The sequence below is a fragment of the Elaeis guineensis genome, chromosome 1 (genome assembly GCF_000442705.2).
Source record: "Elaeis guineensis isolate ETL-2024a chromosome 1, EG11, whole genome shotgun sequence".
Classification (NCBI taxonomy): Eukaryota; Viridiplantae; Streptophyta; class Magnoliopsida; order Arecales; family Arecaceae; genus Elaeis; species Elaeis guineensis.
In genome coordinates this window covers 74,032,566-74,104,654 of record NC_025993.2, presented here as the reverse complement: position 1 = coordinate 74,104,654, position 72,089 = coordinate 74,032,566, and the positions used below count along the sequence as shown (strand labels likewise).

The 72,089-nt window shown below is 36.4% G+C and overlaps 1 protein-coding gene and 1 pseudogene across 3 annotated transcripts; one reads left to right on the top strand and one right to left on the bottom strand.

The window, feature by feature from the left end:
* Nucleotides 1-13,367: 13,367 nt before the first annotated feature.
* On the bottom strand, nucleotides 13,368-70,727 carry LOC105034983 (vacuolar lysine transporter YPQ1). 3 transcript variants are annotated; one of them, XM_010910353.4, is made up of 14 exons: nucleotides 70,406-70,727; nucleotides 69,256-69,518; nucleotides 30,223-30,265; nucleotides 28,987-29,013; nucleotides 28,804-28,902; nucleotides 20,401-20,606; nucleotides 18,196-18,376; nucleotides 18,000-18,113; nucleotides 17,710-17,829; nucleotides 17,493-17,513; nucleotides 16,304-16,362; nucleotides 16,063-16,153; nucleotides 15,366-15,479; nucleotides 13,368-13,670 (listed from the first exon to the last, which is right to left on the bottom strand). In XM_010910353.4, exons 2-13 carry the CDS (start codon nucleotides 69,492-69,494, stop codon nucleotides 15,399-15,401), a joined length of 1,281 nt encoding a protein of 426 aa, XP_010908655.1. In that variant the 5' UTR covers nucleotides 69,495-69,518; nucleotides 70,406-70,727; the 3' UTR covers nucleotides 13,368-13,670; nucleotides 15,366-15,398. The 3 variants fall into 3 exon arrangements, with proteins under 3 accessions (XP_010908655.1, XP_010908656.1, XP_073110837.1); XM_010910354.4 differs by having other exon boundaries at nucleotides 15,370-15,479; XM_073254736.1 differs by lacking the exons at nucleotides 30,223-30,265; nucleotides 69,256-69,518; nucleotides 70,406-70,727 and adding an exon at nucleotides 29,213-30,197.
* LOC140854736 (uncharacterized) lies at nucleotides 35,920-37,222 on the top strand (annotated as a pseudogene).
* Nucleotides 70,728-72,089: the final 1,362 nt, after the last annotated feature.

Sequence of the window (72,089 nt, the reverse complement as noted above, 5' to 3'; positions counted from 1 at the left end):
AATTTTATCGAAAAGTCACTAATGAGAAAGGATTTTCAATTCAAAATATTCGAAGTGATCATGAAACCAAATTTGAAAATTAAGAATTTAAAAAATTTTGTGATGAAAAAGGAATAGGCCATAATTTTTTAGCACCTAGGACACCCCAACAAAATGGGATAGTAGAAAGGAAAAATAGAACCCTAGAAGAAATGGCCCGTACAATGCTATGTGAAGCAACCTTCCAAGATACTTTTGGGCGGAAGCTATTAACACGGCATGTTACATTTTAAATCGTGCTTTGATTAGACAAATTTTAAAGAAAACCCCCTATGAGCTTTGGAAAGGAAGAAAATCTAATATTGCATATTTTCATGTTTTTGGTTGTCGATGTTTTTATTAAATAATGGTAAAGAAAGACTTAGAAAATTTGATGTAAAATTAGATGAAGCAATCTTTCTTGATTACTCCTCCACTAGTAAAGCTTTTAGAGTTTTCAATAAAAGAACCTTAGTAGTAGAGGAGTCAATACATGTTGTCTTTGATGAAACTAACGATCTTCCTTCAAGGAAGGATGAAGGTGTTGATGATGCAGATCCTCTTATAGAAGGAATGAAGGAGATCACTCTGAAAGATTCAACAATTCAAGATGATGAGGAACATGAAGACAAATAAGATGAGAGAGGTGAAGAACAACCTCAAGATACAAATGACCTACCCAAAGAATGGAGGTATGTTCACAATCACCCTAAGAAGCTAATTATTGGTGATCCTATGCATGGGGTAAGAACTCGTTCTTCACTTAAAGATGCATTCAATCATTGTGCTTTTGTTTCTCATCTTGAACCTAAAACCATTGAAGAAGCTGAAAAAGATTATAACTGGATTAATGCAATGCAAGAGGAACTTAATCAATTTGAAAGAAATAATGTAAGGACTTTAGTATCAAGACCTAAAAATTATTTAATAATTGGCACAAAATGAGTTTTTAGGAATAAATTAGATGAACATGAAAATGTAATAAGAAATAAAGCAAGATTGGTTGCTAAAGGTTATAATCAAGAAGAAGGAATTGATTTTGATGAGACCTTTGCACCTGTTGCTAGACTAGAGGCAATTAGACTTCTACTTGCATATGCTTGCTTTATAAAATTTAAATTATTTCAAATGGATGTCAAAAGTGTATTTTTAAATGGATACATTGCTGAAAAAGTCTATGTAGAACAACCCCCAGGTTTTGAAAATCATACTTTTTCTAATCATATTTTTAAATTAAATAAAGCTCTATATGGTTTGAAACAAGCACCCAAGGCTTGGTATGAAAGGTTAAGCAAATTTTTACTAAATAATAATTTTTCAAGAGGCAATGTAGACACAACCCTTTTTATTAAAAGAAATCAAGATGATATATTAGTTGTACAAATATATGTTGATGATATTATTTTTGGGTCTACTAATGAATCTCTTTGTCAAGATTTTGTAAAGCTCATATAGGGGGAGTTCGAGATGAGCATGATAGGAGAACTTACATTCTTCCTCAGACTCTAAATCAAACAAACAAAGGAAGGAATCTCCATCACCCAAAGCAAGTACACAAGGGAATTACTCAAAAGATTTGGAATGGAGAACTCCAAAGCAATTGGCACACCCATGAGCCCTTCATGTAAGCTTGACAAGGATGAAGAAGGTAAAAGTGTAGACTTAAAATATTATAGAGGTATGATTGGCTCTCTACTATATTTAACTGCAAGTAGACCTGATATCATGTTTAGTGTCTGTCTTTGTGCTCGATTTCAATCTAATCCTAAAGAATCTCACTTGAATGCTGTTAAAAGAATCCTTAGATATTTGAATGGTACTCAAACTCTAGGATTATGGTACTCTAAGGACTCATTAATTGATTTAATAGGATATTCAGATGCTGATTTTGCTGGATGTAGATTAGATAGAAAAAGTACTAGTGGAACTTGCCAATTTCTTGGAGTTAACCTAATCTCCTGGTTTAGCAAGAAACAAAATTCGGTAGCACTGTCTACGGTCGAGGTCGAAACATTGCAGCCAAAAGTTGTTGTGCTCAAATCTTGTGGATTAAGCAACAACTCGAAGATTTTGGTATCAAACTTAATGAAACTCCCATTAGATGTGACAACACTAGTGCTATAAATCTTACTAAAAATCTAATTCAGCATCCTAGGTCTAAATATATTGAAATCAGGCATCATTTTGTAAGAGAACATGTTCAAAACAAAGACATAATTCTTGACTATGTTTGTACTGAAAAATAATTAGCCGACATCTTTACAAAGGCCCTAAGTGAAGATAGATTCTGTGAAATTAGGAGAGAACTAGGAATCCTTGATCCATCTGCTTAAATGTCTCTCTAATCCCAAGCGTTCAATGTCAAAAACTCTTTGAACTCAATTCTCATCATTTCTCTTGGGCTTAAAAGCTCAAAATTATCATTCTCATAATTGATCATTGAGCAAATATCCTTCTCCTAAAGTTTCAAATTTTTCAAAAATTGTTCATCATTTTTTCTGGATTTCTGTGAACCATGAGTCGACCCCCTGGGGTCGACCCAATGGCAAACTTGTAGTTTTGGCCAAAATCCCACAGGCTTCTTCTTTTTGTTAAAATCCCATTCATTGAGCCGACCCATTCCACCGTCTTCTTCCTCCCTCCAAAACCTTAAGTCCCCTTCTTCTTCCTCTCCAAATCCAAGTCCTACCCCCAAGATTCTTCTCCCATCACCCCTTACACCTCAAACTGACCCTTAGGATTCAAGTTTTTCTCCGTTTCCTCCCTTGTTTGGAATGGATTGAGCGTGCCCTAGATTCTACCCTTCTCCTCCAAATCAGAGTTTCACTCCTCCAAAGATTCCTATCCTTCCCCTAAAATCCCTCTATCTCTTCACACATTTGACCTCCTAAGACCCTTGCTTGCTCTAGTGGTGGAAATGGCTCCAAAAATGAAGCTCCCACAAAGAAGGAAGTCGGTCCGCGAGTTGGAAGAAAGCGTGCGCAGGAAGAGACAAGCTTCTCAGACCTCATCAGCTTCCATCCCTGTTTCGACATCTGCTCCAGGTTCTTCTCGGTCTCCATTAAGCCCCAGTAAAATTCCCTTATCTGTTAGAAAGGTAGAACCCGGAAAAAATATAGATTTCAGATTTTTTGAAAAAGAGGGGTTCTCCATTGGTTCAAAAATCAAAGATCAAGGTTGGAGATTCTACTGCTCACTTAAAGAAATTACCTATGTGGATTTGGTTAAGAAATTTTATCTGAACTTGAGCTATGGCAATGGAACAGTAACATCCACTGTTAAGGGTATAGATATCTATTTAGATCCTGTACTTTTGGAAGAGATTCTTCATTTACCCTGTGAGGGATACTCAAACATGGAACTCCCAGTCAAGGAAGAAGGAATTAATGTGATTTTAGGAAGAACCTTCTCGGGAAGCCTAAACAAACTAGAAGCCAATATCCTTTCCATTGAAATGAGGATACTACATCAAATGGTAACCAAGCTTTTCTTCTCTAGAAGTGGTAGATATGACCTCCTCTCAGACCGAGACATCTGCATCATGTTTCATGTGATTACCCAAACCCCCCTAAACCTCCCAGCATTAATGATAGAAGCTATGAGGAAAACCCTGAATAGATCCAAGGCACATCTGCCTTTCGGTATGGCCCTCACTTTGGTATTAAGGAGGTTTGGAGTTAGTTTTGAGGGAGAGGCTGCAGCTAGGCTTTCTCACTCTGACACCATCAACCAACATACTTTGCACCGCATGGGATTTACTAAGACAGATGGTGGTTGGACTAAAGGTGTAGAAGAGAGAGTTGAGGACAGAGCTGAGGAAGAAGGTCCTTCATCACCTCTCCATGATATCAGGTCTGCATCTCCAGACATTCAGTTCATTTCTGATCCCGAGGCTGGACCATCAGAGTCAACTAGGAGGCACACTCCAGTCCAGCAGTCAGACAGCAGAGCACATCCCTTAGAGATCAGATTGGCTGATGACCAGATTGAGATGATCTCTCAGCGTGTGGCTTCCTTACTTACTCGATAGTAGGACACTTTAGCTTTTGCACAGGGATCCACATCACATGATGTATCTGATCAGATTTTGATCCCTCACATCTCCACTATCTTCCAGATGATTTCAGATCAGTCAGTTCGCATTCAGCAGCTTGAGGGTTATATATTGAGACTGACTGGGAGGGTACTTGACTTGCAGGGGCAAATGTTAGCTCTGGCACATCCACAGCCACAGGAGTGCATCACTGAGGTCTCAGACCTATCTATGGAGGCAGCCAGACTTAGAAGAGTTTTGGAGAGTGGATTTGATTTCCTGAGGAGAGAGATCAGAGGCTCTAGTGAGCATGTATCCACCCAGTTCACTGCACTGCTACAGTCTATTTCGAGAGCTCTGAACCTTCTGGACACCATCAGACTCTCTCTTGCAGTTCAGTTTGTTGCTTCTCAGCCTTCAGGATCATCTCACCCACCCACTCGTGCCGGCACCTCCACTCGTGGCAGAGGCAGACGGGGTAGAGGACGAGTCCTTGGTCGTGATCCTTCATCTCTCCACCCCATCTCCGATTCATGTGACTCTGATCCATCCAGTCATGATCTCTACTAGATCCTTGTAGTTAGTCTTATCTTTAGTTTCATTCTAGGATCTATCTTTTGAGCCATGTAATGATGTTGACTGATTGACTTTTGTATTTTGGTATATGTATTGGAACAACTATATAGTATCAGTCACTTTTTGATTATATATATATACTTATTGACTTTCAATGAATGACCTTCAAATTGAGTTGCTTTTAATTATGTGCATGCTTAAAATACTATGAATTGCAAAATGCTATCCATGATATCCAATGGTATATCTTTTATGTTTGCTGTATTCAGGGGGAGTAAAACAATACGCAACTAAGAAACAAGCAATAAAGAAGGAAGCTAAAGAAGTAACATTAGTAAAAGGGGGAGTAAACAAAAGTAACATTAGTAAAATTAATTCCATCAAAAGAAAGAAATAGAGAAAATATATTCAAAAAAGGGGGAGTAAACAATTTTTGTTGATACTGTCAAAAAGGGGGAGAAATCAAAGAATCAAAAGCAAATTGATAAAAGAATCAAAAGCAAATTGAGCAAAATGTTAAGTAAATGAGCAGATTTTCAAATTCTTAGGCATGCTCTGATATCAAAATTAAATAATTAAATGAGCAAATGAGATATTTTCAAATGAGCAAAGAGCAAATTTTCAAAATTTTTAGGCAAATTCTGTTTTGCTCTGATAACAAAAATTCTGCTCTGATACCAAAATCACATAATCAAATGAGCAAATTTTTAAATTATTAAGCAATAGGCAAATTGTTAGGCAAATGAGCAACACAAGCAAATGGGCACATGTATCACGTGCCAAAGAATCAATCTTCTTTTCAAGCAAATGCACTTATAAGTAATTTTCAATTTGGTAGCAAATTTTTTATTTATCTTCAAACTACCTATGATGCATTTCATTCCTTTGAAATTCATGCTCAATGTTTCATATATATGCTTTTGCTCAAGTGTTTTGTCATCATCAAAAAGGGGGAGATTGTTGCTCCTTGGATTGATTTTGATGATTACAAAGCATTTGAAGGGGTACTAATGATTTTCACTTGAAAAAGACTTATTGCTTTTCAGGGGCAAAATCATAATTTTATCAAATCCTGATTTGAAAGCATTAAGTGATAGAACAAAAGATTTGTGATCTATTGGTAAAAATTTTATTATTTTTGGATATGTATTTTGAAAGATATCCATGTTTGAAAATTTGAGTCGACCCCATGAGTCAACTCATGGCACAATGAGCTGATTGGCACGTAGATTTTTTGGCTGGCACAGTCTGTGAGTCGATCCATGAGTCGACCCCTACCCCCAAGGCATGAGTCAACTCATGAGTCGACCTCTGCTGTTTTTAGGCCAAATTTACAGAACCTTGATTTTCTGTTGGTTTTCTGTTATTTTTCCACAGAGGTCGACCCATGAGTTGACCCATGAGCATGAGTCGACCCATGAGTCGACCCATGAGACGGAAAAATTCCGTAATGGCTAGTTTTTAACCCATTTTAAGTGCATTTAATGCTCATTTAATGTAGACTAACGGCTCTATTTCAACCCAGATTGCTCTCCACCATTCCTTAAAGCTATAAAAGGGACAAAAAGGTGGGAATCATCAAGAAGAGAGATTTTTGAAAAGAGGATTTCAAGCATACTTTTCAGCCCTAAGCAAGAGCTCACTCAAAGCATTCAAGAAGCCTTTAATTCAAGCTCACCAACTCCTCAAGTGCACATTCAAGTCTCCAACCACTTTGAGAAAATTGAAAAGAGTCTTCTTCTCTTTGAGTAAAGTGTATTTAAAGCCTCATTCGCTCATTAAAGGAGCTTCTTTTATATTTTCTGTGCTATTGATTGTAATACTCTGTTTGAGTTTTTGTTTTTGTTTTGGAAGGATTCCAAAACAAGGGAAGGTTGATCCAAACCTTGAATCGGAGTGTATTAGGTTGGCTTGTACCCAGAAAATAAGTGGACTAGCTTGGGATAGCTAGAGTCGGAGGTTCCGACGAGTGTATTCAAGTTGAATACAAGTTAGTGGATTGGAATTTCCAAGTAGGAGCTTGGAGAGTGGATGTAGATGCAAGGTTAGCACCGAACCACTATAAATTCTTTTTGTTTGTGTTGTGCCTAATTGCTCTTCTTTAGAACTTCTTTATTCTCTTGCATTCTTGCATTTATACTTTAGTCTTGAATCAACTATACTCTCTTTATTTATTTAGCTATTGTTAAACAATTTTCATAAGATATAAGTTAAGGTTAAAATTTTTAGAAACTCAATTCACCCCCCCTCTTGGGTTGCATAGCTGGGCAACAAAAGCTTCATAGGTTAGGCTTGAGCACTATAGGTTAAATAATGGAGACTTAAACCATAAGACTTCAAATGTAGCAAGTATCGTAGACCATGGATTATTTCTTTTTCTTCCATGAGATAGGAGAAGACCATGAATTATTTATTTTTCTTCCATAAGATAGGAGAAGAGCATAAGAGTGAAATTAGCTATAGAAGATTGCCGAGTCATAGGACAAGTAGCCCAATATGATTAGTGTAGGCACACAAAGTGAGATGATGAGAGAATTAACTTTTTCTTAAGAAATAATTTCAAATAGCACAATACCTAGATGGTAGCATCATAGTGCAGCTTCTTCGGATTTTGTATAAATTAACTAAGAATGTGAATCGAATATGCAATTTTCAACATCTTGATTGTCAAATAAATTAAGCAACTAACTAACTGCCTATAAAAGGAAGGTTCCTCTAGTATAGCACCATCATCAATAAGCCTTAGCTTCTGTCCCATAGGAAAATCACATGATTTTGTGCCTAATAATCCAATCTTAGAAAGAATATCCAGTACATACTTGCATTGACTAAGAAAAATGTCTCTAGAAGAGTGTGCCCCTTTAATACCAAAATAATTTTTTAGGAAGCCAAAATCCTTGATATGAAAGTGAGTGTTTCAAAATTGTTTGAACATAATAATTTGTTAGAGATCACTACCACTCATGATGATATTATCAACATACACAAGGACTATTGTCAAACTTGATTTAATATTGAGTACAAAAAATGAGTAATTGTACAAGATTGCTTGTTACTTATTACTTTAATAACAGTGATAAGCTTTCCAAACCAATTTTGTGAGGTTTGTTTCTGACTATAGATAATTTTTTATGATTTATAAATATTATGCTCCCCCATCATGCTAATCACTATGGAAAATATATATCTTTATATAAATCACCATGAAAAATGCATTATTGACATCAAGTTACAAGGGCCACCCATGGATTGATATAACAACAAGAAGACAATGTATTGTAACTAAGTTGGCAACTAGTGCAAATATTTCATGATAATCAATGCCTTCAGTTTGGATATAGCCCTTAGCAACAAGATAAGCTTTATATTGCATAACAGTGTTATCTAATTTATATTTGATTTGACAAATATATTTGCACCTAATGAGAACTTTGCCTAGAGGAAGAGATACCAAAGACAATGTGTCATGTCTCTAACTCGAGATCACAAGTCAAAGGTTGTAGCAATCACTGCATACTCATAAAAAACTCTTTCCATAAGCATGCAAGGCCATCTTATCATAATATCATAAAGTTATAATAGAATAATTAGTCAATAAATTAAATTCAAATTTATAAATCTAAATTCCAACTATAATATCTCAATAAATTTAAAGATATTCAAAAAATTTTACATCAAACTTTAATAAAGTTTTTAATCTAAAATAAATATATTAAAGCTCTGCTTCTAATCACTTTTCCATGCATATTATCATATCATCTTAATTTTCAAGATCTATAAAAATAGTAAGATATAGATAATGAGCTAGATAACCTAATAACCAATAGACACTTCTACTAGATTAAATCAAGTAATAAAGTAAGTAATAATTTATAAAAAATAGATATATAAAATTCATCAGTTTAAAATTAATTTTTAATATGCAGCATTATTAAAATATTATTCATGTCAAACTCAATCTTTTCAAAATTCAAGTTTTATTTATGAATTTAATTCTTTCAAAAATATTAAGTTTATCTTATTAACCATGAGCTATGACTATAATTTTTCTATGGTAGGGTTATAATACCACATATCTGCTTATGATGAGCTACATATCATCTTGCAATAAAGTCCTTAAGAACTACTCAATCTGTTAGTGGTATATTGTCGTACATCTGCTTGCGATATAAACCTTCAAGACTATTCAAATGTCAATGTATTAACCCCCATTAGTGAGGTCCTTAACATAGTTAGGCAAAGTTCATCATCCCAAAGTAAAATTCTTTCACAAATCACATTTCATATTTTAGTTCTATAAAAATACACATAATCATGTGGTATTGAATCAATCTGGTGTAATATATAACAAGATCGATATTTTTGATCATGCATCATCATAATATTTCAAAATATGATATATTCATAATAAAATATTATTAATCAAATTCATACATCATGAATAGTGGATACAAAAGTTGTTCATGTAACAATCTTATAAATTGCTAGTAATCTAAGAAAAGTGAAGTATTACTTACCTCATAAGTACTTGGACAAATCAATAATTTCAAATTTTTCTTTTCAAATCTTTAAGTAACAAATCATATTATAAAATCCACTTCTACACATCTTCTTGTTAAGATGATTACACCCATATATAATATCAAGTCCAATAATTTTGAAGGGTGTGAATAATTATGAAAAGATAGGATTGACGAGCGGTTGCATCCAATGGTCTAGGTCAGTCCGATCATTATAACTTCATCCGATCAAAATCAGGCTAGCTAGGAGGTGGTGGTTCAACAAAGATCAAGGGTGATCAAATCAATGGTGTTCGATAAAAATCAAAGTGGAGATCAATATGCCATTTAATTAAGATTACTTAAAATATAATGATCCGATAAAGATCAATAAAGGCTGGACCTTACGATGCTCAACAAAGACTCAAATTGTATGGATACGCTGTCCGACCAATAGAATGATTTAAAGTCTGTCCATCGGATTAACTCATATTCAAAATGATAGGGTTAGAGATCCTTCACTGAAATTTATAAATCAAGTAGAGAGAAAATATTAGAGGAAAGAGATTAAGAAGGTGGAACAGGGCTAATCAAATGATACGGTTCAATATCCTGATTAGTTGATCAAGATGATTTAATCAAATCATGATTGAACTAGTCTATAGATCGTTCAATAAAAATCATACATAATCAAATCTAGTAATACCTGGTCTAACCAGGGAGGTGCTAGTATGCTGTCCATCGATCACTGGTTAGGACTCCTTCACTAGGGTTATTCAAACTCATTGAGATAGTCTTCTCAAAGATTCAGAAAATCCTAAGAGAGAGAAACAATCTAGAGAGAAAAATTATAGAGAGAAACTAGAGATAGAAAAGAGAAAAGAGAGGAAAGAGGGAAGAGAAAGAACATCCTCTTTTTTACTTTCATTTTCTTTTCCTTTCTCTTTCTTTTTTTTCTTTCTTTTCTTCTCTTTTCTCTTATCTTTTTTCTTTCTCCCTTCTCATTCTTCCTTCATTTGGGCGAACAGGGGATTTCCTTGAATCCCCTTCTTCCTCAAGCCAAAAGAGTCTTGTCTTACTCGAAGATGGTGGCCGAGGATGCGGGCTATGGTGGTGCAACTCAAGATTCTAATCCGATAGTCAGCGGCATTGAATGGCACCGACGAAAACCATAAAAATCATGAAAAAATAAGAGAAATCAAAGGCTTAGTTTTTGAAGGAAAATCCGACAATAATCAACCTAAAAGTATGATTCATTTGCTAAAGAGAAAGGAGAGGAGGATCAATCAATGGATTTTGGGTTTACCTTATTTTCCGTTGATGATTGGCCGCAATGGAGGAACTACCCATGATGAAATTTGGTGAATCGACGGTGAACTCCATGAACCTCGGTGTAGGATTGAAAGGGGAGCTCGGTGTCCTTAAATAAAGTGGAGGGGAGGCTAAATTCTTTCAAGAATTGACTTTCCTCCGATGAAATCGGTAGGAACCTATTATTTTTTTTTTCTTTTTTCAATGCTTTAAAATTTATGCACAGGCCTTTTGGGTTGTTTCTCCTATGGCTAGAACAATCAGGTGGATTAGGCTCATGTCAATTTCGGGCCCATATGAGCTAGAATATCACTATGTATTATTCTATTTTAATGCTTCTAGTTCAGATGCCATGGGTTCTTGCAAATATAGGTCTTTAACTGGTTGTAAATAACTAGTCTTCTCATCATTGAAGGAGATGGTCGAGATAAAAGAAAAGTGTGAGGAGAAAATGAGAATAAGAGAAATAGGAGGAGATGGGATAAGCAAAACCTAAATCTGCTATTACTTATGAGAAATGTAGGGTGTATTATAAGAGACCAAGTAAATATAATCCTTCACATATGAAGGACGAATATAAGTTTGACTATAATAATGTGACGCCAATTGGAGACTTAGTTTGTTCGGTAGATTGGTTGTATACATCATCAATTGAAGTAGAGGGTATGATCACAACATAGTCATCTTCAAAATCAAAGACATATAATAGAATTACTAGACCTAAATGCATGTTGAGCTTGTATTTGAAAGGAAAGATTAGTTCATAAAATTTAACATTACAAGAAAAAAAAATTTGATGAGTTTCAAGATCATATATATACATATAATATCTTATATCATCATATTTTGTGTTTCACAATTCATGAGATAATGTTTTGGGTATATAAAATAGTTTGAAAAAATAATCCAAAAATATACCGAAACAATTGTTTAAACATCCAGTTGCTGATAAAGACTCAACTCAATACCCAACCTTTCTTCAATCTGAGCATAGAGTTTTAATTAGGTTTAGATTTAAATTTGAGTTTGGGTTTGGATCTAATGAAGATATATTGAATTTGAGTATGGGCATGGCCAAACTAGATTGACACCACGGTAGTATGGGCCTCATGTTGCCTGCTATTGGATGAGTAAGAGCAACATAAGTGGGGCAGCTGGATTTGTAGGGTCTGCAGATGGCCTACAAGAGACAGCAGGAAAATCGGCAGACATGGGCTTAGATGGAAAAATAGGATATCTTGGAAGGCAGTGTTGGAAATAAGGGTCTATTTTTGGATATCCTCATGCAATCCACAAAGGAAGAAAAAAGACAGGCCGAGACAGACATATATTCATAGGCTTCACAGGATTCATGCATCCAGTGACAAAGATCCCTTCTCTCAAGACCTACGTCAACTCCTTTTCTTTAGTGTTTGTTCTTTCATAATACCTTCTTTATTTTCTCTTTTCTCTATGACTATTTTCATATACTTCATCAAAAAAACCAGAGGTAGCTTCCACAATCCTTTTCTCGTAAAAAAGAAAAAACGGCTTGACATATTAGCTTCTTTGATCTAATTCTTCACTTCCATATCAGCTTCATTCATTGTACATCCTCTTAACCCAAGTATTAAAAAAAAATCTACATTTATTGTTAGAACTTTCTAATCATTTTAGAGATTTTTTGTGCACCACAGACGATATAAAAAATCTGACGTAGAGCACACCGTTTTATATAATTGATCCATGTAGCCACCACTTTTCAATACACATTTAATGCCTACAATTCCATTTTTTTATTTATAAAATTTGTATGATAAAAATATTTCCATCTTTTGAAAAAAATTATGACATCTTGTGATATATTATGACTTCCTACACACAGGATGTCATAGTATGATCCAGAAAATTATGACATCCTGTGGCATATTATGACATTCTACATCAAATTATGACTTCTTGCATGCAAGATATCATAATATGACCCAAGATATCATAATATAGCTCAGGATGCCATAATATAGAAGAAGTATTTTTATCCAACCACTTTCCAATGCGTATTTAATGTCTGTAATTTTATTTAAAAATTTTAAATGAAAAAAATACTCTCTTTGAAAAAAAAATTATGACATCCTATAACATTTATGACATCCTACGTCAAAATTATGATTTTTTGTATGCAAAATATCATAACATTGATACAAGATATCATAATTTTTTTTAAAAAATAAAAATATTTTCATCATTCAAAATTTTCAAACAAAAAAAAACTGTAAATATTAAATACATGTTATAAAATGATGATTATATGAATCAATTACATAAAATGATCCGCTTCATATCGAAGTTTCTGTACCTCCAATGGTGCACAAAGAAATTCCCATCATTTTAACCCACTGTCCACCGCATCAAAGAATGAAATGTACAAACTGAAACAAGTAGGCCTTCATTCCTTATCCTTCTCAATCCTTTTTTTTTTTTTTTCCTCCTTTGTTCTGTCACTTTGTTGTGGTCGAATATCGTTGCAATTAACTCAAATGTAAAATTAACCGGGGCTAACAATCTTAAAATCAACCCTAGCCCATGCCGGGTTCACGTATGATGGAAGTTGAACATTGTTGAGGTTTCATCAACGATAGGCACTCAATAGATTCTCTTTTTATAGGCGCTCTGATTTTGAAATAGATTTTCAGCTATCCATCAAGACAATGCATACCAGGGGTTCCATACCAGCGATATTATATGTTATTGTTTATATCTCCCTTTATACCAAACAACCTCTTCCCTTAAAATTATATATATTATTAAAAAAAAATCTATTTTAAACATCTTCATTGATAAAATTTTATGGTCTCTTATTTGAATCTCTGTACGTGCAAGGGCAAGAACTCACCGATTGATGCGACCGTCTATTTGTACAAAAAAAAAAAAAAGAAAAGAAAAGAAGTTCATCGCACAACAAATCAAAAATTGAAGACTTATAAGGAGTAACTAAAAACATCACAAGAACATATACTCAAGCTAAAACAGAAGGAAAGAAAATCATATCCTCCAGGTTATTACACATCTTAACGAGAATATTGGAAAATAGCATTCATTTGGAAAATCAAAAGAAGGGGAAAAAACGAAACCAATCAGAATTATCATCTTGGCACCAACTTGTATATTGGCATGATTATCTTGCGCCAGCATAATTCAAATGCTGATAAGCAGAAACCTAGTTAGAGGTTTGACTTGGGAGTGCTTGAATTCACCTAGAAGAATTAGAAAAGAAATTAGATAACAGCAAGACTAAAAACCGCATGAAATTATTACATTCAATGGGCAAAAGCTCTGGTGAAGAATTGTTTAGATTGGTCTCAAGATCTACACCGGAAACATAACATAATGAGCAATCCTTCTTGAAGCAATGGATCTACTCAAGCTACACTTATCTCAAGGCTTTTACACTTATGAATGGGGCAGCGCCATTTTGCATCAACTAAAATAAGTAGGCTAACGGGCAACATAGCTAACATATTTTACCTATATAAAGCAGGCGGCGGATGAAACCAACATTAGAGCTGAAAATGTATTGGATATGTACCAAAATTCGTATCCACATCCATTTCAATTGGTAGATAAAAATATGAAGACATATCAACCAAAGCTAAAACTTCTTTACATATTTGTTCCAAGCAGACATTGATACAAATTGAACATTAGAAAATGTTAATTTATTCAAAAGAAAAGCAACTTTTGAATGTTGCCTAACATAAACGCAAATACAAAATTTCTTTAAATGAAAGCATGAACCAGTTAATATCCACTATTGTTTCTATATATATATATAAATGTTGTGGGCAGATTGTGATTCTGCTTTTGTTTTTTATTCATTCAGATTATTTACGCATGTCTTTTGACTTTTGAGGTTAAAAGACTCACTATAGACCTAATAGCTTGCTTAGGGTTAAAAGGCTTGCTGTTGTAGTTCCAGGATGCAACTCACCAAGGTAAAAACAGGTATTTTATGAAATAGAAATTGAAAGACACGATCACTTTTAAGCCTAGTTTAAATATTGCAAGAGTCATATTAGACTAAGAAACATGCTGAAAAAGAATTAGATATGATCAGAAATGTGAATGTGGCTATATATCCACATCAGCTTTAACATTAATTGGATTCTGATAAGCTTATCCATAAATGGATGAACAGGTATTATCTGATCTGTTTCCACCACCAACCTACAAAGCTTATGGGTCCAACTGGTAATCACTTATATCCCATCAATGTCAGCCCATCCATTGGAAGATGCATGCAATAAGATTGGTTAGCAAACAGAGATTTCCAAGAAATCACTATAACCATAACTGTAACCATCAAGCCTTATCAGCTATTTGGGGTTGGCTATCTTTCCAAGAAATCAAGCATAATTCTTTTCACCAAGGGAAGTTAGGAGTTGTCCTATTGTTTTGTTATTTTCTTGGTAGGTAATCTCAACCTTGACAGGATCATGGTTGGTGTGGTATGGTCAGAGAAAAACTCCGTAGGAAATTTTACGAATAAGATTATAAGAGTATATCAAATGATTGGTGGGGGCATCATGGTCCAAGTTTCTGTCACAGATTGGTTGTTCACTTTAAAATTTCTGCTATTAAGACAATCATGCCATAATCATATTCAGAAGGCAACCTAACAACCTACATTAAGGACATACTTCTGATGCTATGTTTTGGGAATTCTTGGATTGCAGGAATATTCCCAAGTGACAAGATTCACCCCCACATCATTTCAGAAAACTGGACAAGATTTTTTGAGGGTGCAAACATTTACTTAGGATTTAGCAGCTCCCCTAGAAAGAAAAAAGTTTCCAGACATACTGATGATAGGCTTTAATATGTATGGATGCAATGAAAACACAATTTGCTAAAATGGAAGAAAGAAAAGAAAATGCAAGGAAGACTATCACCTACGAAGTCACCAAAAATCAAATTTGCTTCCTTTAAGAAGAATCAAAATGGTTATTTCTGCTTGCAACATTAATGGGCTTCTGAAGGTGGAAATATAGAAACTGGAGGAGAATCTGAGAAACACAGTTAAGGATATTCTAACTGCACTACATCACAATATTATATCAAAAAAAAAAAAAAAAAGAGATCTCAAGGTTCTACAGCAATATAAAGATGCTTCCAGAACTGAGCCATTTTATTTTCCCAAAAACAACATGTTATATTGAAAACAAGAATAAGAACCATCATTTCTTCCATCTCCCTCTCAAACTGTGCAATTAGTTGGTGGTTTTACAAACAAAACAATAGATTGCAAAATCTCAAATTCTTCCTAGGCTAAGAAAACAAGGAAATGATGTGCCCCTCATAACATCCCTCGACAAAGGTGTAAAATGGGTCTGTCCATGAACCAGTGCAAGACAATAGGAATATTTTTCCTGAAAAACAATCCAATTACCCTCTTCCCGCTAGGGGGAACTAAATCTCAACTTTGGTTTACATCCTTTTGGAGAATGTTTCGGGGACACATAGTTACTCTTGAAAAGAGAAGAAAAAATGAATTCTATAATTTACTGTCTGCTGAATATTATAATAATCGAATGAGAAGAAGTAAAAAGAAAAGAAAAAGAAAATAATAAAGGAGCAATTAAAGGATACAAAAGCATCCAGAAGAACACATCCTCCTGCATCCACTAACCATGGCAGGTTAGGTTTGATTCTAGACCAATCTAAGCTGTTCACCACAATACTGCGAAGAAATTGCATGTGTCATTCATTTAGTGTCAGCTTAAACATGGAAACACGTGATGGAATGTTTAAATATTATTTTAGTAACTGTAAATATAAAAGAAGGTGCAAGAGATGGGAAAGTTATAAACACGTGCCAACAAAAAGATACCTTCCTACATATGTTGCATTTCCAATCAGTGCAAATATAAACATCAGTGGACTAAGGCCCTGAAATAAGAGCATAAGAATTAAACTTTACTATCAACCACAGCATCACAATTTACAAGGCACCTACAAGATCTATACAGAATGATGCTGAAAAGCAAAGATTCATAACATGAATCATGAGCAACAGATCTCCAGATACGTTGCCTTTTTGGCATGTGAGCATGTCATCAAATTCTCTGGGTAAGTAATGTACATTACAGGTTATTGTGACTTTGGATTTTTGATTGTTGAAAGAAGTGTGCCTCCCTATCACGCCTCTCTCCTTCTTCAATACCTTTTTTCTCTCATTTTCTTTGCTTCATATGTTAACAATGTATGAATCTTAATCCCAAGCCTCAACTTCTACTAATCGTTGAACACATAATTCATCATTACTTAAGTACCATTTTGGTGAACTAGAAATTTGTGATCATTATGAACCCTATTTCTCATCCATGGTCAACAAGTTACAGGTTCAAGAACCAGGTAGCAGTTGTTCAACATAACATCTTGAATGACACATGATCCTAGATGCTTGATGGCTGATCCAGTTTCAATCAATAATGAGGCATTTTAATAACCATGGAAGATACCGAGTGATCTAGCATTAAAAAAAAAAAAACTTGCAATACAGCTTTTAGTGTTTTTTTAATTCAAAACTGTATCTTCAAAATTGCAAATGTAACATGAAAGTTAGCTATTGAAGGAAAGACACTGGACTGTCTTGCAATTTAAGCATCACCACTGAATGCAGATTTAGCCCAGTTTCAAAATGATCCAAGACAACAGTGCTCCCATTGGCTGCAACAATACTTTGGTATCCTAGAACTTGCACTAAACATTGTGCAATTACTAACCGATTATAATTTCTTATAGTTTCCCACACAGTGCCAACAGTTCTCTTATGAGCATAAAGAAACCCATGCAAGGTATACGCTTTCTTCTGGAGAAGAGAACTACAAATGTCTGTAGATTTTCAATTGTATAAACATTTGTTTTAAGGAAAGGTTGGGTAATTGCACAACTAACTGGAATCAAGAACTAATTCATGTATAATTTATGAAATGATAGTTAGACACAAACATAAGGAACAAAATAGATTTCAGTTGGCAGGTAAGTATCATTTGAGAACAGCAATATATGGTACTTGCCTCCACATTGCCCCTTCTGATCTGGAAAAGATGAAAAACAGGCTGAGTCAAAACTTGATCCTTGCTCCTCATTCGAAACAAATAAAAATTATAAACAGAAAGCAAAAAGGGGAACAATTGTTCCAGGATTTGCTCATTTATCTATTTATTTGCTGTTTTGGGCAGGAGTAAGTACTTTGATATTAGATATAACCCCATTTATATAACAAAATCTCACATTTAAGCAAATTTGAGGAAGCCTTCCACCCATATATATAGCTGCCATTGCCCAGCCAAGTAAGCTTCCTATTCCACTGCTTCCATCGCCATGTCTCACTTGTGACTCAAAAACCTGATCCTGTGGACAGAATGTATTGATTACCATATTTTTCTCTTCTATTTTATATTTTTTAAATGACATTAAGAAACTAAAACATTGTCAAAGAATTTTGATTTGCACATGAGGGAAATGTATGAATTTCATTTATTTTCTAATGTTCCAAACAAAGAGTATCAGCTTTTGAGTACCTGTAAAAGCTTTCGGCCCACTAATATCACAGCTGGATGAGATGATGTACTGAATGCCCTATTCATGAAAAGGTGGACACTGTAGACACCAAGGAAAAATGCTGCAGAAGGTACCTGTATTTGAAAGCTGAGTTATATATCTCTTGAGACAGACAAACTAAAGATTTTGTCATCTACATCATGACTTTATTCTCACCACAGAAAGCATATTTTTAGTGTTCATAGGCGGTGCAGACTGTGGTGGAATGAGCCTAACCACCAAAGGCTCGTGTGACAAATGTTGATCATGGTTGAGAGGTGTTCTGCTGGAATCACGTGAATGTGCTAACCATGAACCTGCTGTAGGGATTGGGCTCTTTGATAAAGAACGAGCTGACCTGGCAAGTGGGATAAAAGATCGTATTTGAACCAAAGAATATGTAAGGACACCACCTATACTTGATTTAGAAATATCAGATCTTTCTATTGACACACAACCTTCTCAGGAATGGGAACTTAACATTATCCGACACAATTGAGGTAATTTTTCTTTCCATATAGAATGTGTCATTAAAAGCACCTTCAGACTTTGAATTTAGGAGCTAACTTATCTTGAAAGGAACATGATATCTCATCAAAACATCAAACCAGATAATGAATTTACAGAGTGTAAGTAGCATGTCAAGTCCATGTACAGATCCATAAGAGAATTTGAAACTTTGAGGAAAACATGAGAAAACCCTGTAGTTGTTATATTGTTTGTGTAAAACCAGAGACTATGATATGAACTAACTTCTGGACTAGAGGTGAATCATACACCAACAGTTTGACATGAGGAAAATCAAACAATGGTTTTCAGAACATCCACTAATAGTGAAGGGGGATCATAAAAGAGGGAGGTAGTGGAGAAGAGATGAAAATGGAGAGAGCACCATTATGGATGTTGTCATTGACAAGCTTTGATAAGCACCACATACACAAATATGAACTGGCTTATACTGACCAAAGTTCTATAGTAGTTCTGAAGCAAAAGAATTAACCTCATAAATTAAAAAAAATGATCAAGGCAAGCTGGTGTTTAGTTCCCGAAGCAATACATATTGTCAAGGAAAATTCTAAAATGAAGACTTTGATGGTGATGAACAATGATCTTTTTTGTTTTGCATGATTGGAGCAAACCCCATTCACTGACAATGACATTAACTGCCCAATGAACCCAAACAATAGAAACTAAGGGTGCGTTTGGTTACACTTTTTGATTTTTGATTTTTAAAAAGTACTTTTTTTTTTATTTTTGCTATTGAGTAAAAGCAAAAAAGTAAAAAGTATGTTTGGTAATTACGTTGCTATAAAGCAAAAAGTAATGTTTGGGGACAGCAGGTGAAGAGCTCGACGAAGGAGAAGGGTTCAGAAAGGGAGGGAGAAGGGGGTGGGGAGGTGAAGAGCTCGACAAGGGAAAAGGGTTCGGACTCTTTACTTTTTGGTTTGGCGTTTTAGATGTGCGGAAGCAAAAAAAGCAGAAAAGCAAATTTTAAAAAGCAAAAAATTTTTGCTTTGCATATAAAGCAATTATTTTGATTTTTTTAATTTTTGCTTTTTGCTTTTCATGGTGTTACCAAACATTGCTTTTTGATTTTTGCTTTTTAAAAATTAAAAAGCAAAAAAAATACTTTTTTAATGGCTAACCAAATGCTCCCTAAGTTAGCATCAATGACATGGAAATGGCAATGTGAAGACATGGCAAGATAATATTCAGTATTTTAGTCAACTATAACAGGACACAAACACCAATATAGACAAGATCAAGCAAGAGTAATAGCCAAGTCTCATCATAAGGCTCTGAAGATGAGGAAGAGAAGCTTCAAGATCCTTCAACATGGTTGACCTCAAAGTTGAGTGAAATTTGAAAAAAATAAAGACGAAGGCTAGTCAAAGAGGTATATTGCGAAGTGCAAGGTATCACAAGCACTAAGACAAACAGAATCTAGACAACTTTAAGAAAAAAGAAATGCACTTTCAACTTTCAAGCATTGAAGAAAAGCCAGATATACAACAAATAAGACATGTATCTCACTGAGCTAGACCTGGTGTCCACAAATATCTAAAAGCAATGGAAGATGAGAAACCATTGATAGCACAGTCAAAACAACTAAGGTGAATCAAACTTAAAGAAAGTCAAGATATCCATTTGTAGCTAATTAATGCAAGCAGCAATCCAAATCTTAAGAATTAACAAGGTTGTATAACCGAAAAAAGAAATAACTGATAACATGGAAGCATGCAGACCTTAAGGCAGGCATAAATGGAGAAACAAGACCACATCAATACTAATCAGGTCAAATAAGAGTGGGGAAGGCCCTGATAAGACCTAGTTCAAATAGAGATAAGGGATGAAGGTATTTCAGAAAGAGTGAAATGTTACATGTAATACAAGTCTCTTCCATAAGAACCATAGCGACCAATAACAGGTGCTGCCACAGGAATAGGTGAACTTGTCATATGCATTCCTTCCCTGATGGGATTTGATCCATTTGCCTGATAATTACTGGCTCTTGGTTCCTTGTCATCCATGTTGTATCCTAGAAGCCTTTCTTTTGTTGATTCGTCTTCAAGGTGATGTCTGTGGCTCTGAATAATTGTGACAAGGTAAAATGGACAAACAACGACATTGTCAGACAAAAGTTCCGTTAAAATTTTATTGATGAAAAAAGTAATGAGTTCATTTTTTTCAACTTTATCTCATCTCCCTTCTTGTCAATAGATAAATATCTCTAAAAACAATTAGGGACACGACAAAAAGTATACTAGAGTTGTTAGATACTCGCTGAATATTGAAAAATTTCTAAAATGATAATTTATAGGTGGTAATGCTAAAATTGATAGATTCTTAAAAAATGTTATAGTTATAAAAAAAAAATAAAAAAATAAAAAAAAAAACCATGTTTCTATCGTTACTAAGTAAAAAAGAAGGAAGATTAGTAACATAAATGTACTGAAAGTTTCAAATATCCCTACAGCATCAAACATATGAAACAAGTCATATGAATCATCATGATTTTTAGCCTCTTAATTAAGAGCTAGGTAGATGTAAATGGAAACAACAAGCCCAAAGATCATCAAAAATGTAAATGCAAAAGTTTTGGCAATCAGTACGAAACAACAAAAAACAACCCAAAAAGACAAAAGCAGACTTCAATATATGAAAATAAGAGAACAAAACATTCTTGTTCGAGAGGGAACAAGTTTGCCAGTTTCCAACAAGGCACATATGCAAAGGAGAAAGAGCAAATCTGCAGTCAACATTACGTCTGTCACATGTAATTAATGGGGAAGCACATATTCTCATGGAAAAGACTTTAAACCCAAGGAAATAAATTATATTTAGGATATAACTAACCTGTTCCAAAAAGAAAAATTGTAGTTGTAGGGTTGTGGCTTTAGACCTCCAAGACAAAACTAAGGTCTAATATAAGCTTTGGATGTGATAAGAGCTGAGAAATCATGGTAATGTAACCAAAATTGCTTTAGCAATTGATAGTAGTGAGGAATCTCATGGAAAAGAGTTCACTGAATGAGTAGATACAGAGTTGGTTAGCAATTACACCAACCATAAATTAAAGATTTTTGTGGAGAACAAAGAGTCTTCCCCAGAAAACAAGCACCCAAATATGCACAGCATTATACCTACTTGGTCTGACTTGATTTTTCTTGCTCCAAAAACCACTGAAGAATATACAATAAAGTTTCAGCTCAAGCTTAACATTTTGGAAGATAAGATTAAGGTGTAATATGAACTTTGAAGGTCACATGAAGGTTAAGGAACCACAGAAGCTATTACCAATACAAATGTACAAATTGGTAATAGAATAAAGAGGTCAACCTCAGACCAAATCTTTGACAAGATCCAAAACCATGGTCACTTTTCGTTCGCAAAGTTGTATGAGATCCCAAGAATTTGCTAGATTTGGTCATATTACTGAATGCAGTGGTTCTCAGAGTTGTTGAATTCCCATGATGCAATAGGATGGCAAATCAAAGAGACAGGCACACAAAGGCATATTAGTGAAATTCAGTGCTTGGCCTGAGGTATCAACTTTTCAAAACCTGGTACATTCTTAGAAGTTATCATGAAGACCAGACACAAGCATTGACGCTTGACATGAGAATTGATACTATCTTACAATAGGAACAATAGCTAGAAAGTATCAGTCTGTGCATCAATATATTTTTGAGGACAGCATCCTAAGGTATTAATACATGCATTGATAGTGGTTTCTCACCAGTGGTAAGAATGCCATAACATGCAAAACAAAGAAGTCTGTATACATCTGGTTTAATGTAAAATGTGGCAATACACCAGCACTAGCACAATAAAAATGATGTATGGAGCTGGATGGCCCTTGGTGGGATTGCATATTGGGGTGAAGGCCACTTAGACTAAATGAGGGATCATCAGGTCCTTTTAATTGTGCAATAAGCAAAGTTGCAAAGTCAGACAAATTTCTATGATAATGATACAGGGAAATCTGAACTCCTCATCTATGAAGCACGGATACTCCTATTTCAGGCGTGTACCAACACCGGATACGTTTCCGATACGGATATGTTTTTGGTACAGCACCGGTACTCCTATCTCTGCATTCTTGAAATTGCAAGTTTGTCCCTTGATGAATCAGATGTGGAGAAGAAACTTTTTACTGATGATGCAGAGAATAAAGCAGCTGAAACTATTATCACTTGATTATCAAGACTTACTATTTTGATTTCTTCTGCTTATTTAGACTGCTAGTTTTTTTTCTTTTCGTTAATTGTAAGTGTTTGTTTGTTTTTTATGATGATACTTATAAATTTAGTTAAGATTTGAGAACTTAATTTTATTAATATTTAAATATTATATATATGATTCAGTTTTTTCATATACTTTTATTAATATTGAAATATTATATATATTTAAATATTAATAAAAATATAAAATATCTAGTCGTATCCATATCGTAGTTTTTTCAATTTTGGCCGTATCAACGTACCCGTAGTATAAAGTATCCATACCGCATACCGATAATTACGCTTCCTAGCTCCCCATGTTTAACATTGTCATAGCAAGAGTTACATACTGCAATGAGGTAATAAAAAGATCATGGAGAAATACCTAGCTAATCATAACCCAATTTGGCCACCTTGAGTAGGTCTTGGTCAAGCTTGGTTTGTGTCTTGACTACGCACCTTCTACCACCAAAAATTTCTCTACAAGGTTCAATTGGGGGAAAAATAGTATGTTGGAAACTTCACTTACTGATGTTTATGATATTGGAATTGGATATGTTAATTAACATTCATTGTGAACCAATTTTATGTAGACTGTACTAAAAACTCCTTTGGTTAGACTAAAATTATTATTCCTCAGACAGTTTGAATTCATAGCAATTGACAAAAAATTAGAGTATTATCAAAAAAAATATTTGAAAATACATTCCACTAGATAACTATAGGCTTGCATATATCCACATCAACCTAATCAGAAATGCTAATTATACTTAGTGTTGCATGCCATCACGTGAAATTGGAAGTGCACATACATATCCAAGTGTATGGCTCAGCAAAATGGGAAGAAAAGGAAAGATGGGAACATGCAGGAAAAAATCACCTTAATGAATCACACATATTTGCCCTTTTTTTTAATTTATGGTAGGAAAGACAAAAGGAATTTAGATTTAAGGTGTTTAGCATACATGATCTAAAAGAACAGAAGGCCTACTTCCAATGTCGTTGCAACAGGTCAAACTCATTGTGGGAGAGGCCAACTTATAATCGATCTCTAAAAGCCACAAACCAAGATTTTGACAAGTATCCAACTTTCCGATGCAAATCCGTGATGGATGAGAATCAAGTTTCAGAAATACCACATATCACCCTCGACAAAATATCAGTATGGTATGCCCCTCAATGCACCATGACAAAAAGGATTATTGACCTTAATTTTTTGAAAAGATAAAACTAAGCCCCTAGTACGGCCAATTTTGGCCTCCACAATTGTTTTTCCCTTTTGCATTTTTCTTATATTTTATTGTCTTACTGCTATGTTACTACAAGAAACATGACAAGATTATCACTTTAAGTCCTCCGGTCATAGTTTTCGATATGTCCTAAAGTTTGTGTTGCTAAATTATTGCATAACAAGAGATAACTTGCAATTAAAATATATGAAAATGATATCTGTTAAAAATAACAATTGCTATGCAATTAGGTTTCTGGAAATCATGGATTTGAATGTGATGCTTTCAATCTGATGAAACATGCTAGCTTATTCTAGGAAATGAATTTGGCAACCAAACACCATTAGATGCACCAAAAACAAAATTTCCAGTTTCCACATTATCTTCTTAGTTACACAAAAAATAATTCTCAAATTCTTCAGAAAATTAAAAAAGGGGATGGAAAGAGGTATTTATCAAACTCAAGCACATTTATAGCCCAAAAACTTGATGATCCTTGCTTCAATCTTGCTGAAATCCAATTCAAAGGACCATTAGCTTCTTCCTATGCATGTTTCCACCTTCAAGTAGTGAAGAACATGCATTCAAACCCTTAAAAACAATATGACAAGAGGCACCAGGTGTGAAGAATAAGAATTGCTCCATTTGGCAATGAGCAAGGATTAATATGGCTTAAATCAAGCTTGATATGCTCAAGTCAGATTGTCTTGCCACCATTACAAGAAATTATAGGGAATACCGATGCCCCTTCTCATCTTACTTGGCTTTTCACTGATATGAGCAATATTTTAAACTTTGTTTTGAACATAGGAGTAAGTAACACTGGTAAAACCACTGATAGGGTAAGATAATGCTAATACTGCAAAAGAAGGCTCAATATAAATAAGAAAGGATATTTAAATATTTCTGAACACAATAATGGAAAGAACTCATCCAACTTTCTGAAAAACATGGTTAGACTTCTACTTTCTTTTTTATTTGCAATACTATAGTTTTCAAATAGAAGATACAGGGGGAAAAGAATTCTCTCAAAGACTTGAAATAATAAGGAAAAGGATATAGAGAGAATTAACAACAATGACAACAATAATAATGAAATATCTCTAAACCAATTTAGTTTTATTCTAGAAAAGTCAACTATGGAGGCTATTTCTATCTTACACAACTAATTCAACAATTGAGTGAGGAGAGAAAATGTTAACACAATTTTCCTTAAGTGGACCAAAAAAAATATGATAGTTCAAAGAGAGGCAACTTGGTCATTAAGGTGTAACACCCAAGGCACAAGAACATGTCTAAGTAATCTTGGTTTTTTTTATAATTTCTACACCATGGGTTGGTCTTAAGCACATGCCCTTCATACACTTAAGCCAAGTTTGACTGTCATAGATTGAAATAAAAAATGGACTTCTCATTCTTAGGATATCCACTCCCAAAAGTCATCAGGAATGACTAATTTATATTTCCATTCTTGGATAAGTATTAGAATATTGAGTCAGTGAGACCAAAGCTCATTATGAATAGCTTCTTCAATGGCATGGACATGAAGAGAGATAAACCCTACCATTTCATTGGCGGCTTCTTCAACAAAAACCCCAGCACCTTAACACCAATGATAAAGGAGTAGGAAAAAAGGCAGAAAAACAATCAGTATTGGAATGGATAGAGAGGATATCTGGTGGAAATCTTATTGTTTGAATGCTGGAGAGCTTTCTTTTATTCCCATGCACATATCCAACATGAGGAAAACAACAGCCAAGCCCTCCCACATATTGTCTACCCCACCGTACAGAGATCCAATACACATCAGTATCAAAATTTCCATCTCTATATTTCTTACCAAAAATGGCAATGGATCATCATGGGAAGCCAATACCCATTCTCACTTCCCATTCTAGCAAACTAGATCTAGCCATAAGGAAGATTTGCAATACCAGTATGTACTGTACGATATCAGTACCAAATTGATAGTCGGTGCAGGAGGCATACGGAGTGTCAATGTGCCTAACTGATCCATATTCTAAGCATACCGATATCATACCAACATGGTACTAAACACCAAGATTGCAAAAGTTGCAAAGGACACTATAAATATATGACCTAGATTCAAGTTAGGTGTAACTCTATAAGAGTTACACCTTTTTTGAATTGGACAACTAGGGTTCCACAAATGATTTGACCCATTAAATATGATCTGCTACCTCCAAACTTCTTGCACACCAAAAATCATGTAATTCAGAGATCCCTAGCCAATGGAACAATTGATCCAGAATTGGATAGTTTAAATAGCACGACACAAGTAATACATTGTTTTCGACTACTTGATGCATAGTCCAGGGGTCTCCAAATAACATGATTTTGGGATGTAAACAAATAGAGGTAGTAAATCATGTCCAATAGCTCGAACAAAACATGGAAGGTCGAACCATCCTGAATCATCTGATTCAGGACATGCCAAACCATACTGGTGATGGATAGGGATGGTTTTGACCTTCAAAACGAGACACCGACAAGGAATTGAGGGATGGAGATGGAAAGAGAGGAAATGGGAGAGAAGAAAGGAGAGGGAAGGGAGAGGGGGAAACGGCCTCCAAAGGCTACTTGGGGGGCAGTGAGGCCACTGCTACTACTACCAAGGCGGTGGGCTTCGTCTGGATCTAATAGAGCGAGAGGGAGAGAGGAGAAGAAAAGAGAGGAATGAGAGAGAGAGAGAGAGAGAAGGGAAGGAAAAGAAGAGGGAGAAGTGGCCTCGAGGTCATTAGAAGCTGCTGGAGGGTCGCCAAGGCCGCCAGAGGCCCCATGGAAGCGGTGGGCCTCTGTTCAATTGAAATAAGGGCTGAAGCCCATGTTTTTTTTTTGTTTTGAATTTATCGGACGAAGTTGGCAACTCTGTTGCCCACTTCCCCATAAATTTTTTTTGGGGACTTTTCGTTGAAGTTGGCAAAAACAGGAAGTCCACAACTACATTGCCAACTTCACTTGAGAAAGCCAAAATAAAAAGGAACCAAGGGACAAAACCCTTGTTTCGATCAAATGGAGGCCCACTGCCTCCGCCAAGCCTCTGGAAGCTATTTCTCCCTCTCTTCTTTCCTTCCCTCAACTTCTCTCTCTCTCTCCTCTTTTTCTTCTCCTCTCCCCCTCTCTGCTTCGAAATGAGGCCCACCATCTTGGCAGCGGTAGCGGTGGCCTTGCCGACCCTCTGGCAGCATCTAGAAGCCGTTTCTCCCTCTCCCCTTCCTTTCCTCCCTTTCCCTCTCTCTTTTACTCCCTTTCCTTTTCCCTCTCCTCCTCTCTACTATGTTGGTTTGGGCTCGGCACAAAATGGTACGACACCATACCAAACCATACAACAGCCGACCGACTAGTCCGGGTCTGAAGATAGCATATGGCCGAAGATAGCATAGACAAAAGTTGTTTGAAGGATATGAAAAATCTTTTGCTGAAACTTGATAAAAGACACAACTTAGTAGGAAACTAGAAATAAATATCAAGGATATACAAAGCTTAGCAACAATAGATGGAGCCTGCTAGTTATAAGAGTTCTTGTCATGCTTGAATTGCACAATCAGTTAGTGATAAGCAATGATTCACCTCCTGCATAATGTGTAAGCACTTGGAATGCATTAGAAACAAGCACACATTAAAGAACCAACAGAAATCATAAGATACAAAGGAATACATTAATTTTTTCTCCTGTACAACTATTTTGTATAGCTTGATAATGACACAAGCATTAAATTATTGAATTAACTACTTAATCCCTTGAAGCAAAGCCCACAACATCAAACCATTCACTCATGTAATTCTTCATTCATAATAAAACCAGTGAAAAAATACATGCTACACCATACTATATATTAAAAAATTAATATTTATCTAGGGCAAGAAATCTCCGCAGAAGAACACTATATGGTCTAACAACTATCAATCAAAATGAAAAGAAGTGCTATGCTTCATTGGTTATCTTGACATATCAATTAATGCACCATGCTCTGTAGGGATAGAGCTAGATTGATGAATTATCACCAAGAAATGGTGTATCTGTTGCCAACCATGCCTTGGCCTGGATGTTACAGGATTTAAATCAGAAAAAAAATTAATAAATACAATGCTACGGAAATAGAAGATCTCTGTTTCATACAGATCATACTAGATATATTCCTTTTCCTATTTTTGCAATGGAAGAAAATTGTTATAGCTTAATGCACTTAAACAATATTGCATGAGTTGAGTACGTCATAAGAATTTTCTCAACTGATGAGCTTAGACAACATGATGTAATTTTGACAAGATACTAAGCACTGCACTGTTAATGATAAAACAACATAATGTGATGTGGCCCTAAAAAAGCATTGAGCTGACAAAAGAATTATGTTGAATACAATCAGGTCTTTCAAGATAGACAGTGACAAGATCACATAAAAGTATCATGCTCATGCAGCAAATTGTTGATAATAATACAGCAAAATGAAAAATGTCCTCAGTCCTCACAAAAATTTTCATGCAGAGAAATTACGCAGACAGGGCATCCACCTGAGCAAGAAAAACAATAAAGGGAAAACAAGCTTTCCTCAGTACATATGGAATATATGAAATATTGGGACATGTGAAACCAACTGTGCCATATGATCATTTCTATTTATTTCTACAGGGTTGCCAGATTGAACAGCAATGAAGATAAGCAAAATGCGAATGTGAATTAATAAGTAGATTTCCAAAGGAACGCTTTGCAAGTGGATGCTAATTTGGCTTATATAGGGGATGAAGATAATAAAATGGAAGTTTGAGTACATCATTTCCATCCATTAGCAACAAGCTCACAATAAATTTACCTTATGACATATTCTGTCATTGTTAGCTTTCAGGCGATGATAGATGTGACCATAATATACAGTCTGTGCTGTCAGAATCGCAGTAGTTGTCATGTATAACTGCAAGTCAACAGATGAATAGGATTTCACTAAGACTTGAAAAGTTTATTTCACATAGAATGGCTTTTAAGTTGTAATTCTCACCAATGCCATATAAAATTGTGTTGGCAGCTGCAAAAAATAAATAAGCTAAGTCAGTAAATTAAGCATGTATGAGCCATCTACAACATGGAATAGTGTCTCTTATTAAATGGTATACAATGGGGTGCAAGAGTTGCCCATATATTTGATGAATCAAATTGACTCGAATAAAGGGGCTATATGGATTATCTGGTATTGAGTACAAAGATAACACATGTCAGAATCTTACCTCAAGGCTCCAACAAAACATAGCTTCTGAAGGCAGATGAAGATGTTGAGAACAAAGAAACATTGTAATCAGAATAGTAAAGACAGGTCAGAAACCAGAAATTTGAATCCATAATTCAAAATTTGGGACATGTAAAGCATGTTTTGGCTGGATTCCCTATCAATGTTGCTGAATAGAAATCATAATTTCACCTACCTAAATCTACGATATCACCTGCCCTGCTGACTATTTTAACCCTGAAGAGCTAGTTCTCTGATCTGCCTTCGTCTTATTGCATGTGTCAGCATCCAAACTCCAAAGACATGAATAACCATATAGCTTATCATGTGAGTTAGGTTTGGGGCATGCAGGTAAGGAACCATAATATAAGCTAATAACAGTTGAAACAGATTGTCTACAGGCTTGGCATCTTTCTAACAGAGTAAATGCAAATATACTATGGCAATATCAGTGGAATGGCTAAGAGCATATGTTGTAGTAAGCTCACCAAGGCAAACACGTGCCTGCACATGCATGTATATGCATGTGTATGTATAGATGCACAAATGCATGTACTGATGAGATGAATATCAACTGGTCAGACAGGTAACAGCCTAAGATGCCCGAAATGGAACAGATGTGGGAGGCATTAGATGCATGAACACAGAGAAACAATAATATTGTTATAGCTCAAAGGTTGAGGTTCTACAAAAAGGGACATGAGGATTGAAAGCAAGATTGTGGCATCGGAAAAGGCCTATAGCCTTGGTAGCGATCTCTCTATCAACTGCATGTGCATACAATACATATCATGTGAAAGGGATTTTAATGTTATTAGACTTACTAAGCAGTAGAAATATGTGAAATTCTTTACTGAATTCACATTGAAAACGGACAAAGAAGCAGTAATCAACTTAGGGTACAACAACACAAACAGTCAATCATAATATGTTGTATAAAAAATGATACAGGAAATCTACTCCAAAAATTTGGCAGCAAAATATTAATATGAAGATGAAAATGAAACTTACAGTAGCAGGCTCCAGCAGACAACCAATAAGATTAAATAGATCTCTGCAGATGGATACAAAGAATAGCAGAAGATTCAGAAAATGTAACAACAAAGAAAATGAAATTACCAACAGGGGAAAAACAATCTTTTCCTTAAGGACAAGATTGCAGCTAATTCAATGCACATTTGTGCACTAATTTAAACTTAAATGCAGGCAGAGCTTCAAAATAACTTAAATGCAGGCAGACAAAAAGGAAGACCTTTCAGCTTCATCACATGTAAATAGGCATTAGCATAGAATCATTATATTGCAAAATCATTTCTGCTTAGCCCAAATAGTTTTTCTAAAAATTGTATAAAGATTAAGTCATATTTCTTAACAAAGCATTTTAGAATAATAGAAAGAAGTTAACATCTTGCAAAACTGAGAATGATTTCTTTATTTGTTAGACAAGAAGTGAAGAAAAAGTGGGGAGTTTGCCTCCAGCATGTGGTGCTGTCGCAACTCAACCATGTAAGGATTAGAAGCAGCTGGACCACTACATCAGGTTATTAGGCCGATCCAAAAAAAATTAAAGTTAGGCCAGGCCAAGTTTGATGTTCCACTGGATCAGGTGAGATCAGGATTTATCAACCTCAAAAACTTTCTTGTGTGGGTATGTATTTAAAAAAACAAAAAATGGTAGCTGTACCAGACTACCCATACACTCCTCGGTACCCATCCACATTAACATGGTATCAATATGCCGGTGAGATAATATATCGTAATCAGGTGATTACCAGCATGGATAGTAGTACCAGTGCCTCAAACCTTCCACGGACCAAAATTCAAATGGCTCGAAGCCTCAAACTTCAAATACTTTCTTACAATGGATACAAACAAATCATCTCTGATGTACTTAGAAACTGCTCATGACCCTACCCTATTCTTGAACCTTCTGCTAAGCTCAACCCTGCCCCTAGTTCAGGGGAGCTGAGAAAATGTCTCCACCTGCTGCCAACAGTCCTCGTTTAGAACCCTACCAGACAGGCCACTCATCCCCTCTGTACTTGATGCATGGGTAAGAAGAATCTGAAACATTTGAAATTTTGCATATAGGCGTTTTGGAAGAGTAGCTCTTAGTGAACAGTGAGGATAATTGTTTTTGTTTTAATACTTTACAAAGTCATTTGATGTTCAAGAGGAAAAATAAGGTTTAAAATGCAAATATGCATACCCCATCAATGCAGAAAGTAACTGTCAATTCACATCCAACAAATGACTATGACAGAAACATCAATTTTTTTTTATCTGTTTATGTGAGACCTCCAAACCAACTTAAAGCAGTGCTGAGAATCTCCAACTCTTACTAGGGATCTGCCTCCAACTTTCTCAAGCAGGGGGCAGAAGAGTTAGAGCAAAAAGCCTGAAGATTATATGGTAGGCAGACTCCTAGTAAACCTGGTACAGTTATCCCCAGCCTCTTCTTGGGCACTCCCAGTGCACAAGTAGAACTAGGTCAACTAGGGGTTGTCAATAAGGAGCCAGGGCTGAGACCAGGTTGGATTATATGCCCTAATTTGTTTCTGTATCTATTTCTAAATACACATGGATATATATATCTATCCCAGACCTGGAAAGGGATATATTATCTGGATATGGTTGGATTATATGCCCTAATTTGTTTCTGTATCTATTGCTAAATACACATGGATATATATATCTATCCCAGACCTGGAAAGGGATATATTATCTGGATATCATTATCTAAAGTAGCACCCTTCTGCATCTAAATATGATTTTTTTTTTTTTTTTTTTTTTTTTTGGGATTTGGAAACACATATCTGGTCAAATAAAGGGTTAAACTATTTATAGTTCCGACAAAACCCTCAACTCATTTTTCATCACAACTTCTTATCTCATTTTACTATTCTTTCTCCCTCCTTTGTCCATCCCAATCCCAATGGAGCAACAATTCAACCCTAAGTGGCTAAATTAGCCCTTCAACCTTAACTCTAGCAATGTCTTGCCTCATGGCCTCAACTTTGCACTAACAAGACCATCCTCAAGAAGATTGCTGCCCAGCCCTAGTCTTTAAAATCAATGCTATTATCCTGAAATCTGACAATCAAGCATAACCTTCACCAGCTTTAATCCCTAGGCCCTATTCATTAGTTACCACCTTCACCAGATCTCCCTCCATCCTCACCAACTTCTCCAAACTTCTTCTTCACCCACCTCATCCCATCTCTCATGTTAAGTTATCCTTTATTCCTCCCAGTCTTATGTCCCAAGTGGTCCTATTTCACTTTAGATTTCCCATTGCTTGATTCCCATTTTGAAAAGGACACACAGTGTACATAGCAATGCACATCGACACATCACAATAAACAAAATATCCAATATATTTACTTCTTGATTGATGGTTACTTAATGTAAGGGAGTATTTTCTACTATTAGCATCTTGTCACTATCGGTGTATCATCTCAAGCATCGATTTTTTTTTTTCACTTTCAATGGTTACTTATAGTGGGGCATGATATGCTCGTATTGGAGATGGTGATGGGGAAGTATAACTATTGCCCCCAAAACTATTATGCAACATGTCACATTTGTGGAATGCTAGGTCAAGTCTGAGTACGAGGAAGCAAGTCTCTTAAAAATATTTTAATAAGAAAACACTTAGGAACAGGTGGAGGGCCAGTTTTGGAAGAAATTTGGAAGCAGATTTGCCACAATATAGAAGATTACAGCTACTACACTCTCTGCTAATACGTCCAAGGACTAGGCAGTGCAGGTTCCTTTCTACCTCAATGAAGAGGACTACATAATTTTAAGTGAAAGCAGTATAGTCTCGAGATAGTTATTGTTGGATGCATGTCTAACATAAAGAGGATCAAAGGACCCCTTTCCATTTTTTCATATTTTTTGTATAAAGGAGAATAGAAATTAAAGATATATTTGGTAAAACTCTACCATGTGGAATGCTTTGGAGGGAGACAACTGATAAGATAAAACCTTATAGCAAGATGAACCACAATTGCGAGGGATTGCTTCCCACGGCAAGTTGGCGTGCGGGAGAAATTCAAACTTCCATCCCCAAGGGCAACATTGAGTAGCCCAATGGTCATGACTAAATGGAATAGATCCTACACTAAATAGGATTCAAATGAATTCAAGGATAAGTGGCACCGATCTTGTTTGATGAAGTTGGGTAGAAACTAGAAACCATTTGTGGTGTTCAAGTAGCATGCAAGGGCCCTCTTCAATGGGACCCTAATTCACCTTTTACAGATTGCCTCGATATATTCCGTATTAAATACAAAGATCCTATCGACGGGAATTCCCGATCATCCCTCTATTCCTTGATTGAGGTGCCTTCATGTCTTGCTATTGGTCACCACTTTTCTCAAGCTGAGTTGATGATGCAAATGGTGGTCTAGTGTGTGTTGCCTAAGGTGAGAAGTTGCTAGAATGCACTTTACCTGCCAGTCACCTCCTAAAGGTGTCGCTTTATCTTCTAGAGTAACTTCTATGTCGCTCTGATTCCAAAAGATCATTTACCTGCTTCTAATTGGCAGCCCCTTTAAGGGCCTTGGCTTTACTGCTTTCTCAGCTCAAATGACGCCTACCTAGTTGTGGTGTAACTTTGACAGTTGCATCCATGATCAAAGCCTGTAGCTTCTTGGTGCCAATTTATGTGCCCCTTAACCTTATTGGCGTGCTAATTAGATGTCAAGAAACCCTTTGTTCAGATCTTCTCTGAGTTCATAATCATCATCCATGCACCTAGCTCGTGCTTCAAGCCACCTTTCATCCAAGGCTTGGCCAGGATAGATTTCAAGGTAACCAATAATGAAGAGTTTTTGTAAGGATTTTTCTTTGTATCTTTGGGATCTTTTCATTGTTAGTTGTGCATGAAATGAGCCCCATCTTGATTCTCATGAAAAGTTATGTTCAGATATTAATAACACCGGAGGTTTCATTCTTTATTAGATCGTATTCTTATGCCTTTATATTTGAACAGTGATATGAGTTAAAAAGGAAACCCACCTATTGAAGAATGGAACATCAAAGTAGAGGTCTGAAAATTGTTTCCAATATAAAGAAATATTTATCTTAATTCCTAGCTTGATCAAGACAGATCCACAAAGCGACTATCCATACCTAGCACCCATTAATGAATGGTTCTACAATTAGCATAAATTTATTTAGTTTTCCCCTTTGATTGCAATTAACTAAAGGGGTCTGATTTGCTCATGGTTCATCAATTTCTTCGAAGGGAACTTTGTTGAAAAGATTTATGCTGATGATGAACCTTCATCTCCTTAAAGTCTTAAATGTACTGTTCTGATATGATAATCCTCAACTTTTTATGTTACATTCAACCTTTTTTTTTTCCAAAGAAAATATGAAAAGAGTTAACGGCAATATGTATCAATACTATAATAAGTACAAATATGGATGATGGATATTTAAATTGTATCACTATGTACTTATTTGTTTCATGGGAAGAGGAGGGGGGAAGTGTGGTCCATGAGAAAATGACAAAGTAGCTTATGTTTGGTTGGAGGTTTCAAATGAGAGATATGGAAAAGTAGCATTATCATGGGAGCTTCCCACCTCCATATAGGAAGTAGCAACCCACATTGGACATGGGAAATGCATTTTTTCATGGGCCGGGAACCTAAAAAGCGTAGCCCTCATTTGCTCTCACTCACTCAATCTCTTCTAGCACCAATGCCTCTACTTCACCAGCTGAAATCAGTTGATTTTGGTCAAATCAAGGTGAGTGTACAGAAATTCGACCCAACAAAACCTTTTCACCAATTGATTTTCAGAATTTTTGCCATATTTCTCATTTTTACACTGACCCATTGATGTGAAGGTTCGGTTTCACACGTAATGTTGGCGTTGCTGTTATAGATGGACTTTAAGGCAACGTTAGGCAACCAGGTGACATTCTCACAGCGTATGAACTGCAACAGACGTTGATTGTTTTTTCTTTTTCTTTCTTTTCTTTGTTCTTTTCTAAAATAGATATGAATGCTCTGTTTGTTAACTATTTTTCCTTTGACTGTGAGTGTTGTCGATGCAAGCAGACTTCTAACCTTATTCATTCTTTATTTCTGTGTTCAATTGTGAGTGGTTACTAGTACTACTGATGGGTTTGATGTAGATGGCCGCAATGAATTTCATCCTTTTTGATTTTTTTACTAGTGGTTGCCTATTTCATTTTCTCATTCGGTGTTGTTGCTATCTAAAACTGATTTTTGTTTTTTGGTTGGTTTTGATGCATTTGATACAAACTGATATTTGAGTTAAATTGAGTATCAAATTTTTAGTAGATTTTCTATTTCATTTTCTCTTTCCATTGCATTTGATAGAAATTAGTATTGAGTCAAGATTATATATGATAGAAATAGGTCATATTTGAGTTCTAAGTGGACTAAGTTGTGCATCAACTGTTGCTACCTTAACTTTTTTCAAATAATTATAGATTAATTCTTTTAGAGGTGAATGTAAAATACCCATTTAGTATGAGGAACAGCTTAAGGCATGTTTATCAGTTTTGATTGCATAGCTTTTTCCATTATCCATACAATATGTTGTTTAGTGACTTCAGGAGGATATTTTGCAATAGAGTTGATATTAATAAACTCCTTGAGGAATATATTCTATGTTATTTTCATCAGTGAATTCTATTCTATGTTATTTTTATATCTTTGGTGTGCTTCTTTTTTGGTACGAATTAATACAAATTCGTATATGATACTGTTTAAACTTTAAAGACTTCTAAATAGACTCATGTAGATAATTTAGTTAGTTTTATGTAATGTGAATGCTTGTTGCTTGCTTATGGCAGTTATGGGCCTTATGGCTCATTTACCTATGTCTGGAAAGAAGAAAATGGCAATTAGCATTTTGGTAATATACAAGACGATGTTGATGATAATGTTAATGCTAGCCATGATTCTTGAGACCTGGGCATGGCTAAATGTTTGGATTCCTAGGGAGATGGTGCATGTTTTTTGATAGAACACTTAATAAGAGGGTGGTGAATAGAATAGCTAATGTTAGGCTTATGATAATAGAGAGTGATCAAGCTCGTATTGATCGACCTAGAATGGATAGGAAGGCATTTTGGAAGCTTTGTGAAATGCTTAAAGTGGTTGGCAAATTGGAGGAGAATAGACATGTTGATGTGAAGGAGAGTTACAATTATCCTTCATACCCTAGGCCATCACTCAAAAAACAATGTTATGCAATTGTACTTTCGTAGATCGGGTGAGACAGTAAGTAGGCATTTTTATTGTTGTTTTGCATGCTTCTCGAGGCTTCATGGGCACTTGCTAAAGAAGCTTAAGCCTATCACAAAAACATCAATAGATGAGAAATGGAAGTGTTTAAAGTGGGTCAATATTACAGTTTAGATTTAAGGGCAATGTTTTGGCTTATTAAATTATGAAATACTCACAGTTATGTACATATTGCATTTTAGAATTTTTTAGATACATTAGATGGTGCCCATATTAGAGTGTGGGTTTTGGAGGACAACTCCAGATATCAATCGAGGAAGAATGAGATTTCTACAAATGTAGTTGGTATATGCTGTAATACCCCAACTCCCAGCCACCAAGAATTGCACGAATCCTAAAGCATGGTTTTTAAAGCACAAAAAAAAAAGAAAAATAGGGATGAATGAGAGGAAGAAGACTCCCAATAACCCTAAGCCCCCTCTATAAATAAGATACCCCTCCCTTCCACAGCCTCCATCGTCGAAATCCTTTTGCCTCCCCCTATTTTCTCCCATTGTTTTTCCTTCCTTGTTCTCGATTAGATGGCATTGTGCCGGCAGATTCGTGGCCCAAACACCGCTAAAAGCAAGGTAAAATCCCTTAAGAAACCTTCTCTTCAATCCCTTTTGAATTATAGACTAAGATTTCCATAGTTTAATCACTGATTTTCTTGAAAAAAGTTGGATCTCAAAATACCCTGTTTTTGGCCGTCCATGTTGTTAGATTTCCAGCCATCCTCACTGTCAAGCACCGGATTGGGAAGCTATAGCTGCGCCGCCATGGGCCGCACCCCAATCATCTTTCCGAGCAAGACTCCATTTGAGTTGGGGGAGAATAAGGGGATTCAAGAATCCCCATTTTTCCTAAATGAAGGAAGAGAGAGAAAAGAAAGAAAAAGAAGAAAAAAAAGAGAAGAGAATAAAAAGAAAAGAAAGAAAAGAAGATTTTCTCTCTATTTCTCTCCACTTTCTCTTTCTAGTTTCTCCCTCTGAAAAGTTTCTCTCTCTAAATTGTTTTACTCTCTTCATGGATTCCTCTCTCTAGGATTGAACCAGCAAAGAATTTTCTAGATCTTTGAGAAGATTAATGATGCATTTGAATGACCTTAGTGAAGGGGTCCCAATTTGTGATCGTCGGACAGCATGTCAATATGCACCTTGACCAGATCGGATTCCATTAGATTTTACCACCCATGATTTGATGAAATCGGTTTGCTCGGACTAATCGAGATGCCAAGCTATGTCACCCGATCAGTTTTGTTGTACCTCATTAATTTCTCTTTCCTCTGACATTCTTTGTTCACTTGATTTATGAACTCAATGAAGGATCGCCAGCCCTATCGCTCCAAATCTGATTTGATCCGGTAGCCAACTTTGACCACTTTTCTGATCGAACAGCATATCTGTATCATTCAAATCTTCATCAAACATCATAAAATCCGATCTTTATTGATCTCTATTGAATCCTTGCATCTTTAATGATCTTGATTAAATAAAAATATTTGATCAAACCGATTTCTAATTATCGGATGGCGTACTGACCTTCATCTTGACTCTTATTGAATACTACTAATTTGATCATCCTCAATCTCTGTTGAACAATCTATATTCTAGTTGGATCTTGATCAGATAAAATTAAATAATGGGACCAATCTGAACTATTGGATGCCGCTATCCATCAATCCAATCTTTCTTAGTTATTTGTGCCCTTTCTAATTATTGGACTTGACTATAGATATCCCATAGTGGGATACTACTACGATATGATCTATGAATTAAAGATTTTGAAAAAAAAAATTTAGAATTATGTGGATTTATTGGAATGCATGAGGTAAATAGTGCTTTGCTTTTCCTAAATTTATTGGCAAATTATAAAATATTTTTTTGACATAATTTATGAAATGATACGTGAATTTGATAAATGATATTTTATTATTGAAAATATCTTATTTTAAAATGTTATAATGAAGCATGATTGAAAGTATTGATCTTGTTATATATTACACCTGATTGATTCAATACCACATGATTATGTCTATTCTTATCAAATTGGAATATGAAACATTACTTATGAAAAAAATTTTGATTCAAGATGATTTGAACTCTCAGCCTGACTATGTAGAGGATCCCGCCAATGGGGGCTAATACGTTGGCAATTTATTAGTCCTGAGAATTTATGTCACAAGCAGATACATGATATGTCACTAGCAGATTTGCAAAAAACTACCAGTAGATTCATGATTCCTAAGAATTTTGCTACCAGATGATATGCAGCATGCTGTAAGATGACACACAGCTTACCGCAAGATGATATGCGGTGTTATGATCCTACCACAAGGATAAGGTGATCATAGCTCATGGTTGACAAAAATTTAATATTTTGAAAGAATTGAATTCTTAAAAACAACTTGACTTTTGAAAAGCAATTGAATTTGTCATGAATTACGTTTTGATAATGCTACATAATAGAAATTGAGTTTGAACTGATGAATTCTATATGCTTATCCTTTATAATGATTATTTATTTTATTGCTTGATTTAATGTAGTTGAAATGTTCATTGCTTAGTGGGATGTCTAGCTTATTATCTTCTACTTTATTATTTTTACAAATCTTGAGAACTAAAATGACATGGAAATATATACGGAAGAGTGATTAGAAGCAGAACCTCGATAGATTTGTTTTAGATTAGAAATTTTACTGAAATTGATGTAAAATCTCTTGAATATTGTTGAATTTATTAAGACATTAAAGTTAGAATTTAGATTGTAAATTTTAGACTTAATTTATTGATTAATTATTTTACTGTTACTTTATGATAGCATGATAAGATACCTTGCATGCTTGTAGGGAGAGTTCTCTATAAGTATGTAGTAGTTGCCATGACCCTTAGCTTGTGATCTTGCTTCGGGGTATGACATATGCTCATACGAAATGCAGTTTATTTATGTGCTACCTAGATGGGAGGAGTCGACACAAGACAATAGAGTCCTCAGGGAGGTCATTTCTCATAGAAATGGATTAAAAGTCCCACAATGTGATTTTAAGTCCAATATCATAGTTGCTATTTTCCTTACAAGAGTAGGATGGTAATTTTTTTCACTTTTTTGCTTGATTTTGAATGAATAGGCTATTACCACTTGTGTGATGCTGGATATACAAATTTTGATGGTATCTTAACTCCCTTTAGAGGTCATAGATATCATCTTAATGAGTGGAGGCAAGGTCATCAATCAACTACCCTTGAAGAGCTCTACAACATGAGGCACTCAAAGGCTAGGAATGTAATTGTTTTGGCTTATTAAAGTTGAGATAGGCAGGGCAATCCTTAGAAGCAATACTTCGCACTCTATTAAGACATTGTATAGGTTCATTTCTGCATGTTGCCCGCTGCACAAGTAAACTGAAGAGAGATGTCTATAGATCCTATTAAGGCTCTGTACAGTAAGGAGTCATCTCAACTTAGTTCCCATATGAGCAGGGTGCATATATTGAGTACATTGAGTCATCTACATCTTGAAATGCATTCAAGGCAAATTTTGCTGCCCAAATGTTTACATAATTGCAGGATAACAGAATTTGAAGAAACAATTGTAATCTTTGTTGTGTTCAATATTTGCAGTTCTTAACATTTGTAGGAACATTGTCCCCACATTAAAATTGATCAATAATATATTATGCTCAAGTCCTTAAGTATTTGGATAATCAAATGTAACATCATGCTGTGAGATTGTGAATGTATATATATGATATATGAGATTGTGAATGTAGACATAAGCACCTTAACAGCAGCAGATGCTAAGCTTGTAGAGTTGGCCACCATCCATGAAAATTTTCATATTTAAAAATTAAAGTAATGAATTCAAAAAATCATCATAAAATCAAAAGTATATTTAAGGCTATGAATGCCACTGTCCATTAAAATTTCATGTTGTTTCATTTAAGTTTGGGCACGATTCCATGAATAGTGATATAGTCCAAAATTTAAATAAATTGAAAAATAAGTGGCTTTCCATGAATGCCAAAGGCTGAGAAAAACATATGTAGCATCCACAGTGGCGTGCTCCATGGACTTAAAATCAAAATAATTTTCTAAATTATTGATATTTAACAATTATTTTTAAATAAAAATTTTAAAAATAAAAATAATATAAAAAATATGAAACACTAGTATCTTATATAGGTAATTAAGAAGTATTTTCTGAAGTAGAAAACATATTTTTTAAAGTATATTAAAATTTCACTATTTTCTAAAAAAATAATAATGATAGGTGAGATAATAATCAATGCAGCATCTCTATTATCATTCCGCATTTTCTAAATTAAAATAAAATTTATAGATCTTTTCATTTGTAGAAATGGATCCATTCAGGAAAGAGCCATAGTGTGACATTGACAGAGATCATGATGTCATGCATTCAGATCGACACCATTGTAGGTGCAATTCCAGATTCAAAAGGAGTGGAGTAACCAAGCTGAAACAACATCTTGCTAGTGGTTACCCCAATGTATCGATATGTCGGAAATGCTCCTAAAAGGTCCAGCAACTGATGAAGTAGTTCGCTAATTTCAAAGAAGCAGAAGAGAGGGCTACCCAAAAAAGAGTAGTAGAACATCGAGCGACAGAGCCACCTTTCGATCATTCGAAGATATCAGAGGAGGCCTCATTCTAGATGAAGAGAAAGCACAAATTGAGGCTGCCATCCAAGTGATCCTAGATGATTAGTGGCAACTTGAGGAGGTGGCCAGGGATGTGAAGGAAAAACCGCAGGGTTGCATGCTAGATCAACAAAAATTTTATGTAGTGGAAACTAAATTAACCTAGTATGCATCTATTAGATCTCATCTCATGAGACCATACCTATCAAGTCCTTAAGATCTAAAGCAGAAATTAAATATATCAAATACCTAAATATGAAGATCTCATCTGCACCTTAGCATGAGTAGTTTTCACCACGGTTTGATGATCATGGATATCTCTTCAGGTTCTTTGCAGAGCCGCACAAGTATCCGGCCTCTACAAATGTCCACAGGAATGATCTAGGATGCTCCTCTCTTGTTTCTTCTCCAAGAAACTAGCATGCACCTCAAAGGGAAGATGGAAGAAGAGAGAATATCTTCTCTTATCTTCTAGGCAGAACACCCAACACCTTGGGCATGGAGGAGGACACCCAACTCCTTGGGTATGGAGATCAAGGATGCCCAACACCTGGGCATGGGCGTGAGGAAGAAGGGAAAAGAGAGGGGCGTGAGCACTAAAGAAAGAGAAGGCATGGGTTTGATTTTTCATAGGGTTTTGAGATCACATCTCAAGATCTTTTTATAGGCCTAAAGGAGTCCTTGATTTAGAAATTTGATTAAATCAAATCCTTATCTCAAATCCTTAATCCAATTGGAACCACATGAGTCCAATTGCTCAATCTTAGACCAACCTTCTTTGTGTATAATCCCATAGATTCAATTCTACAAAGTAGTAGGATATATTGTGATCTCCATTAACAATATCATTAAAAAACCTTTTAATGGATTAGAACATTTCCAATTCAGCCAATTTAAGAATTATTGATCATCCAAATAATTCTTAATTGGTCCCACAATCCACAAATAACACCTAGTATGTAGTGGCAATCCAGTAGAATTGAATGAATGAACCTCTAGGTTCAGTTATCGTGTGATCCAGTTCTTCTATCGTGAGTCCTAATAAGACTGAGATTATAGATAACTCGTCAATCTGATTTTGTCATATGTAAAATTCAATCAATTTGAGTTCTTAGTGAAACCTTATGAAAACTTATTTCTATCATTCACACTTACCATGGCCATGGACTTCCGAACTCAGTTTCATGATCCACATAGGACTACTCTTTTTTTATCAAGATCGATAGATCCTATCTAGATACACACCCTATTCCTACAATAAATTTACTACAGCCAACGTATACCTCAAGACTCCGTAAGGCTAGGAGTCCGAGTTATGATGTAGTCAAACTACAGCAACCTCAATATGAATAACTAAGGCACCGCAGGTCAGAGAACCATTCATACTACTACAGCATCGAATATGTCACTGACGAGAAGGTAAATATTCAAGTGACTACTCGTGTTAGTCACGCTCGGTATTCTTGTTCTCTAACAAGCACTTGCACTCTCGCTCAGTGTCTCCACACTATAGATTCAAGACTCATCTACTTCTAAGAGAAGCGATCTGTGCACCAATCTATCCAGATCAATCACCGTCCCCATGATGATTCTTCGATCGAAAGCAATTTATGAATTAACCATCAATAACACATGTCTCAAATTCTCAATTTTTGAGAATATATGTTATCATCTTGTTAATTCATTGGATGATTCATAGACACATCACACAATACAAATGAAAAAATAATCCAAATTTTATTTCATTAATAAGTCAAAATTACAAATTATGCTCTTAAAAAGATTATATGTGTCGGCCTAATTAGCTTATAGGATATACATCTAACAGGATGGGGCTCAATTTAGGCCCTCACTATATAAGTCAGGCTATGGTTCTATGGCCCGCAAGGTAGAGCGGGAGTTCAAGAAAATCTCTTCAGCGAGGGAAGCCATCGAATAGAGATGCGAGGAACATAGCATTTATGAACAAAATTTCTAACTTATTATGACATGAAAACCTTCTTCCACAACTCAATTGATGCTTCGAGTAAGGTGAATGATGCACCGTACATCTTAAACTAATAGAGGATGTGATAGATCAAGTGGGAGAGCAAAACATCATGCAAGTGATCACTAATAATGGGCCACAATATAAGGCTACCACTGAGTTATTGATGAAGAGGCGACTACATATTTTTTGAATTTCACGTGATACATTTTCATCAACCTCATGCTGATGGACATCAAGAAGATTTGTAAGGTCAAGCAGGTTGCCAAGATAGCCCAGTCCATCACCAAATTTATCTACAATCAAACATGGATCCATCACCAACTTCATTTCAAGGGGTTAGCCTGAAAACCTTAAGAAGCTTGCTATCTGAATCCTCTCATAAATAGTGTCCTCTAGTGGCTATAAGTCCAAGTGTCCACATTAACCCTGATCCACAGCAAACAAAGAAACCGTCTACCTCAACGATCTCATTTATGTGCACAACAATCTAAGATTGAGGCTTAAGTGTATAACTAATGGAGTTAGAGTATAATGATCCGCTCCATAATGACTTTGACCCGGACAATAAAGATCTGATGATTGGTTGGCTTGAGAGCTAGCAGAGGTAGCCAGAGCTTAACGAGCCAAGATTATCTCCATGGCCAACTAGCATTATAGCCAGTAAGGTAGAATGCATGTGGAGCAATAGGCAGAACATAACATCCCACGCTTACATCCAGCAGATCAATGAGAGGGGTTAGTGTGGAGAGAATCATTATATGGTTCTATGTCCGAGACATCCTTCCAGCGCTTTGATCAAGAGATGCTCAAACAAGGCAACCGCACTACTTGGCCCAATCATCAGGAAGGCATGGTCGATCCTTGCAGCCGAGCCAGATGGAGCGAGTTAAGGCAAGAAAGAAAGCAGCTAGAAAAAAAGGTAAAGGTAAGGCCCCATTTGGAGAGCATGGAGTAGTCAAAGATCAGACATTCAAACCACCGTGTATGACGCAGCCCCAGTGTGGTCTTCGATTTATCGGAAAGTCCCAACTCACTCACACCATGCAAGATAGGGACCACAGTGCATAATGGAAAGACTGTGAGGGTACAATTGCATACAAAAGATGGTATCCTCAAGGTTGTGGTGGGTATGAGGCTGCTACAAATAACATTGCATGTGGGGTAGGATGCCTCAACGTATCAGGTTCAGAATCCTACCTAGGATCCTATTACCTACAGGCCGGCTACTTTTCTTATAGATATTGGTGCTTTAGACACATCATCCTACAATGGCTACCATCCTATGAAGCCTAGAGCACCTTGCGGATTGGAATTTGCTACTAGCATTATTTGAATGGGTCACTTCATAGCTACAAAATTGGGTAAATGACTCCTTTCAAAGTGACCGCATCATCCACAGCATGTGCAGGGACTATCTAAACTACGTACCTTATGATGGTGGTCTAACGAAGCTTACAGAAGCTGGGGCCATATGGATACAAATTGGGTTGAGCCCCAACATATGAAGATGACCCCGATATCTACGAGAGACATCACCACTCCATGAGATTTTAGATATCCAAAAGTACTTAAATTGACTTTAAATTATGTATTTTATTGATTTTCTTTATGAATATAATGATTTATGTACTTTAATTGTATTTATCATGGAAATTATAGTCATTTTATAAACAAAAAGCACGAAAAAAGAAACATGTTAAAGAACATCAAAACACCTCAAAAAACATCAAATTAATGTTTAAATCTCTAAAAATCTTCATAAAACATCATTAAATATCAAATAGATGAAAACAATAGCTTGATTGACATGATACAAACCTATTGATATGTACCAGACCACTGTCGGTACAAGAGGCCACTAGTTCAAGCAAGTCATGGTCGTTAAATAGCCTAGGCAATCGTCCAAGCGATCAAGGAACCGTCTAGGCAACGGACTTCGTACAAAATTCACAAAAATACTTTACTCCTTTATATATTTTGGTTATTGATCAAAAAACTGCATTGTTATCAATAAACTATTTGCATCACATGACTCAAGGATATGTTGCTAAAACTTAATGCATAAGTTTTAGTTCATAAAGCCACTCCAAAATGAGTAGAACTGGGCGATTCTGTTCAGTTTGGCCTGGTTTAGACCTCTTATCAAGCCAAACCACCAAACCACCCTAGCAATCGATCAATTTGGGTAGGTGCGCCCTGAACCAGGAAATTTAAGAAAGTTCACCTAACCTTGGTTCATATCACATGAAAAAATGATCATGATATTCCCTAATTTTTTTTGAATCTTGACCTCTTTTATTGGCAAAAGAGAGGTGGAAGACGAAATTACCTTAATTTAGAAAGGATATAGGCTTCAACAAGGCTACTCTTGGCTGGATTTAAGCTGTCTCCTCTTGTATATCTCTTTCTCTCTTCCTCTCTCCTCTTTCCATCTGAACAATAGGCAAAAAAGAGAATTGAGTGCCTTTCAATCAGTGATCAATGATCATCGAATTGACCCGAAATGGGCAATTCGGGCCATACCAAACCAGAAAGATGCCAAGTCGAAATAATTCAGCACCCTATTTCAATTTGGTTATGATAACCCCTCTCATGGTTCGACAATTCGAGAGCCTTTAAGGCTCTTCCTTTCACTCTCTCACTCTCCCCACTTCCCCTGTAGTGCAACGATTCGAGAGCCTTCAAGGCTCTCTCCTTTGCTCTCTCTCTTCCCTAAGCTAGCAATTGAAGTCAGCTAAAGGAGAGAGGAGACAAGAGAGAGTGATCGAAATTCTAATCCTCGATCTTTTCTTGCCAAGATCTCGAGCTCTAAAAATAGCAACCATAATGGCAATCAATGCTTCCACCTAGATGCCAACTATCCATCCCTAAGTCTGGCACACTTGCGCTAGCCCACCGCCAAGCTCCCTACAATCAAATCCCTCACCTACTACTTCCCCCAAGGCCCCTCAAGTAGGCCTCCTCCCCTGATCCCCTTGTTGATCTCCATTGCTGGTGGCCAGAAGCCCTTTCTTCTTCTACTGTTTTGATGCTATAAAGCCCTCATCAGTAAGCCTCCCTCCCTATCTCTCTCTCCCCTTTTCTCTCTCCCTCCATCTCCTCTCCTTCCCTCTCTTTCTGCTTCTCCCTCGCCCTCCCTCCCTATTTCAGTACGGACTGAAATAGCACATTTCAGACTTACCAAATCAGTCACCAATAGGTATGAGCCCTGGTACCGATTCAGCAGACCTTGCTTTTGACCATGTCTTAGCTGGTATTGACTGAGACTAGTTGGTGTCAATTGAGTCTTGCTTGGTACCACTTGGTAGTAACTAGTACCAATTAATACAACCCCCTCCTCGTAAGAGGATCAAAGTCTTGGGTGTGTACTAGGATAGTCAGTTGAGACCACCAATATAGGTTTAGAGTCTTCAGACCAATCGAGTCCTTAATCCATACATTCCAACATGGCAGTGTTGAATAATTAGACCCAATCCTCTCAAACAATAGCCATGTGCTAACCACATGGTTCTTTTAATCCAAAAGACTTGTCATTTTCTAAATTGGCCCAATAAAAATCCATAATAATGAATGAAAAATAGTTTCATAAATGTTTGGATTTCATTTTCTCCAATGACTCTCAAGAGCCACCTAGGTACATGCTTTAGTCCTATGCTATCAATAAGTGTGTTTTTTGTTAGCGTATGCCCTAGAAGCCAATCGACCAACACATTAATTCTTTTTAGGACATAATTTTGTACTTGATCCAATTAATTAGGACAATTAATTCCATTCATATAGTGTATGTGTCCATGAATCATCCAAAGAATTAATAAATGATGACATATATTCTTAAGAGTTGAGAATTTGAGACGTGTCGTTGATGATTAATTCCTAAATTGCTCTCGATCAAAGGATCATCACGGAGACGGTGATTGATCCGATAAGATTGGTGCATGAATCATTTCTCTTAGAGTAGATGAATCTCGAGTCTACAATGTGGGAACACTGAAGCGAGAGTGCAAGTTGTTGTTAAAGAACAACGGTACTGAGCGTGACCAATACGAAAAGTCACTTGGATGTCTACTCACTCGTTAGTGACTTTCTTGATGCTATAGTGGTGTGACTAGTTCTTAGACCTACGGTGCCTCAGTTGTTCACAATAAAGTTGCTATAGTTTAACTGCACCATAACTCGATCTCCTAGCCATATGGAGTCTTGAGGTGTATGTTGGCTATAGTAGGTTCATTGTAGCAATAGGATGTGCACCTAAATGGGATCTATCGATCTTAGTAGTAAAGTAGTCCTATGTGATTTATGAGATTGAATTCGAAAAATTTTGATCAAGACAGTGTGAATGATGAAAAAGAATTTCCATCAGATTTTACAAATGAACTCAAGTTGAATAAATCTTACATATGACTGATGATAAGGTTTGACGAATTTTTCATGACCTCCATCTTGTCAAGACTCACGATAGAAGAACTGAATCACACGATAACTACACCTAGAGGTTCATCCTTCTGTTCTGCTGAATTGCCACTACATGCTGTTAGATGTCACTGGTGGATTGTGGGACCAATAAAAATTATATTGATGGTCAATAATTCTCGATTGATGAGTTGAAATCATTTCAATCCATTGAAAGAAGTTTTGATGATATTTTGATGGAGATCAAAATATTTCTCATTACTAGACAGAATAGAATCAATGAAATCACACATAAAAGAGATCCTGACTGATCGAAAAGAGTCCCACTGGACTGAAACTCCGCCAAATCGCGAATGGTCTCGATTATTAATTTGATTGATGATTGGACTAAAATGTAAAAATTACATTGAGGGCTTGCTAAAAGTTAGCAAGTTATAGAAGGATTAACTGCAATTATTGCAAATTATTTGATTTGATCAAATATGTGGATTGGGTCCTAATCGAGTTAAATCAGATTTAATTTGATTAATTATGATTTGAGTTTGACTCAAATTAGGTTTCACAAGTCTAATGAGATTAGACCTAATGAATATTTGACACAAACCTATCTAGATTAAGTTTGACCTAATCTTTAGCAATGTTTGATTTGGATTGGGTCCTAATCAAATTAAATCAGATTTAATTTGATTAGATATATTTTGAGTTGGACTGGGTTTCATAAGTGCTTGACTCAATAAGTGCTTGACTTATGTTGAAACCTAAATCTAATTGGACTCCAAGTTTTGTTTGGTTTCCAACCAACTTTGACCCAGTCCAAAGAGCCCCAACGCCCATGAGACATCACGCACAAGAGTTCTTCACGTGGAAAGGGTTTTTGCATGAAGAATTTGGCGCACAAAAGGGAAGGACGGCACTAAAGGGAGAGCCCAAAACAAAACAAACTCTTATCTCTATCCCTAAACCCTAACTACCTTGGGATTTAAATAGAGATAAGATGGGGCGCCTCTCTTTCTGATGAGATCAGGTTTTGGGATGCCCCAAGAGGTGGTTTTGGCATGGAGATCTAGGGAGGATGCCCAAGACGTTGGGCGTTGGATGAGAGGAGGTTTTTCTACGTGAAAAAGGTGAGGTGCTCTCTCTCCCTTATCCTTTCTTTCTTACAATGGTTGTTAGAAAACTCCCTCCCTTTCTCTCTTGTCCAAGAGTTGGACATGATTCAATCCGATTTGATCTAATTTAATTTTCATGGTCCATGAGATGGATGGTTCTCCTCTACCTTTCCTAGATCTAGGGTTGGACAAGAAAGGAAGAAAAAAAATATTTGATCTCTTGTCTTCTTCTGTAGAACTTAAATTTTCTCTCAAGAAGAGAAAAATGAAAAAAGAAATCAGATGTAATCTGATTTTATCATCCTCCCATAGAACTGACTGATTCTCTTGAGAAGAAAATCAAAAGATCAAACTGATTCGACAATCCTAGGAGTGATCTCTACAAGGGAGCTAGCACCCTAATGAGATCGAGTCCTCCTGATCAGATCAGTCTCGGTGGATACCCGTAAACGTCGGACATATGTGCGGCTCTGCAGGAACCTCACCAGATTACCATGGACCATCGGATCACGGTGAAGATCTACCTGCACAAAGGTAAAGGTCTAAATCTTATTTTTAATTTTCAGCATCTTAATTTCAGCATGTTAGATTTAAAATTGCTTTAAATCTAGGTCAAATTCAAATTCCGCTACATTCATGATTTTTAAATGTTAAAAAATCTGTATATTCTAATCTCTGCATGCATATCCCGAAAGTCGGACTTCCTACAAGTGGTATCAGAGCTAGATTTTGTTTCATATGCATGATATTAAGATCTAAAAATCAAATCTTTAGATCTAATAAATTAGATTAGATCTAATTTTAAAATTACATGAGATGTATATGATTAGATGTAGATTATACATGAGATGTATATGCATATGTGAAATGTGTAGATCCGAAAATTAAATCTTTAGATCTGAAAATCAGATTTACTAAATTAGATTAGATCTAATTTAAATACATGTGATGTATTAGAGATGATATGCATCTGTGATATGTATGGATGTAGTTACGTATGAGATACATAATCTATTTTAATATGCATGAGTATGTTAATAGATTTGAATATTGCATGAGATGCATGTTTGTTAGATCTAAAAGTTACATGAGATATACATGATTAAATCTTGTTTATACATGAGATGTATAATTGATCAAATCTATTTTAGATTAGATCTAAATTGGTTGGGTTAATCGAAATCATCCTGACATAAGATTGCCCTGGTATAATGGAAACTATGTTGAATGGTTGTCCTAGGATGATATGAGATTAGACCCTTTAAATCAAAACCCGCATTCTTAGAACGATCTCGAACCGAACGGTTCGAAACGTGCCGAACCGGACCGATGGAGAATTGAAACATTTCCAACGTGAGAAACGACACATGCTAGTGCCGAAAAAGAGAGGGAAATGAGGAAAAGAGAGAGAGGAGAGGGAGAGAGAGGACCCCGTCAGAAGCCAGCGGTGGCCCTCTGCAGCCATCGGAGGGTGGCGGAAGCCGCTGCAGCTCGGTTCGTCCGATGGGATTGCCAGAACGAGCAAGAAAGAGAGAGAGAGGGGAGGAGATCATCGGAGATGGAAGGATAGGACAGCAAAGAGGCCACCGGAGGACTTTGGGTGGCCGCTATGGCCACCGTGCAGCGTAAGCGACACAGGCGGCATCGCGACCAAGGAACAGGGGCGACACGCATGGCCCTTTTTTAAAAATAGGGATTAACAGTGAAGCCAGCAAACCATTTGCCGACTTCACTGTTTAAAAGATCTTTTAAAAAAATTAAAATCAGTGAAGCCGGCAATCAGATTGCCGACTTCATTTTTTTGAATTTTTTTAAAAAAACCCATTAAACAATGAAGCCGGCAAACCATTTGTCGCTTCACTTTTGTTTTTTAAAAAAAACTTGTGAAACAAAGGCGTTGCCCCTGTTTCACACCCACGACGCCGCGCATGTGAATTGCACCATCCGACAGCCATAGCGACTAATCGGAGGCCGTCCGACGGGTCGAGTCTAGGGCTGGCAAAATATGATCCGACCCGCCAACCCGACCCGTATTCGACCCACCATAAACAGATTTGAGTTTAGGCTAAACGGGTTCGGGTCATAAATGGATCGACCCGTTTAACCCATTTAATAAGTGGGTCGGATATGGATTTTAGATATCTGATCCGTTTAATATTTAGGTTGGGTTGAGTCAGATAACCCATTTAACCTGTTTAACCTATTTTTGACCCATTTAACCCGATCTGTTTAACCTATTTAACCCATTTAAGACCTGTTTAACCTGTTTAAAACCTGTTTAACCTGTTTCTGACCCATTTAATTTGACCCATTTTAACCTGTTTAACCCGTTTAACCTAATTTGACCTATTTAATAAACGGGTTAAATGGGTCGGATCGGATTACCTGTTTAATAAACAGGTCGGATTCAGGTTTGAATTTTTGACCCATTTAATAAACAAATCGGGTTGGATTGATCATTTTCTGACCCGATCCGTTTATGACCCGACCCATTTATGACCGACCCGATCCATCCTGTTTGCCGCCCCTAGTCGAGTCCTTTACCATACTAATACAATTTAAAAAATTTTTTACCAATTTAATACAAATATCAACTTATTTACACAAATGATGCAAAACCTGTAAAACGTCATTTTAAATGGTATTTTTCTTGAGAAAATGCCATTTGAAATGATGTTTTTTCGATCCCAGTCAGCATCTACCTGGAATCCTGCCACAAAAAAAATGAAAAACGCCATTTTAAATGGTATTTCTAAAAATACCATTCAAAATGGCGTTTAAAAATTTTATATATATTAAAAAAAACCTAGTTCATTGCTTCTTCTCTGACGAGGTGTGGTTCATTGCTTCTTCTCCAACGAGGTGTGGTTCATTACTTCTTCTCCGACGATCAACCTCCCCGATCCATGCTGGTAAGCCGCCGCCTCTTCTTCTCTCTCCCCCTTTTCTACCCCCCGTCCCTCTTCCTTCTCTCTCCCTCTTCCCCTCTTCCTCCCTCGACCGCCTCCTCCCCTCATCCGACAGGCCCCCGACGCCCCCCCCCCGACTGCCTCCCCGCATCCCCCCCCCACCGGCTGCCCCCTCCCCCCATCGGACACCCTCCCGCCCCTTGCCGACTGCCCCTTCCTTCCCCCATCCGACACCCCCCCACCTCCCGCAGACTGCCCCCTCCCTCCCCTCCACCGACTGCACCTTCCCCCATCCGACACCCCCTTCGCCCCTCCCCCCCAGCGGCTGCCCCCAGCTCCCCCCATCCAACACCCCCTTCGCCCCTCCCCCCCGACGGCTGCCCCCAGCTCCCCCCATCCGACACACCCCCTCCCCCCCATGGTGGCTGCCCGCCACCCCACCCCCGCAGTGGCTGCCCGCCCCCGACGGCGGCTGCCCCCCCAGCAGGCCCTCTACCGACTAGCCACCCATCCGACACCCCCCCCCCAATTGGCCCTCTGTCGGTCGACCATCCGTCCAATGCACCCCCCTTGTGATGGCTGCCCACCCCCTGACGGCGATCCCCCCGCTAGCCCTCTGCCGGCCGGCCACCCGTCCGACACGCCCCCCTCCCCCAGCGGTGGCCGCCCGCCCCGCCCGCCCCGCCCCCCCCGACGGCAGCTACCTCCCCACCCCCCGTGGTGGCCGACCCCCCTGCTAGCCCTCTCTTCTCTCTCCCTCTGCCCGTCCGACGCCCTCTCCCCCCCACATCGCACCCCCTTCCTCTTCCTTTTCTCTCCTTCCGAATTTTTTCAGTCATTTTATTTTTTTGTTAATATATTCATTAATTTAATATATCTATTAATATATTAATATTATTTATTATATTATTGAAAATCGATCGGATCTGATTTTTTCTAAAATTTGATTAAAAAATTTAAATATATTATATTGCACAGAACCGTAGACCCGTCTCTTGATTAATGTACATATTCTATGGCATTCGTACATTTATATATTTTTATATGGATGAGAGAATTATGTACATTAATCAATTGACTGTCCAGTTTGGACAGTTTGGGAATTGCAATTAATTCTATAGATAATTACAATAATCAAACAATATGCAGAGAATTCAATAAAAATTTTGGACAGTATTTTCCTTTAATTCTCCTCACACATCTCCAGTCGTATGGAGAGAACTAAGGAAAAATACTGCCAAAATTTCTCTCGAATCCTATTGCATATCGTTTGATTACTGTAATTACCTATAGAATTAATACATTCTGACTCTCAGTTTCGAAACTCCTCGATGACTGAATTTTCGATGACTGAATTTTCTATAGGTCTGATGTTTCAGAGTAAAGATGAGCTAAAGAGAGCTGTTGATCTTTATCACATTCGGAAGCATCGGACATACAATGTAGTTCAGTCACATTCAAAATTGTAGTCCATACGATGTGCATCATCACATACTGAACAAAAATGTAAATGAAGGCTTCGTGCTGCAATTTTGAAAAAACATTGATATTTTCAGATCACAAGATATGATGGTTGTCAGGATTGAGTCAAGACCACAAACATGTCAGTGGAAGGATGATTGGCACACTAGTCCGACATTTGGTTGAGAAAGATCCAGGTGTTAAAGTTGAAGCTATTATGGCAAATCAAGTTAAAGCTAACCAACATGCTGTAACGGCATTCAATAACCAACGATACATATATGAAGTGCTTATGAGAAGAGCAAATACAGGGTTAAGAGGTGGAGAAAATTCTCAGACTGTGACTTTAAGTGACAGAAAATGTTCTTGTGGAAAGTGGAGCATCTATAAATATCCTTGTTCACACGTTTTAGCTATGTGCCAAGAAATTACTGTACATTTTAGTGGATTCGTGGATGATGCATACACAGTTGCGGTATACATGAATGTTTAGAGTGGCAAATTTTATCCATTACCACATGAAGACTATTGGATGTCCACACACTTGTATACATGTATTCATGATCATCATCGTTTGAGATCTAAACAGAAAGGCAGGCCAAAGTCAACAAGGCTGCGAAATGAGATGAATGATAGGCAAATAAGAAGCAAGAATCATTGTGGCATTTGTAGGGAATAGGATCATGATTGTCGTCGCTGTCCTAAGTTACTTCCACACACATCAACTTCAAATAGTAGAAGACATTAAAAAGTTATGTATTGTTTTATGTATTTTTAAAGATGTATTATTTTATGTTTTTCGATAGTTGAACTGTTGTGTAATATATGTTCAAAATTGTGTATTATTCTATCTATTGTTCTATGTGTGGTTGCAGAGTTATATTTATCATAAAATGAATTAATATCATATTTCTCATGCTCTAATACACTTGGGGTGTATGTTATTGTTTTAAAGTCATTAGTGTGTTATGGCTTTCGAGAGATGGCATCCGGACCCTTGAGATCGCAGTATTCTTACATTGCAGGAGACCTATCACTCACAGGCCATCATAGATGGCAATGTAAGTATTCTATTATTAATATTTATATTTTTATAAAGAAAATCTTGTTCGAGAGATACACGTTATCTAATTATTCTATTTTATTGCAAGAGCCTAGACACCTTCGATTACGACGAGCCGATGCTGACATATGGAGGACAAAGGACATCTCCGATAGAGTTATAGATTATTTACGATATCTGAGGTTTTGTGGAGTCTATCAGATTGGACAGATACAGATGGACGTTGGTTTTATTATTGCCTTACTTGAGAGATGGCGCCCAGAGACACACATTTCATCTTCCATTTGGTAAGGCGACCATCACGTTATAGGATGTTAGCATACTCATCGGACTATCAGTTGATGGTGCGGCAGTTACAGGAGTTGATCACCCTCTTAGCATTCCAAAGTGGCAGGATATATGCTATCGATTATTAGGATTTCAGTCCGATGTGCAGTTTTTTGATCATTCACGATTGAAGATAGTATTTGGATGATCATTATCGACATTTCCACATTGGAGATAATGCACCAAAGGAGATGGTGCGACAGTATGTCAAGAGCTACGTACTGTGATTATTAGGAGGTGCCCTTTTGCCTAATACTTCATCGAACAAGGTGAAGTTCATATTTTTATCATTATTAAAGGATTTAAATATCACTCGTAGGCTTAGTTGGGATAGTGCAATACTAGCTTGTCTGTATAAGGCTATGTGTCGGGGTTCTGCGGCAGACCAGTCAAAGATCGGAGGTTATCTTGTATTATTGCAGGTATGAGATATACAAATTTTAATTTTCTACATTATATTATAGCTCTGATTGGACAAATCATATATGATTTTTTTTGAATTGACAGATTTGGGCATAGAAGAGGATACCGACTATCAGTCCATTGCGAAAACAGTTGCTTGAGATACCACCAGAGCAGCACGACCCTAATGTTCCATTCAAATTAGACGCACCTTGGAGATATAGATATACAAATATTAATTCCATTACTTGCAAAATTTAGTTACCGATGAAAGTTAATTAATATTAACATACTATCGAACAGATGGAACATTGCATTTGATGTTTACCATGTGTCGACAAAGGTGGCATGAGTTTATAGAGATTAGTTGGATACATTGACTAATACATATAGACGGGTAATTTTAATTTATGTACAAATATCATTTTATAGTATTCATAGTCTATTGAAAAATGAGCTTACTAATCCGACTTTATTTTTAACTCTATCAGTTTTTGGGGGAGCCATACACAGATCAAATATTGTCCATAGTATCACAGAGTTGCAAGGATGGACATGATATGGACTGCTAGGATGCCCTTATTTGTTTTGATGTGGAGTGGCACCTTCCAAATCGTGTGCTACGGCAGTTTGGCCAGATTCAGGACATCCCAGAGTAGTTTGATACCAGCCAGCGACTTCATCGTATTGATCAACGAGGGAGAGCTCATATTGATTGGCGTATCAGACATGCACAGTACATCACCATTTGGAATGCACGACGAGATCATATAGTTCATAGTGATCATATATTAGGAGGTCATCCATATACCGAAGACTATATGACTTGGTTTTTTAACATTACAGAATTAATCATCGAACAGCCTCGGTATGCAGTTTCAGGATATAAGGGTGAGAGTTCTACTGTGCGCATGTTGTTAAGGCCTCGAAAATTATGTCTTACGTCAATCTTATATTTAATTTCAATTCATTAAGTCTTCATTTTATTTCTCATCATTAATGCAAAATATTTTATATAGCTACATTATATCTTTGTTTTATGATCTATAATGTATTGCTAATTTTTTTTATTATGTAGACTGACCGTTTGTCGGGTTTATGTTGGACACTCGTCGTGCTCTATCTACAATTGATGAGGACGAGCGGATCCAGATACTGCGAGAGATGGAGAGATCATGTTTAGGGACATTGACGGTGATTGGAGCATCCTATGCGCCAGATATGAGATATACATTATCACCATATGCTTCAGATATGCCAGTACTATGTATTCCGCAGATGTCATCGCCACATGCTGCACATATGCCACCATTTTTTGATCCACAGATGCCAGGGCCTTCATCTTCCTGCATGCCCCAAATGACAGCACCAGATCCGAGTTGGCATCATGATTCTTCATCTGAGTGGTCTAATTTTTTTGTTACAGACCCATCAATTAGATCCATATGAGGGGGTTAAGGGAGTCACTCAGCTCGTAGATGCTCCAGCAACACCTGTTATTCCTGATATGCATGTTCAGGAGACGTCCACTGTTATAGGAGAGGGGCCATCACAGGTGACACAAGAGCAGGAGCGACCGTTGAGGACCTTCGTGAGAAGATTCAAACGGCCACGGGCACCAGGACGTCCTTATGGGATTTAGTATTTTTTGGATTTGTAGTACTGTAGGATTTTTTTGTAAACTGCATACTTTTGTTCTATTTTATATTATTCATTATTATTTCTATCGGAGTTTTAGATATTTTGCTTGTTTAATTCAAGTGTTAGGATGCTATATGATTTGTCATGATTTTCACATGTGTCTCAAAAAAAAGTTGAGAAAGAAAATATCACGTTAAAAAAACTATCTAAATTAGTTTAAAAAATAATATCATGCATCAAAAAGGTACAAATAATAATAAAAAAATATATCACGCATCCAAAAAAATTGATTTAAAAAATACAAATAAAATATATCATGGACTGAAGTTTAAGGTGAAGAAAAAAAATTATCTTAGAAACATCATTTGGACATATGCTACCACTTTTTGATCCATAGATGACAGAGCCTTCATCTTCCTACATGCCCCAGATGACAGCACTCGGTCCGAGTTGGCATCATGACTCTTCATCTGAGTGGTCTAATCTTTTTGTTATAGGTCAATCATTGAATCCAGATGAGGGGGTCACTCAGCTCATAGATGCTCCAACAGGACCTATTATTCCTGATATGCATGCTCAGAAGACGTCCACTGATATAAAAAAGGAACCATCACAGGTGACACTGGAGCAGGAGCGATCGTTAAGGACCTTCGTGAGAAAGTCCAAGCAGCCACGGACACCACGACGTCCTTGTGAGACTTAATATTTTTTTGATTTGTAGTACTCTGAAATTTTTTTTGTAAACTGTATAATTTTGTTTATTTTATATTATGAATTATTGTTTCTATCAGAGTTTTAGTTATTTTGCTTGTTTAATTTTAAGTGTTAGGATGCTATATGATTTGTCATGATCTTCAAATGTGTCTCGAAAAAAGTTGGAAAAAAAATATCACGTTAAAAGAACTATTTAAATTAGTTTAAAACATAATATCATGCACAAAAAAAGTACAAATAATAATGAAAAATATACCGCATCCAAAATAATTGATTTAAAAAATATAAATAAAACATATCACAAGAAAAAAAATACCATATTGAATAGCATTTTATAGAAACGCCATTCAAAATGACATTTTTATTAGAAATGCCATTTTGAAAGGCATTTTTAAAAATGTCATTTTGAATGGCGTTTCTAAAAACACCATTTTCAATGGCATTTTTCTTTTTTTTTTTTTGGTGGCAGGATTCCAGGTGGATGCTGAGTGGGATCGAAAAAACGTCATTTCAAATGATGTTTTCTTAAGAAAAATGCAATTTGAAATGGCATTTTACAGGTTTTGCATCATTTATGTAAATAAGTTAATATCTATATTAAATTGATAAAAAAAAATTTAAATCATATTAGTACGGTAAAGGACTCCTGACGGGCCCTCCGACTCCTTCCCCTCCCTCCTTTTCTTTCTTCCTCCCTCTCTATTTCTCTCTCTCTCTTTTCCTCCTTTCGGTTCTCTTCCTTTCCTGTTTCAATTCATGTCGGTCCGATCCGGTATGGAACCATACTAGACCGTGCCACCGACCAGCCGGAACGGCCATCGATATCGGAACTAAAAACCTTCATCAAAATCTTAGATTCATGTATGAGATACATGATTGAATGTTTAGATATGAAAGTAGTTTCAACATCTAAACTACCTCGTATTCATGATGCACTTAATTAAAGATCTAAAATTGTGAATTTAAGATCTTAATCTTAAGCATAAAACATGAAGGATTGGGCTTGGGAAGTTCAATTAGGTCTAGTAATTCGATTACTTTTGGGTAATTGATTTGTATATGGTAAGGCTCAATCGAGATGAGCAATTGACCCAACCCAATCAAGAGTTGATTAGGATTAGGTTAAAAGTGCTCGAGATCAACCCAATAGTTGTAGATTGGTCACATCGATTAACAGCCTCATGTTGGATCGATTAATTCAAAGACCTAATTTGGCTCAATGGCTCGAGCCAGAGTTACACAAGCTACCCTATTCGAAATTGATTGACCTATTAGTGTCCAAAAAAAATGGTTTAAAGAAAGATGATTATTTAATTAGTTCCGTTCACTGATCTGACCAATTTATTAATGTCTAAGGAAAGCAACAAGGGGACCCCATCGATCTTACACTTTTTTTGCCAATTTGATTGATTAGTCTTGATGTGGTTGTTTGGTAATTCGATCTAACCTTTAGGATTAGTCATAACAGTTATAACTAATTAGGATTAAAGAGACCTAAACTAAAAAATCTCCTTAGTAATATTAAGTTGAGAGATCTTCCACCGGTGTAGTGCCGTGCCCTATCCGATATTGACTGTTCTCGACTAGATATAGTGATTCAGTTGCATCAGGGGAGAAGCAATCACTCTATTGGCATGAGATGTTGCGGGGTGGAGATGGGGTTGGACCCAATAACTGTCAGGTGAGGATCCTAATGACAGCTTCACTCACGCTCAATGGTGGGTCTGACTTAACTAGAAAATAAGATTAATAACTATCAGATGAGGTTTCAGGACCTTAAAGACTAAATCTGCTGCATTTGCTTGAGAAGCATTGGACAAGAGTTGTCCACCTATTGGTTGACACATTTGCCAATAACTGTCAAGTGAGGTAGCATGCCAGTCGGTGGGACCGCAGTACCCCGTAGGAATCCTAACTTGCGAAAGTCCGCGCTTCCCAACCCAAGGAGTGTTGGGATTCGAAAAGTTATTGGGAGCACATTTGTTTTAAAAGTCCCTAGAACAAATTTAAAATCAAGTACACACATTTAACTAGAATCTCTACTCTCTGATAAGATTAAAAATAGGCTTTCGATCCTCACAAACTTAGAATCAATTGACTAACCAATCAAGTTATAAACACTAGCTCAAGAACTTAAAATAGTTTTAAGTTCCGAAAAGCTGAGCTAACCAGGATACCTCAATGTCACCAAACCATCTGACATTGACTATAGGGCAATCAGTTCACGATCATTGTTTGACAATGATCAAAGACTTGGATGAGCTTGAGAAGCTCAATATATCCAAGCACAAGGAATTGCGAATAGATTTGATCCTGCAATTCCTTATCAATTCATATGGAAGTTTATAGTAAACTACCACATGAATAAAATCAATTGCATCTTGGTTGAGTTGGTGACTATTGATGGGATCTTGACGAGTTCAAGGGGAAAGATTCATGTATACCTGATAAACCTAGAGAAAAGAATAAGGGACGTCTTTAGAAGGTATGAGCAGATAGTGAGTGCCGTAGGATTTGAGAGATCCAAAGATGAGATAAATCCAATGTATAGAAGCTCAAGTTTGATCATATTAAAGAGGACAAAATAAATAAATTGGAAAGGTATAAGCTTCCAAGCTCATCGACTCTCGAGTCATTTCCGATTTATGGATTCTGCTTTCAAGGATAGATGGCCAAACCATCCATTATGGGACATGGGGTGAGGACCACTAATATACTTGCCCTAATACATACTGATGTATACAGCTTATTTAATGAGTTGGTTAGGATTGATTCTCTTTACTTCATTACTCATATTGGTGACTATGGGTATATGTGTGAGACACAAATCTGAAATATTGAAAAGTTCAAAGAATTCAAATATAAAGTAAAGAAATAAATTGAAAAATCCTGAAGGTTCTTCGATAAGATTAAAGAGGTGTATGCCTTAGTGGGAGTTTCTAATCTATCTCAAGAAAAAGGCAGTCTCACAATAGATTCTTCCTAGTGCACCTCAACTTGATGGGGTGTCGAAGAGAAGGAATTGGACTCTATTCGATATAATCCAATCCATGATGAGCATCACTGATCTTCCTTTATTTTCTTAAAGAATAAGCTTTACTTAATAAATAGAGTTCCCTCTAAGTTCTTCCTATCACGTCGTATGAGATGTAGCATGTTAAGGAAGTCCGGCCCATGTCAAGTGTTGGCATACGGACCAAGTTAGAGGTTAAATTTATGAGACTCATTTAAAGATATCCTAAAGAGTTTTAGGAATACTAATTTCTTCCTAAAGATCACAATGTAATTGTGACCTGACATACTAAGCTCTTGGAGAAATAGTTTGTCCAAGATGGGATAATGGAAGAAAAACTGAGCTCAAAGAAAAAGTCTCTTAAGAGCAATGAATCATGAACCTATTCATATTGAGCCAGTACATGTGGTCCCTTCATCTTATAATTTCCTATCCTACTGAAAGATACTTAGGTATTTTCACAGAGGACAGAGAGAAAATATTCCTCGTGGGAAATAAGGAACATGAATTTGATGTGATCAAATGTTTCTTGAGAAAAACATGTGTTTATAAGAAGATCAATGGGAGTATTATCACGATCCTCGTATTGTACATGGATGACATCCTCCTGATTAGGAAAGTTGTTCCTATGCTGACATCGGTTTAAAATTTGGTTGTCTAGACAAATTCTCCATGAAGGACCTCGAGAAGCATCCAATAAAGATTTATGAGATAGATCTAGATCTATGAGATAGACCTAAGGAGATTTTAAATCTTTCACAGAAAATATACATAGAAGAGGTGCTGAAAGGGTTCAGCATGGATAACTTCTAGAAGGGTTTCTACCCTTTAGACATGAGACTGATCTCTCCAAGAAGATGTGTTCTGACATATTTAAGGAGATTCAGCATATGAGCTAGATCCCTTATGCTTCGACTAAAGGAAGTCTCATGTATGTCATGCTATGCACACAAACCGATATATTCTTGCTGTGAGTATCACGAACAGATATCAGTTAAATCCAGGTTGAAAGTACTAGATAGCTGTGAAGAATTTTTTTAAGTACTTGAGAAGCACTTAGGATATGTTCATAATCTTTAGGAGGAGAAGAAAAAATTGAGGATAAAAGGATTCATAATTCAAACTTTAAGTCTAATGATGGTAGATGTATTTCCTTATGCAATGTGATTTGATAAATTGAAAGAATTTCAAATAACCGATCATTGCAGATTTTAGAAGTCGAGTATGTCGCTACTTATGAGGTAGCTAAAAGGGTATTTTGGTTTGTTGCAGAACTAGGCGTAATGTTATGAGATGACAACACCGTTTTAGACAACGATAGCACTATAGCTTTAGCTAAGGAGACAAGGTCTCACCAAAATTCTTAGCATATAAGAGTGTGATTCGCAACTATTCCGAGAAGACTTCGAGGATCAGAGTAGACCCCACGAAGACATGATGGGTCCACTGACTAAATGATTTAGCCAGCCAGGACTAAAGCACATTTTCAAAAAATGGGACTTAGGTTTATGACAGATTGGCATTGATGCAAGTGGAAGATTATTAGATGTATGTCTTAGAAGCCAATCGAGCCGACACATTAATTTCTTCTGGCACATAATTTTGTACTTGATCCAATTAATTAGGATAGTTAATTCCATTCATGTAGTATATGTGTCCATGAATCGTCCAAAAAATTAATAGATGATAACATATTTTCTTAAAAATTAAGAATTTGAAACATGTATCATTGATGGTTAATTTCTAAATTGCTTCTGATTGAAGGATCATCACAGAAATGATGATTGATCTGATAAGATTGGTGCACAAATTCTTTCCTTAAGGTAGACGAGTCTCGAGTCTACAGTGTGGGGACACGAGAGCAAAAGTGTAGATGGTTGTTAGAGAATAATGGTACCGAGCATGACCAACACGAAAAGTCACTTGGATGTTTACTCACTCATCAATAACTTTCTCGATGCTGTAGTGATGTGACTAGTTCTTATACCTGCAGTGCCTCAACTATTCACAATAAGATTGCTGTAATTTGACTGCACCATAACTCGATCTCCAAGTCATATAGAGTCTTGAGGTGTATGTTGGCTGTGGTAGGTTCATTGTAAGAATAGGATATGCACCTAGATAGGATATATCGACCTTAGCAGTAAAAGAGTAGTCCTATATGATTTATGAGATTGAGTTCAGAAGATTTTGACCAAGACAGTGTAAATGATGGAAAAGAGTTTCCATCAGGTTTCACAAATGAACTCAAATCGAATAAATCTTACATAAGACAGACGATGGGGGATGAGTTTTCCATGATCTCCATCTTATCGAGACTCACGATAAAAGAACTAAATCACACGACAACTACATCTAGAAGTTCATCCTTCTGTTCTGATGAATTGCCACTACATACTGCTAGGCATCACTGGTAGATTGTGGGACCAATAAAAATTATATTGATGGTCAATAATTCTCGATTGATAAGTTGAAATCGTTCTAATTCATTGAAAGAAGTTTCAATGATATTTTGATAGAGATCAAAATATTTCTCACTATCAGACATAATAGAATCAATGAAGTCACACATAAAAGAGGTCCTGACTGATCTAATAGAGTCCCACTGGACTGAGACTCTATCAAATCGTAAATGGTCTCAATTATCAATTTGATTGATGATTGGACTAAAATATAAAAATTACATTAAGGGCTTGCTAAGAGTTAGCAAGTTATAAAAGGATTAAATTACAATTATTGCAAATTATTTGATTTGATCAAATATGTGGATTGGATCCTAATCGAGTTAAATCAAATTTAATTTGATTAATTTTGATTTGAGTTTGACTCAAATTAGGTTTCACAAGTCTAATGAGATTAGACCTAATGAATATTTGACCTAAATCTATCTAAATTAGGTTTAACCTAATCTTTAATAATGTTTGATTTGGATTGGATCCTAATCAAATTAAATCAGATTTAATTTGATTAGATATATTTTGAGTTAGACTCAGATTGGGTTTCATAAGTCTAATGGGATGGGACTCAATAAGTGCTTGACTTATGTTGAAACCTAAATCTAATTGGACTCTAAGTTTTCTTTGGTTTCCAACCAACTTTGACCCAGTCCAAAGAGGAGCCCCAACGCCCATAAGACATCAGACACAAGAGTTCTTCACGTGGAAAGGGTTTTTGCATGAAGAATTTGGTGCACAAGAGGGAAGGGCAGCACTAAAAGGAGAGTCCAAAACAAAACAAACTCTATCTCTATCCCCAAACCCTAACTACCTTGGGATTTAAATAGGGATAAGATGAGGCACATCCCTTTGTGATGAGATCAGGTTTTGGGATGCCCCAAGAGGTGGTTTTGGCGTGGAGATCTAAGGAGGATGCCCAAGACTTTGGGTGTTAGATGAGAGGAGGTTTTTCTATGTGAAAAAGGTGAGGCGCTCTCTCTCCCTTATCCTTTCTTTCTTACAATGGTTGTTAGAAAACCCCCTTCCCTTCTCCCTTGCTAAGAGTTAGACATATATCCCTCTTCCTCTCTCCCATAGATATCCAAGAGTTGGATATGATTCAATCAGATTTGATCTGATTTAATTTTCATAGTCCATGAAATGGATGGTTCTCCTCTACCTTTCCTAGATCCAGTCCAAGGGTTGGACAAGAAAGGAAGAAGAAAGATTTGATCTCGTCTTCTTTTATAGATCTTGAATTTTCTCTTGAGAAAAAAAAAGTGGAAAAAGAAATCAAATGTAATCTGATTTTATCATCTTTCTATAGATCTGACTGATTCTCTTGAGAAGAGAATCAAAAGATCTAGCCGATTCGACAATCCTAGGAGCGATCTCTGTAAGAGAACTAACACTCCGATGAAATCGAGTCCTCCTGATCAAATCAGCCTCAGTGGATATCCATAGAGATCGGACACATATGCGACTCTGCAGAAACCCTAACCAGATTACCACGAACCATCGGATCGCGGTAAAGATCTACCCACGCAAAGGTAAAGGTCTAAATCTGATTTTTAATTTTTAGCATCTTAATTTCAGCATGTTAGATTTAAAATTGTTTTAAATCTAGGTCAAGTTCAAATTCTGCTGTGTCCATGATTTTTAAATGTTAAAAATTTGCATGCTCTGATCTTTGCATGCATATCCCGAAGTTAGACTTCCTACATTTTTCAGAGGTGGCAACCTAAGAGGAGGGGTGAATTGGATTTCTTTAAAAAATTATTTGAAGAACTAGAGCTCAATAACAATTTTAAATATGTTTGTGAAATGCTTAGTAGAAAATAAATATACAATAGAAGATAAAATATAAACACAAATACACCATCACAAATACACCAGATTTATAATGGTTCGGTGCTCAATTCAGTATCTATATCCACTCCCCAAACAATCCACTTAGAAATTCCAACTATAATCCCTCAAGATTACAGTCCAATTGCTTTATGGGTTTACAATCCAATCCAATTAGTTTTTCCTGACTTACCAATCAAAATCTTACAATCGATTGTTTTCTGAACTAACAATCAACCTAGTTGATTTTTCCTGATTCACTAACCAAAACCTTACAACATCCAATCTATGGCTTGAACCAACCCTTTAAAAATCCCAAGTTTCTTCACCCCAAGAAATTTGCCATAATAGTTAATAAATGATATACAAGAATTTTGAAGCACAAATAAATGAAACTTCAAACTTTAGAATAAGTCAGAGTGGTTAAGCTGTTGAATTACTTGACTTCTTCCTTAAATGCTTAAGAGAGGATTGATGGAGATTTGAATGCTCTTGCTCGATAGTTTCTGGCTCAAATCAATGCACTCTTCCTCTCTTGTGAGTTGAGTAAATATGAGAAGGTCAGAATTGAAAGCTCTTTTAATTTCCTTCTCTCTCTTTTTGTTTCATTCAATAGCTCGAAGAATAAATTCAATAATCTCACAAACTTTTTCCTCATTTGAATTCTTCACATTTATGGCCTCAAAAATATCTATAATTAATTCTCTAACCATTGAAAACTTGAAAACAGTCGTTACAAACAAAATATGGCCATTTGAAATAGTCTGAAAAACTAGCCATTATTCTATTAGAAATCTGTGAGACGGCTCACCTAATCTCTTAGTCCGCTAACCTGAAATGATAAGTCGACTAAGTGAAACTCTGACGGCTCATAAATAGATACAAATTTTTCAACTTTATGTCCATTCTATCTTCCTGAGACTGGATTGGCTCAGATATCTTATTAGTTGGCTAACTTGTGACTTGATCAACTAACTGACTTTCTGGGTCGACTTAAAGAACTTGTGAATTTATACTGCTTTCTACATTCTTCTACCTCTAAGACTAAGTTAGCTATCTCATTCTTGTGAGTCCGCTAAGCTCCAATTTTGATTGACTATGTTATTTTCTTAGCCGGCTCAGAAGAATTTCTGAAATCTTCAATCTTCTGTCTTCACCCTGAGTCTGAGATTGAGTCAACTATGACCCTATCTTGATCAGCTTATATGAAGACATGGTTGGGTAAGAAAAATCTTATGAATTTCATGTCTTTGTCTTTTCCCTTGAATTGAGATAAGATCGGCTAAGCTCCTTTCTTGATCGACTCAAAGACGTGCCATGCATGCAAAAGCTAATTTTCTCTTATTTTTAAGTAGCATTCTTTAATAAAACATATTATATGCTAGACTTGTCTTCTCAAACTTAATTTATGAATAGATGGACTTGTTGAGAGATCTTTCTAGTCTAGACGTTCCTTTTATCATATTCTTTTCATGCCAAACTCATTTTCTTTGCTTTCAAAATATAAATCTTTGACTTAGGAACACAAATTTACTTAAATTCGAGAGGACTTCTTTTTGGATGAAATCGATCGTTGAGCATTTTAAGAAATCCTACAATCACTCTCAAAAGCATTATTAGTAATCATAATTTGTACTCAAACTCTTTTGACATCATCAAAATCAATTCCAAGGCCAACAAAGTGTAAAATAAACTTCCCTAAGAGAAGTTCAGCTAATGAATCCATAATTTCATAAGCAAAATCAGTCATGAACACCTTGATGTCCTTGTCAACAATGATTATTCCAACAATGTCGTATGTTTGTTTTCCATGCTTCATCTTCTTATGACTCCTTCATTCTACAAAATATCCTAGAGCTTTGTCATTATATCATGGGCTTTTCCATGTGGTACCACCGCTAGATCAACTACTAACTCTTTAGCCAAATAGATCCCTTTACTTCCTTTAATTGCAATGATATGTTTTACTCCAAAGTCAAATCATTAAAGTACTTTTTCTTCATTCTACATCATGATACAACTCCTTCATTCAGATAAAAATGTTTAAATGTTTGTCAGGATCAAACTACAAATTAGCATAACAGACACAATGGTCTCAAAAGCACCACCTACAAAGACAAGCACATAAAACCTAGTACTTCTAAGCTGCTTAAGGATATGGTTCAAAGCAAGGTTTGCTGTATCGTACCGAATTGGATAGTATGGAGTGTACTGTACCATACTAGTTCGATTCCAATACATGGTATCGAGGGGATACCAACACACGATATGCTGAAATAGCCCAGTACTAACACAATAGCAGGTTGGCACCAGTATGGGTCCCAGTATCGAGATGGGGAACCTTGGTACAAAGCCTCCTAATGAGATCTTTTTTGAGGATAATTTGATATTATGAAGCAATACCAAAAATGTTGAACATCTAGCAAAGTATACAACATAGTATACAATTCCAAATGTAATGGATGTCACCAAAGTAAAATCATACCATAAGCAACCTACTCTAGAAGCATATCACACCTTTTGCAAGTGATGGATATCCTCTTAAATCTCAAGACTACTCATGTTGAACTAGCAAATCCCATATTTGAAGCGTACCTGTTCTTTTGCAAATACCAATAGCACAACTGGTCAAAATCTAACTATTTATGAAGCATGGCCTACCAATCATTTTTTATCTTACATTTCTAAGCAACTTCAAGTTGGGAATGTAAAAAACTTCATTGAAATCACGGTTTTCCAAACCGTCCTAAAGCGAACAATTTAGGCCATGCCAAACCATACCGGTGGAAAATCGGTCCGGTTTTAGCATAGAAAACGGCAAGGCGGCCTTCTCGAAGGGAGGAAGAAGAAAGAGAGGAAGAGAGGGGTAGAGAGAGAGAGGAGGGGGAGGAGAGGGAGAGGAAGTGAGGGACTCCGGTGACCGTCGGAGGCCGTCCAAGCTCTTTCCCAGCTCGATAAGGGTGGAGGCAGGGAAGGACTAAAGGAGAGAGGAGGGGAGATCCTCCTTATCAATGTTTGAAGGCCAACGGAGGTCTCCGGACGGATGGCAACACAGCCGCACTGTCTCCGACGATGCGAGCGAGCGGCAAGGGCGGTCAATCATAGTTGCCGACTTCGCACAATGAAACCCAAAAAAACATGGAACAAGGGCGAATCCTGCTCCTTCAGCCTCGGCCGCCCTCACCGCTCGCTCCTCCGGCCTTGCCACTCGCCCCTCCGACCTCTGACGGCCTCCTCTCTCTCTCTCCCTCTCTCTTTCTCTCTTTCTTCTTCCCTCTCTCCTTCTCCAGCCTGTCGGTTCGGCCCGGCACGGACCGACAGGAAACTATACCGAACCATACCGCCAATTGACCGACACAGCGTCCGGTTATGATTCAGCGGTCCTTGACTGAAACCCTTTACAGATAATTGGTTAGACAACTAAGAATTTATAGACGAAAAGCCTCTAGTTTAACTAAGTATTATTCAAATAATATCAAACAAAAAAATGTTTGAAACAATTTTTGGTCCACACAGGTTTCTATGAGTCTTTAATTCTAGATTCAAAACCGTAAATAGGCCCGGTCAACTTACATATAGAATTCACACCTTAAAGAAATAAAACAGCATCTTGGCACATACTTTGTCTTCATTCAACAACTCGTCAAGGAGCAATGTTTGTACATCCATTGGCAAAATAGTGTATTCTACAACTATGATCAAGAAAATAGTGGTAAAAAGGTTTCTTCATAATTGATAACTTTGGTTCAAGCATAACCTTTTGAAACAAGTACAGCATTGAAGCTTATTAATTTTATCATATAAATAAGAGTTGACACACATTTCATCGCCATCATATTAGTGTCCATGGTCATGACCACAACTCATTTTACCACATCAACATCACTGACTGCTTCCTGATATGTAACAAATTTCCCATCAACATATCAAGCTTAGGCAAAAACAACTCAACAAGATAGGTGTACCCAAATGGTCGACACACCTGTCCCCTTATATTACAATCATTTTCAGTTCCACCATACAGAAGCATATCAGCTTCCAAAAAGGTGCATATCTATTTATACAATAGATTGATCCCCTCCGCAATAGAAATAAAATTCCTTAGTTTCCTCTAGAGCCAATGAAAAAGCAGAACTCACCCCAAAGATCCTATATTGACTTCATAATGAGTTGAGGAATCTTAGGACTAAGGACTCGTAATCCAATGTGCAATGATTAGTTAAATGCTCAAAAGATATGACAATATGACATTCAGAATGGAGTTCATAATTTGAAACCAATATATTTTGTATGTTTGTATACACAGATAAATTGTAGATGTTTCCATTATTCAAAACACCTAACATGTAGTAAGCAGATTTTTCCATATTTCTTCCTCCATCGCTGCTCTTTCCCCCACGTTACAATTATCAGACCTAAAATTCAGATGCAACAGATTGGCCAAGGCATGGTAAGCATGTGACTGCAAATTGCATCCCAGATAGCCATTGACTTGATACACCTTAGCACAAACAGGCTATGCCATGCCTGAGCTTGAACAAGCAGTTGTGGACATAACTTGCTCTACCCATGCCCAGCTTAGTTGCAGCTCTAGCTAAAAATTGTTCAACCATAGAAAAGGTCTTACATGAAATGGTATGTTAACATTATGCATAGCTTTATTAACAAAAAAATAATTTAATCTTTTTTGAAGTAAGTCGCTAACCACATTTCAGTGAGGAATGAAAAAAATGACCTTACAAGAACCAGAATGAAAAGGAGTAATAATATCAATGTGTAAAATATATCCATTACCCAATAATCCATGTCATTAGAAAAGCAATTGAAAGGCCTTCTGTGGATTTCTCTTTGTAATTTGTGATGATTTGAGGAACCTCAGCAACACCCCAACTGACAACACTAAGCAATCCAAGAGCTAAAGCCATGCCTTCCTTTACACTATACAGACAGTAGTTCAAGTAGGTTCGAGCCCACTGCCAACAATGCTGGTTTAATGAGCAAGCAGGGTGGAGAGTTTCACTAAGAAGAGACATGACATTCAATCACCTATCTCCAACCTGAAAATCAAATTCAGCAGAAGAATCATTTTCATGTATGTTTACATAGATACAAACTATATAAACAGGTAGAAGCATGGTAACACCTAAAATTATATGTTGCATTTATGATAAAGATAACTGCATGGGATAGAAGATTGGAGGAATGTCAACATAGTTTGAAATCTTCATAATGTGATTTCAAGACCCTAGACATGTTCTGTTCAGTCACAGAAATTATAAAACACATGAAGTGGTCAGATGAAGTAGAAGAATACCAGTATGTTGTAAGCAAGAAGACTCCAAATTAGACTATCAGATTATAGCAGTGAACTGTGTGTCTCCATAAGAACTTAGGCATAATGAATGACACATCAAAATCCAAAGGCACAATAATGTTGCAACAGTAAGTTCAGGAAATTTTAGTTATATAAGGACTGAAAATATTGCCTTGGGCAATATGAACATTCAGTGCACGCACATAGACAGCACCAAAAGCATCAATAAAACTGCAAATTTTTTTCGAAAGGACTCCATACATTCCGTGAAAACAAAGTTCGAAAGTTACATCTCTCGCTATATTTTCTTATGCTTCCAATCCGTTCTTACTTAGTAACTAAGCTCCAAAACACCCAATAAATCAAGCAACAATGCCTGAGAAATTTATTTCGTTAATCAAAATATAAATCAAAAATCATTAAAACGCATCAAAATATTCAGGTTTAATGGTGACGGCTATAAAGTCTCTAAAGAATACTCTCGAATATTCCAATCTCAATCCTTAGGGAACATTCCCGAAATCGAAATTAATGACCACGTCCAGAAGCAAACCCACGAAAAGCTCCAAAAAACAATGACATGGTAGACTGAAATTTCCAACTGAAAATCAGAAAAACCAGAAGCCATACCTGATTTCAGATCACTTAACAGGCCCACGAGAACGTCCAAAGAAGCGGAGATACAAAGAAAGCCACCGAGACTTCTAGGGTTTTCGTTGGTTTTTACGGAAAGTAGGGATCAAAGAAGGAAAGATTCTCGGGGATGCGAAGAGACGGAACAGGAATCCTTCCGGTGGGCTGGTGGGGTATAAGATTTGGAGAGGTGTGTTGGCGGGTATTTTGGACCGGCTCGGCCGCTTGAGCTAGCGGCACGTGAAGGGAATCAGGGCAGCCGTGTGCGACGTGGCGGCCGCGAACGGAGTCCATGCGCCGCAAGGGGAGGAATATTTTAACTTTTTCCCCAATTCTATTTTGGCGCACGTAGGTAAAGCGACCACCGTCTTCCTTTTCATGCAACCATGGCTTCTCTTTTCTTTATCTTTTTATTAAATCTTTTTAATCTTTTTATTATTTTATTTTATAATTATTTTTGACTTAATTATGTAAAAAATTTTGAATTTTTTTAAAAATTTTTAATTTCATCATCGATTTTTATTTAGTACTGTTGTGGTCAAAAGGACTCCGAATCCGTGTTGCCTTCTCGTGTTCATCATTAGAAAAATTCAATTATAGATCCGGACACTCTTTCCACGGGATTTAGCTCATTCCTTCACATTACTTAATAAGATCCAATCCGGAGATCGGATGTCTCATATTCTTTAGTAAGATCCAATTTGAAGATCAGATATCTCACATCTTTTGGTGAGGTCCAATCCGGAGATCGGATGTCTCACACCAGGTTGTCCTGGTTTGGTCGAGATTTTTATAGCCTTAGTGCAGTTTTTTTCGACCTCGTTTGGACATCTTAATTTTCTTCTTATAACCATCCTTGTTTGATCGGTCAGTACAAGAAATATGACTATTAACGATAGCTAATTGCTATCGCTAATATTATTAGTAATGGCATCCCGTCGCTTATTGATGGTCGAAACAACCCTAGTGACTAATTCCCACTATTAGCATAGATTTTTTAGCCATCGTTAATAACAACTATTAGCAACGATATTTGTAATCTCTAAATTCTGTCACTATTTTTTTATTTTTAAATTAAATTTTAAAAAAAAAATTAGCTACGGCTATTTTGTCGCTAATACCGTCACTAATAAGTATTAGCCGTCGCTAATGCCATCGGTAATAGTTAATTTTATTTTTTTAAAATTCATAATAATATTTTTTAAATATATTTTAATTAATCACAATCAATTATGGTTCCTAACACCTGTTATAATTAAAATCCAAAGATAATATGACAATCATAAATAAAAAAACTAATTATATTATATTAAAAATATAAATTTTATAATTTTATAAATAATATAAAAAAAATATAATACATCAAAATAAAAGAAAATCAGGTCTGATCCTCGTCGTCATCCTCTTCCTCATCCTCCTGCTCCTATCCAGCAACTGATAGATGAGAGCCGAATGTTCCAGCATCCTGAAATGAATAAAATAAAATATTATTAATAAATTTTGATACCGAGACGTATCTTTCGATATGCTCCTCTGATTCTCGAACAGATTATTCCTATACATTTCATTCAATAATGCAGAGCTACAGATATTCTCTACCCATTAATTGAATGGTTAGATTGAATTTTTAGCCCCTAGATTCTTTCTCCGACTCAAGCCTAAATATGTGAGCTTCTAAATA

Excerpts from the sequence above, each read along its gene's own strand:
- LOC105034983 (XM_010910353.4), bottom strand. The coding sequence starts at position 69,494 with ATGTCTCTTCTTAGTGAAACTCTCCACCCTGCTTGCTCATTAAACCAG. Across the intron at positions 28,903-28,986 it reads CACAATTTTATATGGCATTG|TTATACATGACAACTACTGC; the intron begins GTGAGAATTACA and ends GTTGACTTGCAG. Across the intron at positions 18,377-20,400 it reads GGAAGAGACTTGTATTACAT|GTCAGCTCGTTCTTTATCAA; the intron begins GTAACATTTCAC and ends CCCACTTGCCAG.